This window comes from Symphodus melops (genome assembly GCF_947650265.1).
Source record: "Symphodus melops genome assembly, chromosome: 1".
Lineage (NCBI taxonomy): Eukaryota > Metazoa > Chordata > Actinopteri > Labriformes > Labridae > Symphodus > Symphodus melops.
In genome coordinates this window covers 49,457,988-49,530,076 of record NC_136691.1, presented here as the reverse complement: position 1 = coordinate 49,530,076, position 72,089 = coordinate 49,457,988, and the positions used below count along the sequence as shown (strand labels likewise).

General features: G+C 41.0%; 2 protein-coding genes across 4 annotated transcripts in view; one reads left to right on the top strand and one right to left on the bottom strand.

The window, feature by feature from the left end:
• Positions 1–11,939, top strand: part of hsd17b4 (hydroxysteroid (17-beta) dehydrogenase 4) — a 24,782-nt gene extending 12,843 nt beyond the window's left edge. Inside the window, exons 13-25 of one of the 2 annotated variants that reach the window (XM_079343268.1) lie at positions 3,382–3,494; positions 3,657–3,780; positions 3,956–4,007; positions 4,713–4,784; positions 5,682–5,785; positions 5,893–5,958; positions 6,344–6,413; positions 6,523–6,629; positions 7,342–7,428; positions 7,540–7,626; positions 8,019–8,157; positions 9,962–10,089; positions 11,047–11,939. In XM_079343268.1, the coding sequence (XP_079199394.1) occupies positions 3,382–3,494; positions 3,657–3,780; positions 3,956–4,007; positions 4,713–4,784; positions 5,682–5,785; positions 5,893–5,958; positions 6,344–6,413; positions 6,523–6,629; positions 7,342–7,428; positions 7,540–7,626; positions 8,019–8,157; positions 9,962–10,089; positions 11,047–11,136 (1,239 nt within the window). In that variant the 3' untranslated portion in view covers positions 11,137–11,939. Of the gene's footprint in view, positions 1–3,381; positions 3,495–3,656; positions 3,781–3,955; positions 4,008–4,712; positions 4,785–5,681; positions 5,786–5,892; positions 5,959–6,343; positions 6,414–6,522; positions 6,630–7,341; positions 7,429–7,539; positions 7,631–8,018; positions 8,158–9,961; positions 10,090–11,046 lie in introns of both variants that reach the window. The other variant, XM_079343267.1, reaches the window with a different exon arrangement.
• A 1,364-nt stretch (positions 11,940–13,303) lies between these two features.
• Positions 13,304–62,448, bottom strand: dmxl1 (Dmx like 1). Of its 2 annotated transcripts, XM_079343193.1 has the most exons (51): positions 62,063–62,448; positions 60,770–61,009; positions 59,788–59,913; positions 55,898–55,975; positions 55,325–55,403; positions 54,982–55,126; positions 54,549–54,615; positions 54,124–54,308; positions 53,005–53,206; positions 50,742–50,922; positions 50,014–50,190; positions 49,591–49,832; positions 47,465–48,182; positions 46,737–46,858; positions 46,225–46,314; positions 45,716–45,818; positions 45,454–45,573; positions 44,952–45,170; positions 42,990–44,221; positions 42,530–42,788; positions 41,943–42,076; positions 41,421–41,607; positions 41,196–41,306; positions 40,446–40,615; positions 39,605–39,702; positions 39,272–39,437; positions 38,181–38,309; positions 37,890–38,028; positions 35,863–36,650; positions 35,079–35,177; positions 34,490–34,657; positions 33,695–33,886; positions 33,152–33,228; positions 30,812–30,933; positions 29,717–29,974; positions 29,072–29,274; positions 28,694–28,845; positions 28,425–28,510; positions 28,082–28,283; positions 27,573–27,690; positions 27,107–27,169; positions 25,250–25,336; positions 24,042–24,160; positions 23,401–23,548; positions 20,511–20,571; positions 19,968–20,095; positions 19,370–19,447; positions 19,077–19,168; positions 18,871–18,923; positions 18,325–18,542; positions 13,304–16,257 (listed from the first exon to the last, which is right to left on the bottom strand). In XM_079343193.1, exons 2-51 carry the CDS (start codon positions 60,854–60,856, stop codon positions 16,018–16,020), a joined length of 9,318 nt encoding a protein of 3,105 aa, XP_079199319.1. In that variant the 5' UTR covers positions 60,857–61,009; positions 62,063–62,448; the 3' UTR covers positions 13,304–16,017. The 2 variants fall into 2 exon arrangements, with proteins under 2 accessions (XP_079199319.1, XP_079199320.1); XM_079343194.1 differs by lacking the exon at positions 27,107–27,169.
• Positions 62,449–72,089: the final 9,641 nt, after the last annotated feature.

The window sequence follows — 72,089 nt, the reverse complement described above, 5'->3', positions numbered from 1 at the left end:
GGGACATTAATAGCTTCCTCAGCGAAGCTTCTACAACATACATGAGTACTCTGCTGTCTCCCGTAAATATGAGACGGTGATGCATCGGATAGGTGTCAACTCAGATTAGCTTTTAAAAGGCGATGTGCAAAAGACGCCGCAGCACAATAGAAGGAGCGATGGCTCCCTTGGCGGTTGCTCCTTCACTTCGTCGTGTTCCCTATCATCGAATAACAGAATGTGAACTGGTTGCATTTCACACATGGCTGAGTGGCTTCAATAAAACATTAAGCCACAAGTTTTAGTGTACCACATTAAATAATTATCCCCAGAAACAGCCTCCATTTTCTGTTCATCTAGTTGTAGCATGCAGTGGTGAGATTGAGTCAACAGATTAATCTGCATTTGGAATCCTGCTCAAACAGGTGAGTGAACCTTCTCCCCACTGTGTCTGAATCGTGCAGTAAGTAATAAAAGAAGACGGTGTCGGTAAGCTTATCAGTAAGAGCGACCTTTGATAGTGCAGATATGGAGAGAGTGAGGGAGAAATATGTGAAGCATGAAGCATTCTTGAAACAAAGAATAATTGAGTTGGTTTTCTGATTCAGTATTTGATCATGTAAGTTCATCAGTCGATCAATATGTATTTGTATACATTCATAACAAATGTCATCTCGAGGGGTAAAAGACCGTACTAGAAAGACCCGACGTTAATCCATCATGAGCACAGCACGTAGCAACATTTAGCAAAGTTACAGGGCCAAGAAAATGCTTTGAAAGATATCTTCATTTTCATCTTTCATTCTTTAACGTCTCCATGCCACTCGTCTGGTATCGTCAGAGCTGCAGCTGAAATATAACTCCTCAAACAAATTCTCACCACTTGAAAGATTCAGAGCAACGCGTTCAATGAAGAGAAAAAACAGGACTAATTATGAGTGATCTAAAAATCCGTAGTAAGCCGCAGTTTGCACATTAATACCCGCTGTTAGCGTTCTGCCACTTGTCCTTCCTGCAGCGGTGTGACTTTAATCTTTGGGAGCCTGTTTGTCTTCAACTTCTTATATTATTAACATTCTTTTGTTCAGAGGTTGTTAGACATGATGATCTGCTGACGGCAGTGAGGATTGTGATTGATTCACCAAACTATAAAGAACTGAAGCAAACCAAACTCAGACCTGATACGATGGTTTAACACAACACAGGTGAAGGAGTGCTGTGTTGTTGTTGTTGTTGTTGTTGTTGTTGTTGTTTATACCCAGACATTGGCGATGCAGCGGTTCCCTCAAAAACAAAGTATTCTCTTGCATTTGGATGTTTGCAGATAATATGCTCCATGGCAAACCTCGGATATCCTCGCCCTTATACTTTCACATTTTGTTTTTCAAGTTAATTGTCCCTGATTAAAACCACTGAGAGGTTCTGGAAGCTGTAAAAGCCTTTTCCAAAAGTAGAAAGCTCACATCCGACTATTGAAGGCAGCACCACATCAGGGAGTCACGAGGTCAACATCAACACTTGGCTACAATTGTTTGTTTTTCTGTGTTGACTTTTACTACCCATCACGACATCTCTTCTCTTCCTAAATCATGTTTTGGTTACCACTTTTTTTTTTTTAATACTCTTAAAAATTCCAAAACGAATGAGTGGGCTATATACTGATGTATTCTATGCAAATAATTCAAATAAAAACCAATCCACTACAAACAGAAGTAAAACCATCGGCTTTGACACAGAGAACCAAAACACGTATAACAGAGAAGAAGGGCATGATGCAGAATGTTGAAATGTCAACATTAATTTTACATATGGACATCAAAAAAGAAGCATTGTGCATGATTGTTTATTTAGCTGTTCAAAGGCATTAAAGCGGCAGTAATTTCACACACCATGAATCAGTTTGTGTCTTTGACTCCACAGTAAGTGTATGAGCTGCAGTAACTACACATTACTTTTTGAAAGTGGTGAAAGACCCCTCCTTGTTGAAAATCCCTCTAGTTTTTCCCTCCTGTGAGACGCTTACATCACTCTCTAGCCTGCTACAGTAAGATCATATTTCACTACCTCAGATGTTTAATGACCTACACTCCTGGGTCCTGGGTTTCACTGTCCTCTTAACTGTGTCTCTGGCAGGGGTGTGTGTCAGTGCGAGTGTGTGTTTCTGTCTGGACCGGAGATTTGGAACAGAGTCACAATATAGCCTCAAGACAAACATCCCCATTGTGTCCTCAGCTGACTTAGCTTTGTTCGCGCTTGTGTGCCGTCCCGTGTATAATTTCTTTCTGTACACAGAAACGGGGTGGTCGCTACATTTCTGTCTTTGTCCTTGTCACTGTATGCTGCATGTAGTGCTTGAATAAACCAAGCTGTGCTGCTGCTGTGTCACCGTGCTTCGATTCATGTCATGCTCGTCTCACACGTCTAATAATCTGCTTATATAATATTGTTGTATGATGTCATTTGGTAAGTGAAGCAAAAATATCAGGAACATCTCATTGGCTCTTCCTCAGTCAACACTGCCGTGTGCATTCCCAGGTCTTTGTATGTTAGGTGGTTTTGTTTTTTTTTGGCTTTAAGCCAAGTCCAAGTTTATAATTCATGTGATTATGTACAATAAATGAATCCACAAAAACTGACCAGCAAATATCATGAAAGTGACTCATCAATCGGCTGTGGCTCTACTGGGAGCTCCCCACTGCTGAATCTCAGTCTGGGATAAATTAGGCTTTTAAAACATTTACAACACAACCAAGGCTTCCACCTTCCTGAGTTTTAAAAGGCTTCAGTGTCTTCGTGTACTTAACTCTTGATCACTGCGCCGAGTCTCGGCTCTTTTTCAGGCTCGTTAACAGAGAAACAGTCGAACATCGCAGCCTCTCTGCACTGGCCACTATTCAAGTTCATGATCTGTTTTAAAGTAGTGCTGATCACACTGTACCTGCTCCAGCCCAGGAGTGCATTCACAAACTGCTGACTTGTCTTAACAAAGCGAGCGCCCACGATCTTCAAACGAGTGAAAATCAGTTTTTACTTTCTTTCCACTTGAAAGCACAAACAGCAGCCTCTTAGTGGAGACAAAGAAAACTCCAGTGATCCCTGTAGTAAGCAGGTTTCATCCTCTGATGATCATACATTTCTGTCCCTAATTTCTCTGCAATCCCTCCAATAGTTGTTGAAATTTCAGTCTGCACTTGTGTTGAACCAGCTGACGGTCTCAAAAGCACTCCATGACTCTTTCATCCATTTTAACAGAGACAATTCATAAATGATTTACTCTATGACTGTCTAGTTTTCCAGATTTCATATCTCATTGATTTTCTCTGTGTAAAGAACAGCAAAATAAGTGTTCATGTCAAAAAGCTTAAAGATTCACCTCCAATGACTCCTGTCGTTTCCCATCAGGCTGAAGCAGTGGGACAAAAACTACCACCGACAACATTCAGCTTCAGCCATGTCCAGTGTGTGCTCTACGCTTTGGGGGTCGGCATGTCAACCCGGGATCCAGACAACCTCAGGTGTGATCAGTGTACTCATGTGGCTGACTGCTCTGAAAGTAACCTGTGTGGAATAAAACCGAAAGAAATGTTCAATCCACGTTGATAAAATTATATCTATCAAGGGATGGATGTTTTTTTCTCTCTCTGTGGTATTTCTGATACCCTGATATTTCCCTTTAGGTTCCTGTATGAAGGCCATCAGGACTTCGGCTGCCTCCCCACCTTCGGGGTCATTCCTGGCCAGGCAGCCATGATGGAGGGCGGGCTCAGCTCAGTCCCTGGACTCAACATCGACATGACACGGGTTAGAAAAATACATCAAAGCTGTCTTTCTGTTTTTTTTTCTTCTCTGAACGTATTTACATTGTTTCATGTTCATGTGCGTGTTTGTACTCCTATAGGGTATTGCACACACAATAGATAACAGAAAGGGCTTGTGTAGTATTATATATCACAGCAGTTGTAATGTTCTGTGTCAGGTCCTGCATGGAGAGCAGTATCTGGAGCTGTACAAACCTCTGCCAACCTCAGGTATTTCCCTCTGTTAAATACTTTGAGTTTATTGTCATGTAATTACTGGAGATGTAACATAATAACAAAGGCAATAGAAGGATGGGTTCACTTTGCTGTTACATGTCATATAAAGGGGGTCAGTCTGAGTTTAAGAGATAATTACAATTTGACTTTGAATACTTTTATAGGGCTTTGTGGGCCCTTTTTTATGGTTCTGCAGAGAATTAAACTTTATTGAGTCAGTTTACCTCTTCAGCTGTGATAGGATTTTACTGTGTGATTATATCCTGTCTGTCCGTACTGAGGGCGGGTCTATGTAAAGATCAGTCTGGAGCCGACTCTGCTCTCATCTCAAAAAGATCCAAGCTTTAGGATAAGTCTCTGACAATCTATCAAAACTCGGAACAAAACAGAAGATCGTTTTAATGACACTTGTTGCACTAACCACCGGGACACCAGGGCCCTGAAGCATCACATGTTACATATTACAAAATGTGTCAAATGATCAATCCATGATAGAATTAGTTTTGTTGAATCGATTGTTTTAGCTTTTGTAAAAATCTTTTCTTTGTGGAAACAGCTTTGAAACGGCTTCAGGTGTAGTTTGGGATGTACAGCTTGTTTAGTTATGTTAATGAAATAGATGATTAAACCTCAATAATCGATTGGGTGATTAAACCTCAATAATCGATTGGGTTATAAACGGTTGAATTCCTTCCTCAGGTACTCTCACCTCTGAGGCCACGATAGCAGACGTGTTGGACAAAGGAAATGGAGCCATCATCCTCCTTAATGGTGAGTTTCACAACTTTGTACCCTACTCTGCGTTTATGCATTTGTTTCCGTTCTCTTTAATGTGACATTTCCTGAAAGTTGCCTCTCTGGCAGAATTAATGAAAGTCAATTTACAGTGTGCGTCTGCAGGGATGGAAATAATGGAGAATGGCTCGTATTTTTATTTGACAACTCCTTCAAGAGAGAAGATATTAAAACCACTCTGATCTATAATTAATCCGATTTAAAACATACATCGTGGGACCAGAGGTTCCCGAAGGATTTATAGTGGGTAAAAAAATGAAATGTAATTTCCGTATTCGCAGTAAAGCAGTGTGGCTCTGTTGTTTTCCCGGAGAACGAGAGTGAAGTCACAAAGCGTCCTGCAGAGGCAGCCCCGTTTTGTTTTCAAGCCCGATTAAGTTTTGAACCGGCCCTAATGAAATTAAGCAGGCCGTACGGTGAGAGGCTCTGGATTAGATTCTTTGTGACAGCTGCTAATTGTTCCTTCAGTGTGTGTCCACGTGGACCGCTCCACGCGCTGGAAACAAACTATGAATGCTGCGCGACGAGGGGATGTGACTTAAGCAGGTGTTATTTTCACTCTGCTTATTGTTACACGTAATGTCATGATGTGGAATTGTGTTGGGTTACGTTTCATTCAGGTTGACTGTAATTACTCCTCAATTTATAAATCAAAGAATAGTGAAGGAGATCCTACAGGGAAATAAACGGCAGTAGGTTTCTTTGTTGTTTCTTTTTACTACACTGCACTATGTAAAAATATGCACCACCGTGACGCAGGCCTTTACAATAGACATGGACACAAATAGTTTTGCCTCTGTGAATTAAGGGAGCGAGTACGGCTGGCACCTCCGTTGTAGTTTGACTGACACATTTGTGCTTTCTGCTTTGCAGTAAACACCTTCAATGGCGACGAGCTGGTTTGTTTCAACCAGTTTTCCGTGTATGTGGTCGGAGCCGGAGGGTTCGGAGGAAAGAGAACATCTGAGAAAGCCAAAGTGTGTGTTCTGTGTTAGTTTAGCTCAAACTATGAGAACACAGCAATACGCCAGGAATAAATACCTGCCTTATTTCTGATGTTTCATTTGTGTTTGGTTCCCCTCAGGCCGCTCTGCCTCCACCCAATCGAGCACCAGATGCCGTGGTGATTGATTCGACCACGAGAGACCAAGTGAGTGTGGCTTTTTAAATCGGTGGCATTGATGACACGTGGGTGAAAACAGGACGTACTGTTTTGTTTTTTTTCCTCTTAAATAATCGCTTTCGACAAAACGTGGAGAAGTGTCGAACATGGTTTTCATGCAGTTTTAAAAATGAACACAGACTGTTTGATGCAGCAGAAAATTCAAAAAAAAAAAGAGACGAGACAGAAAAAGAAAAACGGAATCCCTTGAGCGATTTTTAATGACTGCAACTGTATCACTTCAAAGGCGTTTTTATTTTAAGGTGTCTCCTCTACCGCCCTCATAATAATTTAATGTGACGTGTTAGAGAAGTTCAGAGGTTTATGAATTAGACATAGATCTAAACAATATCTGTTTCCCCTGTGGTTACAGGCTGCCTTGTACCGTCTGAGCGGAGACTGGAACCCTCTTCATATAGACCCCGACTTTGCAGCCATGGGAGGTAAAAGTCTGCACACCTTTCCCATCAACAATGTCGTTCTTCTTGTTCGGACGGAATCTTTCACTCGGATTTTGGGTCAAACTATGCGTTTGGATCTCTCTTTGCTCAGGCTTCAAGGCTCCCATCCTGCACGGCTTGTGCTCGTTCGGCTTCGCTGCCAGACACGTCCTCAAGCAGTTCGCAGACAACGACCCCGCCAGATTCAAGGCCATCAAGGTGAGTTTTACCTGTGGAGTGATTGAGCCTCCAGCGAGAACCAGGCATACTGTTGTTCTGTATTATGTTCACATTTTAATAGAGGAACTAATTAAAACTAACTGCGTTTAAAGCGCCCGTGAGGAGTAATTAGCAAGTTATGAAAGAAACTGAAATCAATAGATTAGATTTTCAGCTACAAAAGCAAACAAGACCATCAAGGTGAAGACTGACTCTTTTCTGATTTCGTCCTCTTCATCTGAAAATTGCTGGAGTTTTTTTTTCTTTTTCTTTCTTTGCACACACAAAAATCCTCCTGGATCGTCGCCTCTCAGCGGATGAAATGCACCATTCATGGTGACTCTCTGCTTTCAGTGTTAGATGTAACAAAGACTGTTTTGGCAGTGTGCGGTTACTTTCCTTGCCCAGCAGCAGCAGTTGCGGGGATTGAAAATAAAGTCCAGTTTGTTTAGATCATGATGCCTTAATCTGTAAAAGGTTGGCGTTAAAGTTAAACTGATTAAAAACTTCTGTATAATCTTTCATGTTTAATGTGTTTGCGTGGCACCCGCACATGTCTACAGTTTCCACTTCTTTAACCCCCAAAAGCATTTGTTGTTGCACAATTGAGTGTTTTTATCCACACTGAAATGACTGTTGAATCATTTTGTCTGGTTGACTGATGTGTAATAATTACATTAAAGCCCCATTACTGTCTCCGTCTCATTCTCAGGTTCGCTTTGTGAAGCCTGTGATGCCGGGTCAGTCCCTGCAGACTGAGATGTGGAAGGAAGGCAACAGAATTCACATCCAGTGCAAAGTGAGTCATTAAAAATAAAAGAGCGCGCTTTTAAAACATCCTAACATCATTTTGGATACGTGCTGTGAATGTACTGCGTGTGCCTGTTCGGGGCTCTTGTCTTTCATGCAGGTGAAGGAGACGGATACTGTCGTGCTAGCTGGAGCCTATGTGGATTTACACGGCTCAACCGAAGCGTCTCCACAAAATCTGCCTCGAGTAAGTCGGTCGGAAAATGCTTCATTCACCTAACAATCGATTTGGTGCGCCACGAAAACTGGCGACAGCGATGGCCTGCTTCCTCACGACCTACTGGAGAATGTAACGCAGAGCAAGACACATCCTCTGCTCTCCGTCTTGTTAAAGAGTGGGGCTAATGCAGGCCTGCTGCTGCACGTGTTTAGTTCTTCAGGGTAATGCATGCTCATGTGTTGTAGAAAAGTGCATCTTGCATAGAGACTCGACAATTCTAGCTGTTCTTAATTTACCTTCAGATACTTGTATCCTCGTATTCCTGCACTTCTTACACAAAAAGTATTATTTTAACAAATCTGTCATCTGCCCCTCGGTCATACCTTCATAGCTCTTCTCTTCCTTCTTCCTTCCTGCAGTCAGGAGGCTTTCAGAGTGAGCTGGTGTTCGCAGAGATCGGTCGTCGAATCAAAGACGTGGGCTCTGAGCTGGTGAAGAAGGTGAACGCTGTGTTCGGCTGGGAGATCACTAAAGATGGCGAGAGCTCAGTCCAGTGGAGTAAGAGCACTTTACAAACACGCCACTTAATGTAGTCACACCGTGGGGAGAGAATTCAAGTTCAGGTCTCATTTTTTTCTTTCACTTCGGCTGAAAAACAAAAAAAACATTCACGCGGTTAAAATGCAGCCAAATATCAGAGCGCTCGGAGAGCTCACACCTCCACCAAGGAAGGAAAAAACACTTTATATGTCCGGATATGTTTCCAAAACTCTGAGAATGATGTGGAAAGGACGATGTTATGCCGTCATCTCTTTTTGATTGTTTTCTGAAGTAGAAATCGTTCTCATACTTCTTAAACATCTGGGACTACCAGAATATCGTGGTGTTGATCAAACACAGACATCAAACATTTAGGACTGCTTGGTTTTGAAAATCTGTGGATGGGAGCTGGATCCGCTGTTTTTGCATGTGCGTGAGAAGGATCCAGAATCTGACCCTTCATTCGATCGCTCTCTCTCTCTCTCGCTCTCTCTCGCTCTCTCTCGCTCTCTCTCTCTCTCTCTCTCTCTCTCTCTCTCTCTCTCTCTCTCTCTCTCTCTCTCTCTCTCTCTCTCTCTCTCTCTCTCTCTCTCTCTCTCTCTCTCTCTCTCTCTCTCTCTCTCTCTCTCTCTCTCTCTCTCTCGCTCTCTCTCTCTCGCTCTCTCTCTCCCCTCCAAGTTTGATGAAAAGTTGTCCATGACTTTTCTTTCCCCATAATCCTGCTGACAAACAGAAAACTGCGCGGAAAACATAACCCTCTCTCCCGAGGTATTAAAGACAGCAGAGGACATTAAAAAAAACGCTGAATCAATAAAAAGGTTCATAATGTGATAGAAGCAAGAAAAAGTGAGATTAGATTAAGTGCTAAACGGTGCAGAGAGCCAACAGGGAGTTTGTGTTATCTCAGAATAAAGAGCATTTTTTAATCATCGTTTTCAAATTAAAAATGTGAACCTGCTGCACACACCATGAGGGAAGCATTGTCAGGCTCCTCTCAAAGAGTCAGTCCACATTTGCTTCCTTGAATCTGAGATTTCAGTTCGATCTTTTTTTTTTTTTTTTGTCAGCTTGAAGCTTCTCACAGAGGAGGCTGAGCCCCACCTGTCATACTGCTCCGTGTTTCAAAGTTGATTCCTGCTTTTCCACCATTTTAATGAACTCGGCGAGAAGGTCAGGACTGATGCTCTTGCTTAAATTGAACACCATGTACCTCCTGTCAAAAGTCAAATCCCATTGCTGCTCACTGCAGTACTTTCACAAAGTTTGCAGTCTTCGGCCCCTCGTGTTGTAAAAGCTCAGCTGTTACAGTGAAACCGTAGAAACCTATCGATGAACTTTCTACAGCGGCAGAAGTCTTCAGCCCAAGGCAATACTTTTTCAAGATGTTTTCACTAAGCAGTTCATTCCACAAACTTATGAAACATGCACAAGAACAACGCTGTCTTTACACTTGACGTGCTATAGAACAACATGAACACCACATACAGTAGAGAAACCTCAGGCTCTGCTTTCTCTCAACACCTGGGGAGAAGCTCCAGCTCGAAGCCCCCGTCAGGACTTTTTAGCTGCTTATTTCAAATAACTAAGAGGTGGAGCTGAGACGGGCCTTCAGCCTCCTGGAAAACAGCCACAACGTCCACCCGTCAACTCAGCTGCACTTTTAATTATGCAACATTAAACATGATTATTAGCCTTTACATGAACAATGCTGCTGAGTTACAAACCAGTAAAAACCGCGAGAACCACTCGACTAAAACACTCCTCAAGTGTTTGATTGATTCCTTCCCCGCCTTGACTTCTCCTCCTCACCTTCCTCCTCTAGCTATTGATCTGAAGAATGGCTCGGGCTCTTTGCATAAAGGCCCTTACAGCGGGAAGGCGGATGTGACCTTCACAGTGGCGGACGAAGACTTCATGGAGGTGGTGCAGGGGAAGCTGAACCCGCAGAAGGTAACGAACAAGCAGACAGATGTTTAATAATTAGTGCTGCATGTTTGAGCACGAGGTTGACTAACATTCTGTCTTATGAATGTTGTTTATGTTTGCCCTCGGAAAAAAACCCATTTTTCTTTAAGTCTGATTTGCTGACGTCTGTGAATTTTTTAGTCTTACATTTTAAATCTCGTCTCTCTTCCGACGCTGAAACCACATCTTGTACTCTCTAATTAAAGTTAAAGTGTCTTTAGAGAGCCCTTTAATCGGCTGTAACTTCTCCCTTGATCTCTCCGTGTCAGGGAAAAAAAAAAAAGAAAAAGCATTGCGATGATCCATCAAGCAAAGTTCAGAAAGCACTCAGCACGCGGGTAATCAATCGACACTACTTGTTATGTCTGAAGCATCTCATCTGTCACGGGGATCGGCCATCAGCGTACAGAATTTCTACACTTCCTGGAGTGCTGGATATTGATCTGAGGCCTGTGTGCGTGCGCTTTACTATGTGCTTCAGTTCCCTGATGCAGCGTCTATCCTGACGATAAAAGGAGCAGCTGGAGAAAGATTAGTCCGGAGAGTTACAAAAAAAAAAGAAGAAGAAAGAAAGCGCTTCTGTCATCCAGGGTTATCAAATCACCATCCTGTGATTGATTTCAGCAGAGGAAAACACTGCACAGTCACAAGAGTTCACTTCATGACTGCTGCTCTTTTCAGCTCTGAAAGATTTTTATGTTTCTTTTTTTCTGCTGGCAAAGCATCACTTGTCACTTATTCCCTTTTAGCTCAAGACCTGGCTTGTTGCTTTTTCATTTGTGTGAAATATTTGCTGCAGGCATCTTGCCCTCATCTTACTCCCACTGTGCTCCAAAACAACTTACCATCCAACCAGCCATAAATCAGAGGAGACTTTGTGCTTTCTTGGAAAATAAAAAAAGAATCACTCATGTGTGTCTTTTGTTTTGGTCGTTTTGATAGGCGTTCTTCTCCGGCAAGCTGAAGGTTAGAGGCAACATCATGCTGAGTCAAAAGCTGGAGGTCATCCTGAAGGACTACGCCAAGCTGTGAGCTCCTAACACAGCCAATCAGACGACTCCTGGACTCCACCAGCTCGTTGCCTCTCTCTCTCTCCATCTGTCCCCTTCTCTCGTCCCGCTCTGTGTGCGTTTACTAACATGGTTTTCCTCTCAAGAGAGATGCACTGAGAAGTGACCCAGTAACAATAGAACTACTTCAGGATGACATTTGTCACATAAATGAACTTTCATTGTCGTCATACGATGTACAAAGACTCTTAAATAAATAAGAGGTGTCACAGAGCCAGATGTGCTTTCACAAGGAGGCAAATCAAGCTTAGGAGGAAACATTTATATCATTTCAGCCTGTACAAGTTTATTTCATCCTTAAAGTCTGTCTTTACTAAATGTGCACTTAAAACTCTCCACGGAAAAGTTTCCACTTTAAAAGTAACCTTTGATTTCTGTAGATTATATTCAGCGTTTCATCCTTGATACTTGGTGAAATCGATTTGGTGAAATACATTTTCTGCTTAATTATTAGCAACAGATGTCTACTAAAGAGTGTTTGTTTGTATCTATAAAATCTTCTCACTCATTTTTGAATGTCATTGTAAAAAAAATCTAACGGTTACTCTGCTTTGAAAATAAAGTACCGTAAATTCCGTACTATTGAGCGCACCTGGATATAAGCCGCACCGGCTAAAAATAAGTAAATAAATGTATTTGTACATATATAAGCCGCACTTGATTATAAGCCGCAGGTGTCCACGCTATAACAAGAGCTATTTACACAGACGTAGGCTACCGGTAACATCCGCAAATACTGTAGCTTCCGTACGGACGTTAAAGGACGACGAGAGCGTTCAAATAATAACTTTTAATAACCCGATCACTGTCGGCCGTGACCACGCCGTTTACAGCAGAGAGCAACACATAACTTGCCGTAACAATCCAACTCTCTCCCCCAGCGTTCTCTCATACAGCCACTCAACACGTTCTCGCTGGTGCATTCACTGACTCTCCACATAATCGGAATTATGAACACATTATCAACTACTGACTTTACAACATGAACCGTTACAATACGAAGCCTAGCCGACGGTGTCTGTAACACGGCTGATGAAAAAGATGACCGTAATATATTTCACAAGAAAAAGTCCATCCATTCACTGCCTCAGAATGACTTCATTACTCACTTCCTCAGTCTCTGTTGTCGCTGTCAGTGTCATCTTAACGTGCAGCAGCTCTGTTAGCTTCTTTGACAGCCAGGTCGATCGCCTTTAACTTGAAAGCTGCATCATATGTATTTCTCCGTGTGTTTTCCATCATGAGGGTGCGTGCATGAAGCGCAAAATGACTGATATTAAGATCCGACGTGACGAAGTCAAATGTTTTTGCGGCAGAAGCTCATTGTCCCCCATAAAAAATCCATGCATTAGCCGCACCGGAGTAGAAGCCGCAGTGCTCGAAGTGTGGGAAAAAAGTAGCGGCTTATAGTCCGGAATTTACGGTATTTCTGACTAAAAGTCCATTTCTGTACGTTTATTACCTCCTAAAACGTATCAGGCTTTATGAAGCTCGAGCTGATAAAGATGGAGAAAACCTTGTGAACATGTCGGAGTATTAAGCAACTAAAAACCCGAGGTGAAGATGGAGACCAAAAACTGAGCAAGAAGGGAGAAATGTGACTTTTTCCAATGAAGGCAGAAGGCCATCAGAAAAGAACCCACTGTTAAGAAGAGATTTGGTTTGCTCTTTAATGGAGATCGTCGTTATTCCAAAGAGAACGGTTGTTTCTTCACCACCTGAGAACAGTTAAGTTCCTGTAAACCAGAATCTCTTTGTTTGTGGGCCATTAAACTAGATTTAAGTCTTTTCATTGTCTGCTGTATATCCCAGCTTTTTAAACTATCTCACGCAAAGATGGGAAACCTTGGCTACAGCAACATTCATGTTGCTGTAGCCAAATAGTAAGAATCACAAACAATAACAGTCAATCAGGTTTAAATTTTACTCAACAAAAACCAGTGATCAAATCTTATTTTGGACATATTTTTTAAGACTTCATGTTTTCAATCAATTAATATGCAAAAATAGACCTGAGGGTCATGTTGATGGGGGTCCTCATCTGATCCAAAGAATGGTGGAAGAGGTCAAACATGAGAGTGAAGATAATCTACAGGTAACACTTTCTCCAAATTAAAATGAACATGCTCTCTCATTACATAATCTTTTATTACATCCTTACATTTTCTGTATATAATACATGGATTTACACAAATATTCCTTATAAAATTAGAATTATCTGATCAAATTCACATTTGCAAGATTCCAGAGGGAAGAAAGGAATAGCTGACTGTGAATGATTTGGTTCAGTTGCATTAAGTGGTTTCATCTGCTCGTGTTAAATGCACTCTGACACACTTGTTAAACACTGTTGTTTCACCGCATGTCTTTTTTTTTTTTTTTAAGCAGTTGGTTTGAGAAATCGTGTCTCCCCCTCCCCCCACCGTGTCTGTAGAAGTCAATAAATTTGGATTTGGAAAAAAAAAAGAAAAAGATTTTATTCTAAAGTTCCTGCAGAGATACACAGAGTGTTCCACTTTGATTTGTGGGGAAACAAAGAAAGTGAACCTCAGGAAAAAATAAGAAAACAAAACATTAAAAGAGAAAAAAAAAGCAGGAAATAAGATGAATCCTGCCGTCATCAGTCTCTCGTCCTGTATGTGAACTTCTTTCAAACATACACCTTAATTTGGACACAGAATATTCTTCATAAAGTGGCTTTTGTGGTTACTAACTGTTCATCTGCAACTACTGGTTATGATTACGCAGTCACTGTGAGAAGTTAGTCTTTGAATTATATAAATATATACACACACAAACATCATGGTGATGAAGCTGCTTCATCTCAAAGCTTTTCCTCTCCTCAAATCAGCGCTGAGGTTCGATTGTTTCCCTCCAGCCGCGCCTCCTGGCTCTATGGGTTCTCTAGCTTATCGGATTAACCTCCTTCAGACTCAACTCGTAGAAACACTCTGAATGAACGCCCTCCTTATTAATGTGGAAGACGAATCATTCTGCACACCGACCAAGATTATAGAGTTCAAGCATCGACTGAAGGCATTGTGCTACATTGGGATATGAACAAAAAAAAAAAAAAATGGATTCAAAAAAAAAAAAGGAAAAAAAGAAAAAGATGATTTAATTAAAATGTTTACGAAACAACTGAAAAGCAAGCCTGCAACGTCAAGTTAAGAGAACTTCAAGGCAAAACGATATGATCTCAAAGGCTTGGTTTTAAACCATGGTGCATATGGAAAGTGACACTCTAGTTTAGAGTTCATGAAATGGAAGTGCATCGTTACTGGAATAAAAGGTATCCATTAAAATGTGTACAGCAGCCCCAACCCTAAATCCCCCCGATCCATTGTCAACAGCAACGTTTCCCGCTACATGTCCTGAAGCGTAATATTCTACAGCTCAGAAAAACACTACACAGACGGGTATTATTTATGGTGTCCCATATCAACTAGAGCTTCATTTGTGCAACTTAGTATCAATAATCAATATAATCAGGACTAACAGTACTTTAGTACTGACAGAAGGACACTTAACACCAATAATACCAACACTGGTTAAATCTATTCACTCATCTTATTAAAACATGTGTTGACTGTTTCAGCCAGCCTCCTATATTGATATGCATTACTCTACGTATTATTTAGCTTCATGTGTATGTGCAAATAGAGTACAAGAAATGGTGCGTTCAGGTGGAAATCGGACAGACGTTTATTGGCCTGGAATAAAGGAACATTTCCAGTTAGTGAGAACTTTTTGCTTTCTGTTGGAGATTGAGTTGAGGAGAGTGACATCACTCAGCCAGCAGCCGGTTAGTTTAGCTTGGATTCAAAACAGCTGGCTCTGTTTGTTGAGTCTTTGAGCTGAGCTGGCCAGCTGCTGCCTCCAACAAAAGAGAGAGCACGTTTTCTCAGAGTCTCCACCTGAAGGCAAAATAACCAAACTATTGACTTAAAGTTTCAAATACATGATGCGTTTATCCTTTCACCTGTAATGAGATCTAAGTTTCCTGTGTTCATTTTAAGTCAGGCTGGCGAAGGGCCTCAGCCAAACTATAGAACTGAACCTGAAACATGTCGGTGATATGAATCTAACCTCCTGTGGTTTCTAATGTGTGGTTTGATCGTTTCTTAACACCTGCTCCTCTGCTTCTTCAAACCACAGATAAAGATCACCAGTATGTGCTGCGAGTCCACGTGACGGGGGACGGTGTGCTTAGTACGATGCTAACTGGCCTTAATGCTTTGAGCGGGTTCAACAATGTTGCACTGTCCTGTGGTGCGTTCAAATCTCTGCAGGCATTTCCTATTGTCCCTTTACGAGTCACTGCATGCACAGCCTCTTATTGTACCACCTGAAGACTCCAGCCGTGACTCCAGAAGAGCTTCCACTAACACGACGGCTTCAAGGAACTAAGAGTCGTGGTGTTTCTTTAAAAGAAAAACTGCAGACTCCTCAGTATTCTGCAGCTTCACTTTCTGTGCAAAACCAAAGACGCAGAGTTTGTTTCGGAGAATCTCCAGCTGCGTCTCTTTCAGTTTATTCTGATGAACCATCAGTTGTTACCCAGATCCCTCTCACCATAGGTTAACACACTTGAAGAGGCTCCTGTGTTCGGTCTGCTTTCAAGTTTTTGTCCCTCTCAAAGCACGGCAGATGTGATCACTCTTGGATCTGTAACTCCTTCATTCAACAGTTTGATAACACTTCACATTGTTGTTCTGTCACGGCATCATCATCACCCCCACCCCCCCATGATGTCAGCCCATGATGACCACGTCTCCACTCAGGTTGGCCCATCACTAACTGCACTTCACATTATGAGACAGTTTCAACACCTTCTATCTATCTATATGATGAACTTGACATCGTTCTTGAGGTTGCTGTGGTTGTTGTTGTGGTTGACAACACTGAAGCGGTTGGGGAGGATTCTCATCTTCATGGTTCCGTCAGCCCCGCAGGAGAAGATGTGATTGGCTGGTCCCACCTCGATCTGCATGACGCCCGTGCCGAGGTTCCTGAAGAGCGACTGGCGAGCGTGTTCGTTTGGAAAGTTGTAGAGCGGCGACTGCGTGGCCAGGCTCCAGACCTGGGGGGGGGGGGGGGGAGTTTATTAGAAGAGAATCTTCCAGAAGTTACATATCATCACTGTCAACCCATTTCTTCTCACACATATGACCCAGAGATGGCTTATGATGTCATAATTCATCATTTTTTCGGACACTGCTGTGCCCTTTTACATTGTATGGGTTTTATTTAGGACTGACAAATGTTGAATAGCTAAATCATGACTAACCACATTTTAAATCGCATGTCTAAAATCCCATTATTTTGTATTTAAAAACAAAAGTTATTTGGATTTTATTTTTGAATTAAACTGAGTACTTTACTTTCCGTTTAAATTCAAGTCTGCTTTTATTTTGAAAAAAAATAAGGACCTTCTGGTAAAGCAGATCCCAACATTAACTGTGAAAAGACATGACAGTAAAATGTTTGAGAAAGTGAAACGAGACGTTCAAGGACGCAGCAGCATTGTTCTTTCCATCACTGTGAAGGGATCGAGTACTGTAGCATGCGATTGTGATTAACGGCAAAATGCTCTAAATTCAGACTTTAAATCATCAAGAGGAATCAGTTAATGCTGACAGCTTCATTTTTATTTTTTATTAATTCAAAGTTTTGTAAAGGTTAACTAAAAGTCATGGGAATCAGACTTTGAGGCCTTTAATGGTTCTGACCTGATAAATGAAGGATGTTATTCAATGAACATAAACTCTCTCTGACACATTTGTATTCAAGGATTGGTTTGCTAATGTTTGTGTGGCCCTCCAGGTGTTAGTCAAATGTTGCCTAATAATAATAAAACACTAAGAATTCAGAGCTGAACTAAGTTATGTAAAGCCATCTAGAAGCGGTTGCAGTGAAAACAGGACAGAATATCTTCTTAGTTCTCGTGTCACATTATTGTTGAACACGGTGGAACAAGCCACTCGTTTCTTTCTGACCCCACACACGCAGCCCTCGGTGCTTCACACTCTCACAGGTACACTACAAAATAGCTCTGCTTTAAAAGACAGCCACGTATATTTTTGTGAACAGCGCTCAGAGATTTACATCTTCAGTAAGTACCGTCGAGTTTTCACTGAGCGCCATATTTAGCTCTGAGAAACTTGCGTTGTTTGATTTGTATTCCCGGCCTGGGAGCTGTATTTTTTGATAAGCTAATTCATTGACTGAAGTCTGTACATATTGGTTAATCTTGCGGTCCCATGGGCTCGCATCAAACACTTGAAAATCTTAGAAAACTCGCAGCACAACCATGTTACATTTTCAATCAGCCAATATACAATTAATGACTTGTGATGAGCACCATCATGCACAGCTTTGGGGCATTTCGTGAGCAATCATCCAGAACGAAAGTCATTTGAATTTCAAGTAGCTGAGCACTGCACCATTTTTTTTTGTGTGTGCGTGTGTGTGCGACTGTGTGTCGCAGTGGCTTCATCCTTGGAGTGACAGCTGTGTGATCTGCGCCAACATATTCAAGTCAAAAAGATAAAAGAGCAGCTGTCTCTGGAAAAATATATTAGCTGAAGACGGTCACATCTCCTGCCTGTTCGTTCTGAAGACGCTTTTCTTTGCCTCCCCGTGTCACCCCACTTTCACCTTACACTTTGCTCTCCATCACTCACGCTGTTGTCCCGGGCAGGTGGTTAATCATAAGTGTGACATCGGTTTCGATTGACTGTGATGGCGCTTACTGTCTCCATGGATAAATGCGACAGTCATCTGATTGTTGAAGTGGAGGACAGGCAGAGACTGTCTCTCCTGGGTGCTAAACTCCCTGCAGGTTCTGTCAGGTACAAGTTCACTTTGTGCAGAGACACCATCAAAACTGTCAAGGTTTTCAGAGGAACTGTTCCCAGTAAATCCTTTAGAAAATTAACAACTTTTTAGAAAAGAAAAGAAAAGAAAAGAAAAAAAGAAAAAAAAGAAATAGGACATCAAAGATATTTTTTACCACGTCAACTGTTTGGTTTCTTTGTGCCACTACAATTAAAAACCTCAACAAATACAATTAAAGATTTATAGAGTTCCCTCCAGATGTATTTTATCTAACTGAATCAACATGGGGAGGCTCCATGACAAACTTTACCTTAATGTTGCCTTCAGATGATCCACTGATGAAGCAGTCTTCAGTGGGATCAACAGCCAGGGCTTTGACCGGTGAGTCGTGGGCCTGGAAGCTCTGCCGCTGCAGCCTATGAGGAAGCTCCAGGACGCTGATCCAGCCCTTCCTCCCGCCTGTGATGAGGAGCTGCTGCCTGGGAGCCATTGACAGAACGGTGGCGCCGGACTCATGGCAGCAGAAAGCTGATAAGACAGAGAGAAACAGCAGAGGGATGTGGGTCGTGCACCATGACTTCTGTTGACACATTTTCACTAATAATGATTTCCCTTTTTGTTAAATAAAATGGAAGAAAAATTGGCAGTGATCAGCTTCTGTAAAGTCTTATTTTAAACAAACGGTTTACGATGAAACACGACGATGAAAAAGAAGAAAATATTCATATTTGAGATGGCTTGAAATCCCATTTTGAAAATGAGCCTGTTATCAAAATGATTGCTCTGCTGATTTCTCAAAATAAACAAATACATGCAACTAAGAAAATAAAGGGGCTTTTTCTCTGCTGCTTCTTACCATGTACGAGACTGTTCCCAGGAGTCACCAGAGTGTCCCACAGACAAACGTTCCTGTGGGGTTCAAAATAACCAAATGAATGTCCATTATTACATTTGAATCAATGGGAATATTATTTACCATCATGAGCTGTACAGGGCAGCTGAATGGAAAAGGCAAAGCATTTTATTGAAAGTTGATTGAACAGATTGAAAATTCTTCTCCACCTGTTGTCTGTTGAAAGACCCGCAGTGGCAATGAGGGAGGAGGAGCCCACGAAGACAAAGTCGTGAGCTGTCTTGTTGTGGCACTGCAGCGTCTGGCAGAGAGAAACAAAGAAGATGGTGAGCAAAAGTGACAGTAATAGAGGAGCTGGAGAGGAATAAACAAAAATGAGAATGACAGGATGGAGACGAGAGGACACAAAGGAAGGTCTAGACACACACACACACAAAAAACAAACTTAAAATCAAAAGGAAATCCAGCAGCACATTAATCAGCTTTGTGAGGTTTTTCTCACCAGGTATGGTTTGGGTGCATTCCCGCTTGTGTTGGTTTGCCAAAGACTCAAACCTCCATCAGCGTCTACGATACCAAACTGCACAAAAACATTCAGAGGAGACATCAGACTTCCCTAAAGTTACAATAAACTTCATTTAAGCTGAGAAAAACAAAACGTCATCGAGAACCTTCAACCCCCTTTAGGTGATTTGGATTGTTCTCAAATGATCTCCCATAAGCCCAAGCACATCTCACATAATGGAACCTAAGGCCTGTGCATGTATTTGAGACGCAGACATAGACGCATCTTTTGGTCAGAACAGGCAGATAAGCTCGTACTGGCACAGGAGAGAGAACGTCTGAGGAAACAAGAAGCTTGAGGCGAGCGCCTTGAGTTCAGAGTGCTCGAATCACTCAGCTGAGGAACAATGTGTGCTGAAGCCAACCCCTCCCCCCCTCCCCCCGTGGTGGTTCGTGCCTGAACGGCAGCGTTAAAAGAGGAGGTGTGAAAATGTTGCCTGAAATATGACAGGCTGAAATCACAGAGCAGTCATGTCGTAAAGGTAAAAATAGTTCTAAATAGTTTAAAGTCCTGAGTCCACGCCGTGGGATCGAACCTTGTTTCCCTGGTGGTTGAACCGTATCCTGGTGACCCTGGAGTTTCCTGGACTTCTGAAGCAGATGATCTGCTGGGAGTGACCCCACTCGAACATCCTCACACTCCCATCCTGAGCTCCGGTCAGATCTGGAAGTAGAAATACAAAATGTGACACCAGATTGGCTTACTGGCAGCTCCAGGAGAACCTCCCCCCCCCTCCCCCTCCCTATGTATTTATTTATAAATGATGATGTTTATGTCACATAAAGCTCCAAAAGTTGTTCTCACGACACCTTACAACCTAACCCCACTCCGTTGTTTGACTGGGAAAAAAACCAAGTTGTGATATGTAGCGCTCCCTCAGCCGTGTCTAAACCAACAGCTCCAAAGGGACCAGAAGGAAAAAAGAACTATAAATAAATATCTACAACGAGAGAAACTTTTGGGATGATGTAATCATCCCCTCAAGGCTCCTTTTAGAGGGAGAAATATGAAGCCTGCTGGCACCTTTACGAGGCACACACTCCTGTGATCTAGTGACGGACTTCAGAGCCGTACTTACAGTAGGGCAGTGTGGGATGGGAGGTCATCCTTCTCACGTTGTTGATATTTCTCTTGATCATCTGGGAGAAGAAACGAGAAGAGGAGGAGGGGATGACTTCAAGTGAGCAAACAACGGGGAGCTAATCAAAGAGTCTTTCTTTGAAACACTGGACGGGCGCATTGCTATGTAACAGAACACATGTATAAAAAACACACTCACTCCCGGCACCCTCCATCTGTTAGGGTAAAGGCTGCTTTTTTTTTTCAAACTGAGATGGACCTGCTCTCATGTATTATAAAGCCTCCTCTCGTCGGCCCCCCCAAAGAGAAACTTCCTCATCGGTTAGTAATCAGAGAATGATTCTGCATCATTTTAATGTGGCTGACACCTTTTTCTTCACAGGCCAACTCACAGCACGACAAGTGGCGTGTGTCACGTCCTCGGGGTTAGCTTTAGCTTGACAAGTCTCGAGCTCGGCCTCAGGTTTGATGTGATTCAGAAAATAATAAAACCAAAGTCCTCCAAGCGGGTTTGAATCCGACCTCTGCTCCTTTCCTGTAAATCATCTCTCTATCTTGTTATCTCTCTCTTGTCCTATCCCTCTAATGAAGGCAAAACAAGCCCAAAACAAACCTTTGAAAAAACAACAACCCTTCTGTCAGTTTTCAGGAAGTAAAAAGCAAAGAAACAGTTTGAGAATCGTTTGATTGTAAAAGTTAATTCTCAACTTCAAAGTAAGCTTGATGTTTCGTTCTGGAGCTGAAACAAACTGGAGTCATGCATGAAATCCCATGACGCTGGATGAGAACATGAAAGTTCATCTTCACAGCACAAACTGGAAACAGACTCAGAGGGAGAAAAAAAAGATCAAGGAAGCCATGAACATCAACTGACAGAAACAAGGCTGTATGACCGGCAGTAATCTGTGTTTACGTCACATGATCACAAATAATCCCTGGATGTGACGTGTGACATGTGAGCTATGGCAACTCTTTAAGGGTATTTTAAGTGTTTCATTCAGACCTGAGCACTTTAAATGTTACACAGTCTCATGAAGAGAATGATAACTGTTCACTTTGACATAAGTGACATTAAATTATAGTTAAGAGCAGAACTGAAGAAGAGCCACCTGTAGTTAAAAAAATCATGAATATACCACAGTACATATCCAATCAGTGTTTAGGATTCAGCAGTAGGGATGTAACGATACGAGAACTCTCATCGTGCTGTTGATTAAATGCTGCATAGTGTTGGTTGTGCTATCTGTGAAGTTCTCTGTCTTGTTGTAATATTTGCACAAAGTTTTTGTCTTTCATTTTCTGTCTTGGGAAGCCAAAATGCTTCCACTGTCATGATCACGTCTGTTTATTACAACCTCCTCAGCTCTACAGCTGCTGACGCTTCACGGTGTTTACTGCGATTCATTTTTCAGAGAACCGATTTGAACCGTGACGCCTTTCAATCGACTTTTAGCGGCCTCAAGATTCATCTTTACATCGCTATTCAGCGGGATTCCAAATAACATGACATCATTTTTTAATGATACACTGTAGCTCAGTGAACAGGTCGACAACAATGTCTGCAAAAAGGATTTTATTTATCTCTGCGTTTATTCTGCACGTTTGGTTGGTTAAATAATTAGTATTCAGAGTGGATCTTACTGTCCAGTCTGCATATCAAGAGCAGTGAGTCAGCTGGTTGATATCAACAGACATGACTCACAAGCGCTCAATTCAAAGACACTGCTAACGCCAGAATCAAATCAACCTCCCTCAAGGCTGCTGACGCCGAGCTCCTGAGTTCAGTAAAACAACGTTAACACACTTTTTTTAAAATTAAAAATTAAATAAATAAAGGGGGTTTAGGGTTTGTTGTCTCACAAGCCGTGGCAGTCAGCAACATCTTTGTTCCTTTGTAAGTCAATGAGGGAAACTAATGTTAGCAGCCATGATGCTTTTGGCAAACTGAGCCCGTGGAAATATGAATTATTAATCAAGTTAAAAAAATAAAAATAAAAAAGAAGAGAAAAAAAAGCTCTGAGGATTTCTCTTTACGTGCAAAGCAGGCGAGATCAAGAGCAACAAACAGCATCAGTTCATCCCAGACATGGAATAGAGACTACACAGAACCAAAAGCGCTAGGTACGCCTAAACTACAAACCACACTGAAACTTATCCTTGATGTTTTTGGGGTTTCAGGGAGAAAACGATTTATTTAGACTGTAATCTTGTGAACAGTCTTCCAGCTTCAGTTTCAGAGCCTTTATTTTACAAATGATGCATTAACCAAAGCATCAAAGTCACAGACAGAGATGAACCAACTAACAAGACTCGACTTCTGACAAGCAACTTATTTGTGATGCAACAATAAACTTTTTCTTTTTGCATTACAACCTCATGACTCATATCTAAAGTTTGTCATAAAAAATAAAAAATAAAAACTTACAAAGATGACTAAAACAATGTTGACAAGTGCTCACTTTGGGATATGTCTGTGACAGTTTCCTGTCATCAGGGTCATCATAGTATTTTTTGAAGTTCAATTCAAAGTGCACTGGACTTGGTTAAAGTTTTCTTCATGACGTTTATCTCCTGTCCAGGCTTCTTCAGGAGATTAACACTAGATCGTTCGTCATGTGAATTTTCTTTCTGCGCAAAGATCAAGTGAAGCAGCGGCAAACTGCCGGCATGCACAACCAATTGTTTTGCTTTTTGGACAGCAGCTAAAGCCGTTTACAGTTTATTGGCGTTTCCTTCTTCTTTTTCTTTATCGGTTCCACAGTGAACTGGGAACGTTTTGAGTTCCTAGAACCTCGTTCAAAGGAACCCTTTTAGCTCCTGCTTCAGAGTAGTCAACATGGCGGCCGAGCTCAGGTAATATCACATGAAAATTCAGGTTTTGAGCTCACCACAGATGCACCCCGGCCTGTCTGCAGACCTCCGAGCCACGGCATGTTGATGGGTGTGCCCAGGCTGCTGTGAGTGTACGGTGTGGTGCCCTGAAGGGCGGAGCAATCATCACGCGCATGGATCACCAGGAAGTCATCACCACCAACACTGCAGAGAGGAAATGATGGTCAGGAACGGAATGGACATAATGTCATAGAACATGGGAAGTCAATGTTGATTACACTTTCAGGACGCAAAGGGAGGATGGAAAACCCTTCAAAAACAATGTGAAATGATGATCTCGTTTACAGGTGAAACACATTTCGTTGCTGTAATTTACATGTATAGATTATTTAATAACGTCAATCTCTTAAAAAATCTCTTGTCAATCTCTTAAAATGCAGATTGACAAGAGAGAAAACCTGTTCTGACATCTTATAATGTCATCTTAGAAAGCAGCCAGTAATACAACCACACACAGATTATACTGCACACGCAAACCCATTTACATACACACACACACCACCTACATAATGAATTCTGAACCAATTAAGGTGTTCCACGCCCACACACAGTACAGCTCCTCTGGCATGGAGGTGAAGTTTTGACTTGATGTTACTCTGGTTGAACTCACACACACACACCTACATTGATCTCTTACCCTTTGGCTTCAGCCTCATCATCATCGATCCATGTCAGGATCTGTGTGGCCAAGATGGATGACACATCCAACTCCTGAATGTCATGGGTGGAGGCCATGACTAAACAGTTACGATTTGCCTGAGAGAAAAAGAAGCAGACGGTAAGTCGGGTGAAGGAGAGTAAAAGGTTTGAGGGAAAAAAAAACCTTTGAGCTCCAGCAGGAGCTCAAGGTTTGCAAAATCTATGAAAGGTAAGTCCAAAAATTTGTCTCCCTAAAGATATTCTACCTGTGGTGCCAAATTCCTACAGCCGCGTGCTCTTACTGATCACCTTTGATGGATTTTTGTTGAGAAGAAACCAACATGAAATAATAATCTCACTGCTATATAAAACAAAGATAACACAGACTCATCAAAGAGCTGTACAGAGTCAGAGCTGTGCTACTGGCACAAACAACACATTTATTTTCAAACGTGGAAATGTTTAGAGGTGCACTGGTCAAAGTGAGCCAGGATATGACTTCACTCATTTTAAATTCTGTTTGAAACCAACAAAGCATACAAACTCCTAGTGGGTTTTTCTGGTTGCACATCTGATTAACTATAGGAAGAAAAATGCTTCTGTGGTCAGCATGCATTAAGGTCTCTCTGTCACTGTGGGAAATATTACATGGAGACATTATCAGCATATGGAGGTAAAGATAGTTTTGACAAGCAGTTGTCTGTCAAATGTTTAAACAAATCTGCTCCTCAGCCTTCCTGTAAAGACATACAGAGACTACAGAGCTGCAGCAGAGTAGCTTCAAGTGGACACAGTAAACTTTCATTTTGTTCACCTCCTAAGATTTGTCTTCTGCTTGTCTTTAGTGTATGCATATTAAAGTACTCTACATACTCTAACCATTAAAACAAAAACACAAGAATCAAAGAAACAGAGAGTCAACATGTGTTTCCATGGCTCCAATACCTCTCTGTGTTTGTATTCATTATTAACAATTCTTGGAGGTTGTGATGCTCAGTTTTAATGAATAGACTCATGAAGGATTGGGAAACATTAACCTGAAGAAGAAATCCATGCTGAATGTATTTCACAGAATACCAGTAACAGAGAAAAACCCAAGAAAACTTGTATGCAGCGATAACCGGCTTCAAATGTGTAACTGGGTTTGTCCTTGTGCTTGTTCTCGTAGCGTGCGTTGCTCAGTGACATCTGTGTGAGGGGTTGTACCTTGTTGATGGCGAAGGCTGTGATGATGTCAGACTCCTTGTGGATGATGCGTGCCTTTCCTCCGGGGCTGCCCAGATCTGACTCAGTCTGCACAGAGGAGAGCGGATTCAATCACCGCGGCTGAAATATTTGACAACATTTCTTGCACACCATCAGCCACGACTTTAGACAACGTTTCCCTCATGCTACAGAAAACAACAGTACTGTTTGTTAATAAATTACTCACTATGTTTACCCTGTGTTTATTTCTACTGCCTTTACAGATAGAGAGGACCTGTGGGGGGAATCAGGTACAACCACCGAAGCAAATTTAACTGAGTTAGCACATTTGGATAGCAAACAGCCATTAATAAAAATGCGTATTATGCTACAGAGGTCCTATGCGATGTATCCTGTACAGTAGCAGAGTAGGCTATAATGTAGCACTGCATATTGTATAAGACTCACATTTTGATGCCACGTTTACTCAAAACGAGACAGGCATCCTCAGAGGACGAGATTGAATTAAAGTCTCTAATGCATTTATTCAAGGGGAAAACACCACGTCTTTTTCTGTCACATGGAATAAAGGACAACTTGACTTGCAGAAATCTAAATATGGTGGTTTGCCATTTTCACGTAGCACATAATCCCTGTGGGCCGCAGATTCCCTGCGACAGTGCTGGGCCCATTAATCATAAGCTATTCAGCTTCATGGCTCTCCCTCTGAGAGCCTGGGTTAATTAACATGGACCAAATGGAGAAGCTACAACGTGGCAGCTTGCACAGCGACAGCCAGAAGATTAGAAAACGTCTTTGAGGCACCCGTTTACTTTGCAATACAAGATTTATGACTCCCATTGACATGAATATTTAGACAGCTAAATGAAAGATTCATATCAAGCATTGACAGGAACATATAGAGTTGATGGCCTCAAAAAAAAACACACTCTGTAACTCTGTCAAGATCACAAACGTAGTGTTTCTCACATTAAATGAGACAGTTCTTGCTCTACTGTACGAGGCAGAACACGGCACACTACTGTACGTCTAATCATGGGTGCAGTTTGAACCGCCCACGCGACGGCAGAGAGATGAGGGATCTCTTTGTAACTTTCCTCAACATCAGCGCAGAGCAGATTGGTAACACATCAGAAGAATTCTTAAAAATAAAAAATAAACACCACACATTCTTGTGAACATGCAACAAAAACTCTCAGATAAAACAACGGCAACTTTCTGCTCCATGCTGTTTCTTCGACACTTTAAAGATGAATGACTCAGAGATATCAGAAAGCAGAAAAGACGTTTTAGGAATCGTAAAACAATTTCAAAGGAGGTGTTAATTTTCACAGCTAACCAAACGTGAGTGTTGGTGTGATACTGACACAACCTACGGACAGTGGCTCTGCTCGGTGCTACATATTATAAGCATGCTTGAATTTTCATCGTCTGACGTGACCTAAATTACCAGAAGCCTTTTATGTTTAGAGTTTAAATACACTTTTCATGCTTCCCTCTTTGGAACATAAACCAACAGCATTATTTAACTGATAAAACATTTAATTGAACCAATTTAAATCTCAGAAACTGACAGTCCCATTGTGAAGCTTTCTCAAGTATAAGAGTCAAAGGAGAGCTCTTCCCATATTCAAATCTGTAACAAGCTACAATTAGTCCAAAGACAGCACAGAGACAGTGCAGGTTCAACTATCTTTAATATTGTAAAATATCTAATAAATTATATGTTAACAATAGTAAAGATCATTGCTATGCAGTTTTGGAGCTTATAGTTTAGTTTCTCTGTCAAAACTAAGATTCGGTATCCGGCTCATCCCATCCCAACACCAAAAGTCAGATTGTCTGAAGCAGCAGTACCTGATGGTTTCCTGTCTCCTCCATTCCTGAACATTTCATACTGTCAGTCTGGTCCTCACCCGACTTTAATGATTGGAGAAGTAGCACGGGGTGGGTGACACACACGCACAAAACACACACATCATACAACAACAACCAGTGATGAACCATGCAGTCAAACACACACAGACGCAGAATTATTGTGCTGTTAATCAAACAAAGTGCAATCATTATTTGACTGAATTAAAGCCATCAACATGCGACTGGAGGCAGTCATAGAATAGTAATGTATTAATAGTATGTGTGGTTGGTATGAGGCACTAAGGAAGCACAAACGAGCCAGAGGGGAAAGAGAAGCGCTAATGATGAAGTTTGCCACTAGGGATTTGATCATACCGAAACAGTTAATGTGTTATTCATTGACTATTAACAAAGAGTGCCAGCTGTGCATTACAGAGACAGTGAGCATGGCGTAAACATGACGTACCTCATTGGGGTCCCGTTTCTTGGTGAAGATGTTCCTAATGAAAGTCTCCTGCACTTCTTCCTGCTTGACCAGATACTGCCACAGACGCTTCACTGGCAGCGCTGAAGAGTGGCTGGTCCTGAAAAGGATAGAACACCACCAGCACATTAACACTAATGCTCATTAAATCAGTCGCGTTGGTACTGAAACCTCCGCATACGTTGTGCTGAGGGCAAAAACCATCAAAACATAACTGTTCCTCCAAGGACCTACAAGCCCTACAGAGCATACTGTGGGAGGAAATCTACTGGGGGCACATCTGCTGTAGGGTAAATAGAGCTTGGTGCAGTCGTTTAATTAAAAAGCATCATGTTAACAATAATGTCTGATGTTTAGAAACTAGAGGGTACATCTGTTTACTTAAATCAACCACATCACAAAACATAAAGCAACTGTTTTGGTCTAAGAAAAACTAGAGAATGAAATCCAGTGAATCAATAAACACACTAATACATATTACATCCTGGTACCTGAATGGTGTGTTGGACGGTTCAAACAGGGCTTTGTGTCTGAGCAGGGCGGGACCGGGCGTGGCTGCTTCGTCATGCAGGTGGGTGGAGATGTACTTGGTTGGGGGCCCCCCGAAAATCTCCAGCCTTTTCTGCAGCACCTGCTCCCAGCGCTGCAGTGTCTTCAGCACAGCGTGACACAGAGGAGAGCCCACAGGCAGATCTGCGTTTAATGGAAGCAAGCGCACACAAACAAGAAGGAAATGAGATTAGCTAAGACAGGCTGAGAGAAATGGGATGGCACTTATCTAAAATCCTGAGATGTTAGTGCATCACAGGGTGTGTGGTGAACTTGAGTGTTTACCTAATAGATCATATCCTGCCATTGGATAAAAGGATTTGAGGTTGACCAACACCAGCTGAACCATAGCCAGACGCATCAAACACCAGCTGGGACAAAAAATAAATAAATCGGAAATGAGTTTCAAATTATGAACATAATTACTTCAAATGGATCAAAAGCTGTCCGTAAAAAAAAACAAAAAAAAAAAACAAGCAGCCATCGAAACATTCAGGTTTACTGAAGGCAGCATTAACTAAGATATGGACGAGTCCACTCAGCCCTGTAATTACCTGTATGAATTGTGGTTTGAATGCTCTCTTTGAGGAGAGTTGGGGTCAAACACATCTTCAAATTCATCATCTTCATCTTCATTTTCATCTTGACTGCCCTGGCTCTCCTCCGAGTCGTATTCGATCCTGCTTTCTGATGGCGGCAGCGAAGGCTTAAAGACACAACAACAACAACTTATAAGACGCTGCCTGCCATCTGATTATTATCACATTTTTTAAAATTGCCAGACTGCTAGTCTTAAATATGAGCCCTATAGAAAAAGGAATCAATGAAAAGTTTATAAATGGAAGCTTGACTCATTCAAGGAAGAAAGTAAGCAAATCTGAAAGTTTCGTGCTTTAAAAGAGGATTTTTTTGTTTTTCACAATCTTGATTACCTTGGTAATTAAGTAATCCCAAATGCTGAGCTCTGGAGGGACAAATCTTTCTTTAAAGATGGAGGGAGCTTCTTGTTCCACCACAGGAACATGCCTTGGACTAGATGGTCCCTCTTGCTCTCTCCCCGACTCCTCTTTTGATCCACTGCGGGATGACCGCAGCCTGAAACGTCTGGGCTTCTTGTCTGAGCCGCTTGGTGAGACTAGGGTGTGGAGAGAATGTCTGTTAAGTTGCAGCATACGTGACTGCAGCTGCCGCCCCACCCACGTGTGCATATTCACATGTGTTGAGACTGGCAAGCTTTTATCCCAGCTGAAGATTACATCAGCATTAAATAATGAAATATATAAAACGTATAAAGCAGTAGTTTGAAATGTCTACATCTTTTTCTTCAGATAAACAGGAGTTACTGCAGCATTACATCAGGTTTGCTCTGACAGCTATAAGGGAGAAGCACAACTAGGTTACTGGGGAAGCTGCTCCCTTGCTAATAGGTTGATGTATTTCCCCATGACCTACAGACTGGAACCCATTTAATTTAGCAGCACTGATTTGATTTAGCTGCTGGGTCACCTCCAGAAGGAAAAACCTCACACAGAGAGACAGGCAGGCTGTTTGAAAGGAAACAAGATCAACCGCCTTACCTGGTGGGGGTGTTCTTATTGGGCTGGTGGGTTTCTCCATGACAGGTATCCGGGCGCACCCTCCAAACACCGTGGACCACAGCTTGCTGTTGAGCGGGTGGGCCACAATACGGAACAGCTCATTGCTGGAGTGGGTGGCCAAGCCGTGCACAAACAGACTGAGGAAGACGGCGGTGAGGATCTCACAGAGCAGCATGGCTAAGCCCGGCTGGCTCTCCTCACCTGCTGAGTTCAACAGGCGAAACAGAGACGCGATACCTGGAAAAGAAAAAAAAAAAAAAAGGGGAAGAAAGTAACGAAAGGGAAATAGACAGCAAAAAGAAAAATAACAGTATTTGTAGAACTTTAGATTTGATCCGACTGATACATATTTATTGTCAAACCGGGGTGTCGTTCCTCCATGTTTGTCTAGAAGCATCGACATTAATAACAGTACATGAAGAGTCCTGACTTTGGATGAAAGTGATGATTACGTTCCAGGTTTATGAGCACTTCTCACCTACAGTTACTGTTGCTCGGTAACGAAAGTTGTGATGCTGCCCTCTGCTTCCCTTGGAAGTCACAGTTAAGTCCGTTTTAATTGCTCTGTATGCTAAATATTTTCCTCTCTTCAAGAACATAAAAACACGTCAAAACAATGATGAGGATTTTCAGCAGCTCTAGACATGCAAATTGTACCATTAAAAAAAAAACCCTGAGTCGAAGTGCATGAAATTAACCATGAAGGTAAAGGATTAGTTTCTCCTCTGCCACTGTTGTTGACAAGTGATATCAAAAGTCCCGCCCCTTCTTCATTTAGATTGGTGCATGAGGGAGGAGTGATCTTGACAAACATTGCACTGTTCGAAAAGTTGTCCTATTTTCAACCAGAACAATGTTGGCATGGCAACACAACACCGCTGACCGAGGACGCTGAAAACTCTGGACTACATGACATTTTGTGAAAATATATTAAACATCAACAAGCCAGGGAAGCAGATTATTAATGAGACATAATCATATATATATCACACTTTAAACATCTTGACGTAAAGTAAAAACTTCCTTTGTTCCTTTTCAATCAGGCAGGTAAAGTGATGCGTCGGGCGGTTTTACCTGGCCACTGTGCAGGGGAAGTGTTGGGCTGAACAGACTCGTCCATGCTGACAGTTCTTACAGACTGCTTCTGAGACAGCAGCACACTCTGATACACGGTTCCTGTGAAATCGTTCACATGGCTGTGGGAGATTCAACAGACAAAATCGGTCAATACGAGCACACAAAGCAGAATATTAACATTAAATATGAAATCCTGGACTAGAAAGTGAAAAATGCGCAGTGAGATAGCGTCTATATATAATGTCTAAATATTTCAGTTCAAATGTTCTATCTTTGCTCTAAAGTAGGAGACACTGCTGTCAAACTTTGTTGCGTCAATGCATGAAATACTAATGGGCTCCATCTCGAGTTACCTGCCTGTCTATTCTCTTTGGAGCTGTGAAGAAACACACGAGACGAATAAAGCTTCAGAAGTCTCGTTCTAACTTTTCAACACATGCTCACAGACAGAACCTTGGATGGTTGAAGAGGACTCTTTTACAATCATTATTGGATGACAAACCCACCAGAGTCTCCTGAATTCATAACACCCAATTAGTTAGTTCCCATTTAGTCTTATAAGGGAGAAAAAAAAAAAATTGCCTCCATTTCAAAAAGAATTCAAAAGTCAAAGGGAACGTCATTCAGGAAGGGAGCGCGATAGTGATTGTCATCTTCACGCAACTTTCACACCAAATTTACTGTCACAAACCTCCCGAGCTGTAAGGAATTATCAGCATGTTCATGGTATGGTTTAATGAATCACAAAGATCCACCGTCAGCCTGAGAGTGACACTCAACACAACCTACATCCTGAAATACCTTTTAAAAAATTCAAAGTTTCCCTTCGCTCGCTCTGTTGCTCACACACTCAACAGGGACAAAACAGAAGCAATATTTCATTAAACCTCAGCGGCGACGCACCAGGAGAGTTAATATCATAATTACCATAACAAAGACGGTGTTAAATTAGAAATAGCCTTGCTAATTTGGCGAGTCTGCTCAACTGACAAACAGTGCGTGATAGGTGTGTCAGTGAGCACTGTTTCTAAGGAAGAGACAAAACTGAGTGTTCATTTAATCGCACGCCCGGATGTGTGTGGGGTATCAAACACGAAGGTCAGAGAAGTTCCTCTGAAAGAACAATGAATATTTTTTCTGTGTTAGCTTACCAGGGGGAGGGGGTCAATAAAGTTTATCCTTTTATGACTTACACAAGCAGTTGTATCTCTGCAGTGGTGGCACTGTTACTTTAAAGGCTCCATTCAGGTCAAGCAGAAATGAGGGATTCTTTACAACATCAGAAACCTTACAGGAGCTCACACAGCAGCTCTGCAGTGTGCCAAATGAATATAAAACCCAAATACATTCTAATTCCCTTCACCCACAAAGTTTAAACCAGACTGAGCTGTTGACAAAGTAATTTGGTGATATTGTATATACAAGTCTTTAATGAACAATATTCCTCCTATCTCTCAAAATACAAGAACCTATTTCAGACTTTACAATAAGAATGACAAACGACAAATAGCAGCCTCGCAGCTTTCAGAAATCATTCTCAACATGAGCGAAACAGACAAGTGGCTGTCATATTTTTGGTAAGCAAACACATATTTTCCCTTTTCCATGCCTCATATCACGCCACTTAGGCGCTTAGTCAAAACAGCCCAAAGCGTTTGCTAAGATGGATTTTTATGAACAATGCCTCAGACAACTTGAAAAGCCTGTTGGTTGGCTATTACATTGGTCGAGTTTGACTCGTGATGTATGTGTGTGTGTTACCCTTTCATTTTAAAGTATGCTTGGTTGCCAGTAGTCATGTCCCTCACCCTTATCTCTCATCATTCTGCTCCAATAAGTTTAAGAACCCTCTTAACACAAACACACACACACACAGAAATAAAACTAGAGGACATGAACTGATATTATTTTTACCACCAGTTTGGGTTTTGAAAGCTAATAAAAAAAGGGAGGAAACCAAAGTCAGACCACTCTTGATGGATTAATAATCCAGTGGTGGATAGTACTGTTAGTGGTATCATGTCGAGGTGAATGTGGTGGAAAATTGAGGAAGTTGTATCAAAGTTAAGCATGGCTTGAAGTCATATAAAGAATTCAAGAAGCTTGCTCAGAGAAATACGGCGCTGGAAGAGGCTGCACCAAAAAGCTTTTCTGTTTCTGACACGAGACTCAGATCTGCACAGATGTGTTCCCCCTGATCCCAAAATGATTGTTAGAGAATGAACTTGAAAGTAGCAAGTAAGAAGTTGATCATGTTTCTTAACGTCCCTGCGACACAACAGCCCACAGTGTTAACAAAGAAATACAGGAGACAGGTGAAGCAGCTCAGACACTTACCTGTGGGTGTGTCCATCACACAAACACTGGTATATACAGGCTGACAACGAGGCAGCCAGGGTGTGCAGCACATAGATCTGAGAGTCAAGGAGAAAAAAACATTATGAGCTTTAAATCAAACTAAATTAACACACTGATAGACGACAATCTCAATGATAAAAAACAAACAATTATTGATTCTTTTTTTTTGTTAGATAATAAATGAATGCTAAGGAATGTATTTTGAAAGGAATCATTTAAATTAGATTTATGGTTTTATGATGTATTCATTTGCAGTTTAAAAAAAACCTCTCACTGATATTCTGTTTCCACAAACATATCTTTATATCTTTAGCATTTCTACGAGGTTATTAGCAGACGTACAGGCAGAGACGTATTAATAATTAATTAAGATAAGCCAGCAAACACTTCTTATGATATTGATCGTCTTTCTTTACGCATTAAATTCAATTTAATACAGTTTATTCATTTCAACTCAAGTAATCCATGGATACAAAAGTAAAGAATGGATTAAAAAAAAAAAAAGTACAGACACTGTCCTACCTCATTGATGATGACATCAGGATGTGGAGGAGAATCAAAGGAATTGATGGTCTGCAGGATATCATGGGAAAGGTTGGTCAGGTAGATAATGGGATTGGCCACCACTGTCTTCAGGTTAGCTGTGCACGCCATCAGGAGAGGGATGGACGTTGGTTGGGAACACGGTGTCACAGCTGTTTGGATGGAGTCATCCTGGAAGAGAAATGTTCACTGTAGAGTTTTAAACAGCCCTGAGCAATTCATACATATGTGCGTGTGTGTGTGTACACACACACACACACACACATTTATGGAAATCTAAGTGTGCCCATTCTCTGAACACGACCCAGGCCCGTCAACAGTGCCAACATTTTAGAGCGTTGTCCCTACGGCAGCACATTTATGCAGACAATAACCAGCAGTGCACAGTAAGTAGGTCTGTGTGTGTAAAAGTGTGTTTTTGTGAATGTAAGTGTGCGCGTCTGTCCGGAGAGTCTGGTTGCATTCAAAAACAGCTTATAGAGGGCGTCCTGTGCGTCTATCAACAATACCTTGATCTGCTCAATATTCTTCACTTCACAGAGAATACATGAACAGTTCAATAATTCTGCAGCTCTGTGTCAATTGTATATTTTCTAATTATCAGTTGTGACATAGATTTTCTAACCAAATTTATAACAATATTTTAACCAAGGAGTGCGAGTAAAGTGATTTATTCATAATTATATAACTTGTGTTATTTAGCATTAGCTGCTGGGGCAGACATATAAAGCTGTCTGACATGGGTTTTAATTGTGTGTGTGAATGTTTTCTTACCTGGTGAGACTCTTGAAGTAACAATATGAGCTCCATGCGAACAGAGGCCAGTCCTCCCCCGTGTGAGCCATGCAAGCTGCAGTAGCTCAGAAACATCCTCAGTAAGGGTTGGTTACTCTGCAGCCAGTGTCTCCTGCACCTCTGGCTGCCACCACGACAACCCCCCGCCTGGAGAAGTGTTTTGACCAATCATGGACAAATCAGTTAACATCCTTGTAAATATGCAAACTTCATCCAGCTGATTACTGTTCGAACACAAGTCCCACAGCCACAATATTTTTTTCACAACACGTATTGTTCTGTTCTCTCAACCACAAATCATATAGTAGTAAATATTTGAAAAGCACATTTCATTGATAAATAAACAGTTAAAAACATATAGCTATATGTGACCTGTCATCTGTAATAAGTTCAGGAATGTGGACTAATTCAAAATGGTGCAAGAATCCTTGTAATAAAACAACATTTACCAAGCTAGCTCAACAAACACAGCGGTGTTCTCTTAATTATTTATTACAGCAAGTGTTGCATTGATTTTTCCTTCATGAACCTTTGACAAATATAGAAGCAGCCAGCTATCTACACCCACCTGTTCCTCCTCCACCAAACCAGAAGCAGGAGCATCAGCCCGGACTGACAGCTCTGGCAGGCAGGGCTTATAGCTGCAGCAGTGCTGCAGAGCTAGCACCTGGGGAAAACAGAACTTAGTCTAAAAATCGACTTGTCAAGAAGAAATGTATCGCACATGCGTGGGAGTGAAAGCAAAACATTTCTCAAAATTGTCAAACAGATTTCACAGGGAGAGACAAACAATTTCATAAGCGAGAACCACTGGACGTATTACCAATATGATGTTCATATGCAGTGACAGAATGCACACAGAGATAAAATCTTCAAAGAGCGAACATGACGACAGGAGAGATGTGTGGGAGTTATGCAAGTTATTAAAGATTTATTGAGTGAACCTAAGGGTGCAGCCAGTCTTATGCCTCACCACGGAGATGAACATTATAACCTTTATAACGAGAAACTACAGCCTGACACGTGCAAGCTTTCATTTTAATAAATCTATTTCAGAAGATTATTTAACAATAACTTATTTGGAAAGAAACATATTGGGATTGTCCACCAACTTTCCAACAAACTAATTAACATACATGATGTGATGAATGGTTTACCTCTTATGTTTTCCACCAATACAAGTGTGTACCACTGTTCAGCTAAGTTGCTCTGCAGACAGTGTTAAGAGGATTCTAAACAAAGATGTTAAAGCTCACTCAGTCTACTAAACACCATTTCTAAATGTCACCAAACATTCTCCTTTTGGACTTTCTCATATAGTGTTTCAGTTAACGTTTAATAATATGCGTTACCTCTTTTTCCAACCACTGGCACAGCTGATAGCGAAGCTTCCCTCCTTCCAGTTCATAACCTGTCGACAGTGTCCGGAGCTCATTGGTCAAAATCTTCAAGCAGGCCGTAAACTTCAGCTGGGCGGCCAAGATGTCATCAGATGGTGCGATGAAGTCATTGCTGTCCTCTTCAGTCACTGTCTCCATTAAGGGGGACATTGCATCTTGCATGTCCTGAAACACGCTGCTGCTGTCTGCACTTCTGCCAGTATCACCATTTTTTGTTTCTTCTTCATCCTCGTCTTCTTCCTCGTCATCTTTGTCAGTGTCCCACTTTAGCTCCAGGGACTCATCTGGAAGCGTCATTGATGGCTGGCTCCAATCAAAGCTCAACACTGAATCTGACTGGCTGTTGGATAAGCTGTTTCCATCCGACTCGTAGCCGTTCAGAGCTGTCTGAGACCAATCATGATCGGATGCATGACCATTCTTGCTCCCGATACTGAGTTCAGCAGCGATACCCGTGTCCTCCTGTTTGATGTTTGGGGAATGCTTGCGGACCTTGGGCATCTTGGAGAGGACTTCAAGTGCTAGCATTGGACAGCCAGCCTGCAGGTGTGCATATGCAGCTGTGAAAAACAGCCTTCTCTCCTCTAGGCTAATGGAGTCAGCCCTGCGACCTTCCGCAGTTAGTCCAACTTTAGCCTTTTCTGAGGAGCCTAAGTGCCGGCGAAGGAGGAGCGGATGGGTACGAAGGTAGGTGTAAAAGTTGAAAACCTCAGGATTACATGTAGACACAGGAGATGAACCTGTCAGAAGAACAAAAATATAGAACATTGGCTTGATTCGTGTTGGCAGGGAAACATTGCCCTTAATGCTTTGACCACAGTACCTGTACGGATAAGTTGTGTATTTGGGTCAGACACGAACATGGAGCTCGAGCTACTCTGACTGAATCTTTGTTGACAAATTGTGGCCTGCAGCTATGTGAGCACTACACACTGACAGTCAGCTTTCTGTGGTCATTTAAAGGTGAGTAAAAGCAGGACTTTGGAGTTTAAAAAAATGGAAAACTTTTGTAAGAAGAACAAGCTCAAAAACGTGCTGAAATAAATTCATTCTTTTTTTTTATCCAGGAGTTAAAAGAACAAAGAGCCAGGCAACTCAAACTAAAGACCCAGTAATGACAGCACATAACCTGTGAAGCATGTGAACGACTGCTAACTTTCCATAAGCTTTTCCATGGAGCTCTTTTCTCTGTAAGCATATCAAATGTGCTTGGAGGACATCGCTTGTGAAACACATGTAGCACAGGGATATGTCAAACAGAGGTTCATATTGAGTTCAGTACTTCTCATAAAGAAAGCATCACACCCTTTGTCTTTTTTCTTCAGTGAAACTGCCTTCTGCGTTATGTAGGCTGGTTTCACTTGCACATTTTAACAAAAATAATAACAAAGCTGAGACATTTGTGTTGAGTGGGGCATTTAAACTCGCCGACCAAATTACAAACGAAGATACTTCCTTTTTTACAAACTAACTTTTAAATTGCCTATAATCACACAACAATCAACTAAACTTTATTCATTAATACATGTAACGGTGATACATCTCTGGCTATGTATACATGTATGATGTACTTAAAAATGTTTATAAATCTAACATGAAAGACCTGGAAGTTGATTCTGTAGGATGTAGATGCTTTTAGCTTGACTGACTAAACTACAGACCTTCAGATTCGACTCATAGTCTAGGAAAAAGATGTTGTGAATCTTGATTGGACCAATATACATACAATAAACAATAAACAGAACATTTCTGATTTTAATTAAAAAAAAAAAAAATGCTTTGGTCTTGTTGATTTTACTCCAATTGATCTATGAATGTTCCCTCATTGGAACATCATTAAGGAACTGTCCCTAAAGTGATGTATGCCTGATTTAAAGACGTGGGCTTTCTGTGGTTACCAGTACTTTATCATCTTATTTTTACCTTTGCATTCAGAAACTTGCAGAAAAGAATAAGCACAAGAAGCACTGCGGACCTACCAGTGTCACATTTGGTCTCAGTGGACCCTGAGCTGGTGCGGTTAGCAGGCTGCTCGAGTAGAGTGTCCAAGGCTCTGCTGTAGTCCTCCAGGACCCAGTGAGCCATGCTACGAAGGAACGGGTCCTGGTGGGCGTGAATCTGAAACAAACCGAGAATAACAATGACTCATTCTGCTCCTTGAATAATCAAACGGCTGCAGAGTGCATTAACACTGGGAAGTTGGATAAAAGGTGGAATTATTAACGTTAAAAAGTATCTGGTGTTGGCTGTGACATACTAAAACTCTGCACCTGTTTGTCTTGTCCCAGCACATGTCTCTGAAGGATCTTTTTGTAGGTGGATCCTGTCTCGAACTCGGACTCATACAACCTAGAGATCACCAGGGCCAGCTGTAAGTCCTGCATTTTCTCTACACACACCTATGAGAAAAAAAGAAAATTCACATCATTTAAAATGGTTTCTGAGCTATTGCTACAAGGCTGAAATAAAATGAGGAAATGCAGAGAAAACAAAGAATTTAAGTATGTACACACAGCAATGAAATAGTGGATTGGTGTTCTAGCTGGCGAGGTAAGAGGTGCATTTCAATGAGAGCCAGAGAGAGTAAGCAAAGTCAATGATAGCCCTTTGCCTGGGTCACACTCATCTCCATAAAGTGCTTAGAGAGGCTCCACTTACTCACGCAGATTAAAAAATGTGACTCATTGCTCCGGGGACTATCACTTTGATGAGTAAAAGGTTAAGCAAACAACATGACCGGGAGCAGACCTCTTGATATGTTCGGAAAAAAGGAGAGCAGTATTTTTTACCCTCACCCTTGTAGAAGGTAGAAACACTACCTCCTAAGTAATTAAAATACAAACAGCCCTTCTGATGAAATAATACATAAGTAAATGCAAGTTAGAAAATTCATAAATATACTTTAAAGAAATTAAAAGGTAGAAAGTAGTATGGCCGTTCACAATGAGTCAGAGAGAGTGTGGTGCTGCTGGTTTATAATCGGATTTATAAATTCTCACTAAATGGTGTAAAAGGAGGCAGAGCCCAAGATCAACGGCCAGCATCAATAACTCATGAGTGCGTTATGCAAAGAGCTCTCGACAAAGAGACGCCGCACAGTTCTAGAAATGAGGATGAGGAGGATGAGGTCTCTTTTTCTAAACGCACTTTTACAATATGCTCAAACGCTGCCCTTGACTGAAAACCCCCCCAAAAAACAAGGAACAATTAGATTGCTTCACAAATGTTCTAGATGCAAACGAGCAGCAAAATAACCACTGAAAGTAAGGTTTCGAAAAGAGTTCTAACAGGCAAGTGGCACTAACAGCTGAGGGAAGAAGTGCTTCTTGTAAACAATCTGTCATGTCTATTTTGCACTTGCCTCAACAGCATCCTTTAGGGAGCCAGCTAGGAGAAAGAAGGCTGCAGAGTGCTGGAACCGCTGCTTCCCCAACAGAGAAAAGGCATTTTTCAGTGCTGCTTTCCTCCACCGGTCCTCACTGAAGTTGTTTCGGAAGAACTCTGTCATTTTGACATTCTTCTGAGACCTGACGTGACAGACATGGTGAATTCAACAACAACAACAACTCTGGTGTCATAGGTCTTTTGTAGTCTGACAGAACTCATCTTGTTTATCAGAGGTGATGGCTTGTGTGAATGTGCATCTTTTCTTTTTTTCTTCATTTGCAAGTCTCAGTCACTCAGCTCTTCCTACCTGTACAGTCCCCAGACCACCGCCTTCTTTTTCATTGCGAGGTAAAATATAGCTGCATCCAGAGGATCGTTGTTCTTCAGTAATGAAGCCCTGGCAACCTGACAAAACAAAAGTAGAAGCTCAAGCCTCTTCTGTCGATATGGTTTAAACCACAGAACGAGCTGGAGCATCAGGGGTCATTTCAGGTAGCAGACTAAACTCAGCTATAGTGCTGAATTTATAACTGTCCAAGCTAATTTTAAAGATTTATTTTTTGGCCTTTTTGCCTTTATTGATAGAGTCAGAGGACAGTGGATAGAGTCGGAAGGGGGGAGAGTGGGGAGAGACATGCGGGAAAGAGGCCACAGGCCGGACGCGAACCCGGGCCGCCCGCGCGAGGAGCAAAGCCTCGCAACATGGTACGAGCGCGCACGCTGCCGCTGCGCTATCGGCGCCCCCCAAACTAATTTTAATGACAACCTTTAAAACCTGTGCAGATTTCTTATTTAACTAAAGCATCAATAATGTGATTAAAATTGAGTTTGATGAAAGTTATGCTGACAATGAGTGCAGTCTATGTTTTGCTATGTTGTTGTTTGTAGTGTCACACCTTTATTTACACCCCCCCCCCCCCCAAAAAAAAGAGAAAAAAGCAGAAGCTCATCTTGTCATTTGATGAAAAGAAACAAGACTACTATATCTAACATGAATACAAACTGACTTTGGAACAAAGCTGGTACTGGCTTTTCATTTAGGATGCACCTCTTCTTTTGCAATGATTTACGACTCCCTTCAAAATTACACTTTATATAACATTAAATACATTTTAAATAGAATTTTTAATTGCCATTAGTCCCCTCACCTTCTCGATACACCTGCGTAGCTTGTTGGTGCTGCGTAACCACCAGCCCACACCCATAGAGCGCAGCTCTGGCCAGGTGGGCTCTCCTTTCTGTAAAGCAGGCAGCATGTTCAGCAGCTCCTCCTCGGCTTCAGAGTGAAAGGCCCAGGCATAGTGACACGTCGACAGGCCTGTAGAGAGCAGAACGTCATGGTCTTCAATCATCAAAATGTCATTGCATCATTTAGAGAACTCTGACACTATACTGGGACTTTTAAAAGGTCTTTCATGATATAACTATTACTTAGGGTTGGGTTGTGGTGCTGGTCAGGGTATTAAAGGAAACATGCATAGATTACATGCCTTTCCCAAAGGAAACTTTACTTCAACAATAAAGTTTGTTTAATTACTTTTATCCGTTTATAAGACTCTTATGGTTCAATATGTATAACTGAGAGCAACATCAGCAACTATCTGTTAAGCTGTGGGAGACTACACATTGTTAGCTCTCATATCTATGCTGACATGTCAGCTGAAAGTTCACAGAGGCGACTGAAAAGCTTCAGAGACAGTGAGAAAGAAGTAGTACAGTTTATTTAAAAGGTGGAAACAATGTCTCCCTGCACCATTACTTCCCCAATACAAGTTTATCTGAGAATTTTGGTCATGTTCGACAAAGAAAATGTGACAGGAGCCCTCTTCCGTGTTTCAGTATTCCCTGCTTGTTTGCAACAGTTACAATGCACTTTGAAGACTTCCATGTTGCTGTACCTTGTCGTAGCAGCTGCACTCTGTGAGCTGGAGGCAGGGAGGTAGAGAGAAAGGTATGGAGTCTGACGGCCAGCAAAAACTTCAGACCACACTCATCCAGTGTCTCTCCACCTGGTAAATGAATAAACAGCTCTATTTCACAACAAAACACAAAAGGCACATATATTCTGCATTTCTATCCGTTTGAAGACATTTATTATTATTTGTTTTATTTCCCATCTTTACCTTTGCTGGTTCCCTGGCTGTCCTTGAAGTCAGTGCTTGTGGTGGCGAGAGTGTCAGCCAACGCCATCAGAGACATTTGCTCTAAACTGGTTAAGCCTGGCAAGCTGGAATGAAGGAGGTGACTGGACAGAACCTGTGCATGTTCTGGACCAAAGTATGTCGGACTGTACTGGGACAGGTCAATAACCTACAGAGAAGAAACAAGAAGGAGTAAACTCTGTTACATGAAGGGTTTAGTATCTCATATCTAAGACAGGACGTAATACAGAGGCGAGACTCAAACACAACAAAGCACATAATGGTCACATTTAGAGTCTTTGTCGACACAAGAGTAGGTTGAATGCATGAAATAGTGTCATCTTTAGCTTTGAATAGTTGATTTAATGGCACCCATGTATGAAAACAAATTTTGAAATGTACTATTAAGCAAGTCTGGTTTAGAATGGAAAATGAAAAAGAGAAAACATGTCGGTCCAATTTAACTGTTGATTTTCTTTTATGCAAAGACAAAAAAAACCTGACCTTGTTTCCTGCTTCCTCCTGATCATTATCCAGAGTGTCCAGGTCGGCCATGCTGGGAGTTTGAAAGAGCTCATCGTAAGCATCGGTGTGACTGGAACCATGCCCACTGTCTCCACTCACACTGCCCACTTTATCTGAAGAGGAGCAAAAGACCGAGCTAAATTACACAAGACATGCATTTCATAAGAGAAAGGCAGAAAAGTAATCCCCTGCTGGGAAGACAACAGACTAAATTAAAATGTTTAAGGAAGGAAATTCCTTCACTGCATTTGTGATTCTGCTTTCAATCAAAATTTGTATCCACAATAACATGAACGAAAATAAAAAATGATTTAAAAGGTGATAAAATATCTCAAGTTTGGATAGATCTATTAATGTGGTATCCACAAAAGGAGTCTGTTAGGGTCAGTATGGTCCAACATCGCACAGCAACACATCAGCCCTTCTCATCTTGCACAGAGCACTTTACATTATTGTTCCTGAAGCAAACTTACCATAATTGACCTACAGACAGAAATATCATTTACTGTTACCTCAAGGTGACTGTCAAAGCTACTCTAAATCCATGTTTTGTGGTGTATACCCACCAGGTTTCTTTAATGTGTCCTCATCAGCAGCCAGGAGAGAGTACAGAGGCAGAGGAGGGACAGAGCTGATCTCTGTGTAGTCAGGTGCCGAGTTCCCTGCTTTGCTGAACATCTTGCGGTCCCTGGCTGTACTGCCTCCGGCACTGATAGTTCGAGAGCGCACCCGTTTCTCTGGGTTGGTGGTACTGTCTTTAAGTGTCACAATTTCCCCAGCAATGCATTTCACCAGATGGGACAGGATAGCCTTGGCACGATAAACCTGAAAATATGAGACAAGAGTATTTTTTATTATATTGTAAAGGTATCACAAAAACTAGCTACTTTTGGGCCAGTTTTATTCCTTTGAAATGTTTTTCTTTTCACTTCAACGTCAAACATCAAATCATATCATGTGACAAAACTGACTGTCATATCAACAGGAGAATAAAAGTTACTAAGTTAAACAGCTAAATGTACTGACCTTCCCTAGATCCATGAGCTCAAGTAACTGTACAGGATGGTACTGAGGCAGCGTGGGAAAGAGCTGATGAGCTGCTTCAAAAAGCCCAGAGTCTTCCATCTCTATAGGCTGGTCATAAGCTGTTCTCTTCCCACTGAGTTTCTGAGCCAGGCTCATCATCGATCTGGTCAGGGCCTTTTTGGGAGGGGCCAGCAAAGACATGGGGGCCGGGGGACTGAAGATGTCTTCCTGGCTCTGTCTGACTGCTGAGATTATGGAGGACACGCTGCTGCTGATGTCTGTGTCTTGGCTGGTTGTGGTGTTTGGTTTGGGCGGTGTTGGGGGCTGCCACTGGGAGTATACGTGCATCTCACAGTCCATGCCAACAACCAAGATGCCGTCTCGGACCCAGGAGAGAGAGACTGGAATGGGTAGGGAGCCTTCGACAGAGGAGACCAGATCGACTGATCGCAGCAGAACCAAGCGGGACGAGCGCTGCTCTCTACCGGCGTCAGATGACAGGCCCAGTTCTGGAGGTTTCCCAGAGAGACGGCCGTACATATAAATCTTTGTCCCGATGCCAACAGTCAGAACATGTGAGCCATTTTCTTGTGAGACCCAGTCCAAATGAACCAGGCTCTTACTACTAGAGCCAGGACAGTTGTCATTAGAAAAGTCTGTGTTACTTATGCTGCTACTCATACCATCTGTGCTGTCCAGGACCAAGGTCTGATCTAAAAGCCACTGTGAGCCTGCTGTGGACTCACACTGAAAGATGGTGATGTGGAACGATGGTTCTCTAGCTTTTGCTGGGTTGGGACATGTGGCGAGGTTAGAGCTGCGTTGTACAGTCACAGTTGGGGTCAGGTGGGTGTTGGTAGTGGTATTGTTGTATTGCACATAAGGGGAGGAGGACAGAGCAGGAGGAGAGGTCAACAGTGCGGGAGAGTTCAGATAAGGTGTCGAGCTCAGAGGGGTGTTTGGAGTCTGCCTGTAAGCGACTGCAATCTGTCCCGTGTGGCAGCAGCTGACCTCTACGGGGCGACCGTGCACACTCACTGCGCTGCTGTTAGGAAGCCCCTCCTCCACCAAAAGAGGCCACTCCTCCCAATGGTACGCCAAGTCCTTTATACCAGAAGGCTTCGGCGAACTGACAACACATCTCCAGAAACGGACGGTTCCATCAGAACAGGAAGTAGCAAGGAGGTAAGGCACACGGCCGGCTGGCAGAGAACATGACGCGCTCAGGTGACCTAGAAGAGAGGCGACAAAAGTCAATCAGGCAGGAGGTTTTCTGCCAACTCAATTCTAAAATGTCAAACCTTTAAAGGCTTCATTTTTGTATCATTTTTTAAATTCACTTGAACATTTTTGTCAATCTTAAAGGTCTTTTTTTTCTCTCAATAAATATGCAGTATAGGGTGTGTATCGCAGCATGACACTGAAGTACACAAAAGATAAATAGGAAGAGTTCATAGAGTCCTGATGTTTTGACAAACTAAAATTCAACAATTTTATATAATCAATCACTTCAATAGCAAACGGAATGTAATAATTTCTTTCTTTGTCAGCCTCTTGTTAGATTTTCTATAATAGAAAAAAAAACCTTCTTCTCAGTCAATAAAGAAATGTCAAAATGTCCCAGCAAAGGTTATTTCAATCAATATTGTCAATCATTTACTAACAGAACTTCTATTTCTTAAGTTTCCACGGCAACAACATTTACTCTATACTCCAGTCTGTCCATCCGTCAGCAGTTTGTCAGTGTCTCTGTCTGTCTGTTTCTTTCTGTGATACTGATGATCTTGAACTGAGGATGCCGTTTTAATTCTATTATCACAAATTGTTTAAGTCATCATTTGCCATTATGATTCTCCCTTTATTGTACATGGAATGCCTATTTTTTTTTTCTCCTTAGGGACTCTGTACTCGTCCCTCAAGCTTTGAATTTTTGTCCTCATTCGTGTCCTTGTCGTCCCTCACCTGCTGAGGGTGTAACTCTGATGGCTTCCACTCCCGCAGGCAGAGCCATCTCTTGGCTGTATAGCTTGTGAGTTGTGAGGCTGAGGCGGCAGGCACTCTGCAGATTGGAAGTGCAGGGTTTACTTTTCGGAGTAAGTGGGGAAGTGAACATGTCATAGCTAAACGTGGAGCTGTTCAAAGGAGTAGCCGGCGTGGCATTAGTCTCTGACGTGGTCTCATCTGTGGGGACATAACAGGAAGAGAAAATATTAATAAAAGCTTAAAAGACTCAATAAACATACTTCTCTGCTGGGTGAACAGCCACACTAGGGAATAAAAATAACAGGATATTTTCCTCACAGTGTTTTATAACTTCCAATGGCACCAAAAAACAATATTTTTTTCGACAACTGAATTTAAATTAGCTGGTTTCTTAATAAGTTCCTTTTTCTGCATTAATTGTTGCAGTGAAACAATCTTTTCCTACACCCTCTGGTGAAGTCTTTGTAAAAAAAATACCCACCCATGGTGACGGGGAGAGCAGCAATACAGAGATGCCACATGTGGAGGAGTGAGCCGCCTGTCGGGGTCAATTCAACCACCACGAGGAAAAAACGTGCCGAGAAGGCTGGCTCACGAGAGCCTGCAGGGGAAAACACACACACACACACACACACACACACACACACACACACACAGAATATTAATAAACAGAGTGCCAATCAATATATGGAGGTGGTTCAAATGTTTAAGCATTGTGTTAGATGAAAGTACTTAGTCAATACCAGTATTAGGAAGATCAGGAGTTTCCCGTTTGCTCTCCGTTCTCTCACTGCCAAGGATCAGATCCTCCTCAAAAACATGCAGGAGCTGGGTCTCTTTCCCCTGCTGCAGAGAATAACAGCAGCATTTATCAAACTACATCAGCTGCAGACACTTAACAACATGCTTCATCTGCTGTGAGGCCAATACACAGACACACTGACATAAGTTATGTGAACACGAGCGTGCGCATACACGTGCATGCGGAAGAAAAAATACAACAGCCTTAAGGAATGAGAGAAGGTTTGCTCTGCACCCGACTTTGTTTTATCATGGTTGACCTTTCACCAAGGCTCAGCAGCAAAATGTTTCATAACACAAACGCTCTTCAACTCCACCATAGCACAGTGTTACAGTGATTTGATCTATTAGTTTATAATGTTTACCATGTTTATGACAGACACCACTATCAGAGCGAGGGAGTGATCATCAGAAGCATTAATAAACGCTCCTGTTCTTTACAGTTACTTACAAATCCAGTGATGGCATCAAGCTCTATGATACACCCAGGTTTAGCTGTAGATTGCTGACTGATGATGTTGAACACCTCTCCAACATATTTCTGAAGTGGGGAAAAAAAAAGAAGCAACATTTTCACATTACCTGAGAACCATGTCAAAAAATACAGTAGTGAAAGTGTCAAATCTATTTCAGAAAGTTGATTAATTAAGTGTTATTAATAATTAGATGTTAGTTCAGATTCAACTCAGTGAACATTTGACAGATAAGTTCAGAAGAATACCTGCTAATTATTTTGTTTCTCACACACTCTTTGTGCTTATGTGTCATTTAACAAGTCATTTAGATGGTAGACAGTAAGAAAGGCATGGCAGCAAATGATCAACACCGTATTATTGCAGTGATTCTGCAAGGTCCCTGGGAAAAGCCGGATGTGCTGTGATTGGCGTGCAATAAAAACATTTGCAATGCTGATTGTACTCTGCAGGGTTTGATGCAGTCGGAGCATCCTGTTTGATGACTTACTGATATGTCCGGATTGGAGAGCTCACTCAGGAGTTTCTTTGCTTCAATAACAGCCTGGTACAGCCTGAGTGAGTGCCCGTCACTTGCCACAAAGCATGCGCTGGGAGAGTTACAGTACGCACCTAAAGAGAGAGAAAACAACAACAATCGTGTTTCCTACGCTGCTCGTTTCAAAGAACATATCAACAGTGTTCCCCAGGCACAGCAAAACACACGTACTCAGGTGCCAGACGGTTGCAACAATACCAAATAAGAAAATGCAGAAATGTTCGGCTGCACGCTGAAAACCACTTTACTGTGACTCTTTTATATCATGCATGTCACATGTGATGATCGGTCACATCAACAGAACACACCTTTGTATGCCCATTTGATTATGATAGACAAACCCGAGGAAGCTACTGACAAATTAGTGATCGTGACAATAAAGTCAAGGTAAAGTCTTTTTACTTATTTATTTTCAAGTCGTATGAACTATGTTCACATGTTCAATCTAGCGACAGTAATTACAGCAGGTATATATTTCAGTCACTTTAAGTCTCAGATGCAACCGTTTTTAAAAGATCTCTCAACTAGTTTTATTAAATTGTTAGTCAGAAAAGAATAACTGCAAATTATTCATGTGTAAAAAACAAGTACGGACACATGAGGACAAATTAAGACAGTTGGTTGCTATAGCAACAGAGCATAAATGTATCAGTCAATAATTACCTAAAAGATCTACTCACCTAAACAGCTGCTTGGAATGAGAGTGGGCAGCCAGGCTACATTAGCAAAAGCTGAAGCATGGAGAGAATTAATCCGAGCTAGTTCAGAAACCCCACCGGACAAAGACAGTGGGCCCACAGGGTCCACTCTCCATAAAATCAGCTCGCTGTAGATGGCATTGGGATCCTGGGATACAACACCCAGCGACCCTCTGCTGGACCTTGACTGATGGGGTAAAGAGGTTGAATGAGGGAAACCAGAGGGGGAGACCTCTGGAGCAGCCAGGATGCTGTCTACATCGGGGGTCTTCAAGGCGTTGTGGTGTGAGGTGGTGAGGAGGAGGGGGAGCACCGAGTGACAGGCCAGGTCATTGAGGTGGAAGCGGTGGCCACAGTACCGTGACTTGTGTGAGACGCTGAGCACAGTGGAGAAAGCAGAATCCTCTGCGAAGCTAACGGCCCACTGGTTCAGGGAGCCATCGGCATGTTTGGAGATCATAAGGACGTTGGGGGTAAAAATGCTCAGGCGAAGACTACTGCTGGGTGCAGCTTTTCCTTGACCTCCATAGCTTATTAGAGCAGATTTGGCTTGAGGCAATGTGCTCCCAGGCGGCTTCTGTCTGCCATGTTGGATTGCCAGATCTACATTCTTGTTGCAGGCATACATGACCACACTGTGGCTGAGGGAGATTGCATCTCCTGTAGGGAATGCTACAGGGATACGGGACACAAACGACACCTGAGAGAGAAAGGGAGACGACATCGGAATGAAATCTAGGTGACTCCCCAGAATTATATTTGGACTGAGATTGCACAGAAGATCATTAATCTAAGATTTATTAAAAAATGTTTCTCAAAAGAAATGGCTGACAATATATCAAAATCAGCTTTATAGACCAGATATCTCCTTTCAGAAACTGACTGACTGAGACACTTGTGTCTCAGAAGTGATGCCTTCGTCCCTCATCCCTTCTTCTAAATTCAAAAAAGAAAAAATATTCAGGAATTCAACCTGATCTTAATAACACCCGGATCCCTTCTGTCCCTCTCTTTTTCTAATTAAAACAGAAAGGTATTATCACTCTAAATGTCAATTAAACGTGGGAGTCTTTAAGCTGCAATTTTCAAATTGAAGTCAAAGGTTTTTTTTAATATTATTTCAGTGCTAATAGAAACGCATCTAAAGTGGCCTGAATAAAATAGTGTGAACGGCTGGATAAGAAGCCATTAGAAGCGGAGGTAGACCATTACAGCTACTAAAGTGATGCAAAACCTCTGAATTATTTCCCCCTGAAAAGCAGTTCTTCTTCAAGCTTCGGAAACAGAATAGTTGCTTACTAGAGTTGCAAGAGAAATTCCTCTTAGTTTATGGTGAAAACAGAATTCACAAAAAGAGGTTTATTCTTTAAAGTCTATCATTCCAAGTTTGTAGTAAGCAATTTACAGTGCTAATCAGAATAAATCATTGACTTATATGGCTGTTCAAATGCAAGGGCAAAATAATAATAAAAAAAACCCAATAAGAGTTATGATGCAAGTCAAAGAAAGATGTGAAGACAGCCTCTCTCTTTTAAGTTGTATGTTTTTAACATAGGTTCACTTTAACTCAATATTTCTCTCATTCCTATAAAAACGTGCTGCTATCATAGGCTGTGCGTTTGAACATAATCAAAGGCATGCATGTGTATTTCATCAGAGCAGAGATGTAGGCGTTGCTGGTGTGCATGCACCTTCACTCCAGCCTTGCAAACTTTAAGCTGCTGTGTTTCCTAACACACAAGATGCTGTGATGTAAACCGCCGTAAAAAGCCAAAAAATGAGACTCCAATTAAAAATCTGGATTAAACGGGTCCAACAAGTGCTCTTTAAATCTCAACGATATCCGGCATATCCAACAAGCCTTGTCGGAACACAACAGGAAGTTTTCATGACCAGTAATTCAATAGTTGAGAATAAATGTGACGTTCTTCAAAAAGTATTTGCTTTTATGAATTATTTATTCATAAAACGTCTATTTATTATTTGGCTGCATTTATTTTGATCAACACTTTGGGAACAAAAAAAATCTGAATTAAAAAAACAAAACAAAGGGTTTATAAGAGATGACAAAACAAACCATCAACCTCACCGTTACATATTGAACATACCTGAGTTTGTCTGAACATGCCTGGCTGGTATTCATCTAACCAGTCCACATGCCAGACTAACAAGGAGCCGTCCATGGGATGGATGCTGAACAACATGTCTGCCCCTTTATTCCACTCCTCCAACAGCACGTCCACCTGGTGCTTCACTGCAGCCAGGGGAAGATCCACGGCCCCCGGTCCCTGGTTCTCATCTGGCCTGCGACCATGATCTTCTTCATCAAACTTATCTTCATCTTCAGGTTCTGGAAGAGAAAGGAAAACACAGTGCCAAGATGTTACTGAAAATGAAAACGGAAGGATTAACACAGTGAAATATGTACTAAGTTGACCTGTGGTTTGGAAAGTCAGATTAGCTGCGTTAATTCCAGCTCGATTCCCCCTTCGAGCAACATGTTCATGTGTGTTCACAAAATATTTCTGCACCTTCATTGGAGCCTTCACTCTGTTGCTCCAGGCTGCTACGAAGCTGCTGCAGGAAGACTTCCATAGCTAATGTGAAATGAAGCTCTTTGTTGTTGAGCCAGTGGACAGTGAAAGGACCTCCAGTTTCCTCGTCATCGACGCCCGTCAGAGAGGAGATAGAGGGCAGCAGAGGAATGTCTGTGATAAAGATATGCAGTGTGTGAGGGAAAAAGAAGCAAAAAAAAAAACAAAAACAAAAATCAACATTGTCTCAGTGTATTTCACTTAAGGGGCATGCAGGGACATCAGCTGTAGCAAAGTTAATTTCATGATTCAGTTTTCCAATACAAAATTCATGCATGCAAATTAAGTGCTTCAAGGCCTCCCAGCCTGGAGCCTCAAGGAATCCACAATGTTTTGGCCTGATTTAGGTCAAAAAACACATGAAGGAAGAAAATGAAATATGCCTTACAATTACTCTGGACAGCCTCACTGAGCACTAACACTCAGTTGGATGTTAAATAAACATCCTCAGGCAATGTATTAAGATTTACAACATTTTCTGCTGAGAAATGCAGAGGTGAAGCAAATGATCTATAAGGTTGATATAACCTGTAAATTAATCATTTGTGGCTTACATGATGGCCACTTTAAGCACTTATCCTGTACCTGTTTTTTATTTGCAAAATATTGACAGTTTATTCCAAGTTCATACAATACTGTAAAACAAGGAGCAACAACATTCGCACCAGTGGCAGGGTTGATGCTGGCAGCAATGTGGAAGTGGCAGAGAGCGTTGGCATGTGGCATCTGGCTGCTGACTCTCTTGTGCTTGTAGTGTCGGCTCTGATGGTGAGGCAGGCAGCCAGTCAAGGAGGGCTGGGGCACATCCCGACACGAGGACGCTTGCAGTGATTCCTGGAAATTCAACTGGGAGGAAATCATTAATTATTCAAGTTGGATAATTAACTGACACCTCTTACGTGTTGTGACTTATTGAAGTTTTCACATTTGTTTAAATGTATAAAAACACATCCATATTTTATGAATATAAACTGCAGGATTTTTAAACGTGTATTATCCATGCTTACAATGATATTGTCTGTAAATCACAGAGATTAAGAACGTGTTGGATGTCCTGAAAAACAACAAGTGTTTTATTGGGTAGGGCAGCCGGAGTAACACAATAGATCTCTGTTATCCCTCGCAGGTTGACACAGCGCTGCAGGTTAAACCTGCTTTTCAAAGCTGATGTGAATAAATCCACTTTGGCTTCACTTCTCTCATCCAAGCCAGGGCTGAGCTACTCTGCTTTAATGAACAGACATTTTTCTTCAGGATGGAAGTTTTATTTAATGGTATTGACGTTTAAAGGACATTTAAGTTAACCGCTCAATTTGTCTTTAAAGGAGACAGAGAGAAACAAGCAGCGGAGCAAGAAAGGTGTTTAAGGGGAAGAGAAATTAAATCTTAATTAGGTACTTAGGCTACATAAGTCGTGGGTTTTTTGTTTTTGTTTTGCAGTAATGTGCTAAAACCTGCAGGTTTAGCTTAAGCTTCGTTGACTGCCGACTACAGCGTACTGTTCTGTAGATGTAACAGCAGTCTCATATGAATGAAAGCTAAGTATATAAGACAGCATAATTAGGTCCATGCAGATAAATAGAGTCATGGGTTTGAACTTGACTATTTGATTGCAGCTTCTCTGGTAAAGAGTGAACTAATTACGCCCCGGCACATATTCTTTGATTCATTTTAATGTCTATGAGAAAAACTGAGATGTTTTAGAAATCTCATTTGAGGGGGTCTAAAACAGTTTTCTGATCACACATTAATCACATAACTTTGGGTTTTATTATCTTTAATTGATTTAGCAAGATATGTTGATGCTTTCCATGGACGAGGCAACATGGGAAATTTCCTTTAAAAAGAGGATTGTCTGTCTATCCATGTAGAGTTACCTCCGAAGTGCCTGATTCATCCAGCAAAGTCTTGACTTTTTTTAAATGAATAATTCCACACATGCACTCTAACAGACTCTCCTCACGGCACTGTAGAGGAATTTGCATACCTATTTTCCCTGTGATCCACAGTGCCCTGGGCTCTGAGAGCCGCCGAGACCCAGAAACCTTCAGACGTCCATATTCAAAGGATACAGCGATTGTCTCAGGCCTTACTAGGTGGTCAGAACTTCTTTTTTTTTTAAGACTTAAAGCATGGAAATCAAAACCATTACACAGTAAGCTAGCATCAGGTGAAGATCAGAAGTCTAAATGAGAAGTATAAGGTGTTGCACAGATCACAGAAAAGAGGTCAATTTTCTTCACCAATCGCCTTGAGCCTCACAAAGCGCTAAAACACTCTTCGTGTCTGATAGCCAATTCTTTCTCTTTAACCTTTGTTAAGCCTCTGATTTTTTAACTTCTCTTGGTCCCTCATCTCGACAGCACACTGATGCCCTGCGTCAGCAGGGGTGGAAGTTCAGAAAGCGCCAGGCCAAATGGGACAAACCAGAGATCACAGCGTTTGTGCAATTTATCTTCCTACTTTTAATAACGTGATTTTTTGCTTTTACTTTGGTAATGAAGTACACAACATTCTCACGATGAGTCAACTTTATACATTTTTAATAATGGCTCTGAAAATAAACATTTAAACCATTTTAAAAGGATGGTTTTGATTCTGGCAAAAACAAATTGTGTTGGTCCGAACTAGCAGTACTTTGATCTAACTTTTATGAAGTTGTGCTTAAAGAAGTCAGCTCTACAAGGTGTCTCAATCTGTCAGCTACAACTGTCTAATTACAGCAATAATATCCGAATAGAAAGAGGGAGGATTCTCATACTTTATAATGATGTAGTTATTACAGTCCCAAAACAAAGGCTCCCACTAATGAACGCGATAACCTGCAGCTCGTCTTTGAAGTTGATGAAATGTTACTGAGAGTCGGCTGGCTGTTTTAGAGCGCAGTGTATTACTCTTGAGCAAAAATAACAGAAGAGGGGATCTTACTTCCTGTGCTGTTCGTCCTTGTGTTTTCCCATTGCAGGTGTTTTTCCTGGAAGGGTCAGCACATCTGTGTGAGTCACTGCACTGGCTAGCATGATTGTTATTGTGTCCAGACAGGAGGCTGTCTCCTGGCAACAGCGTCTCAGCCCACAGCCGACACACACTGTCCTTACAGCAGGTGAGCAGAACGTTACACACCGCCCCTCTGTTTAGGAGAGAAGACGGTAAGGGAAGAGGAAACACAAAGGATGATAAGGTTACAACTGAAGTCCGCTGGGAGCCATTGAATTTGACAAAGCTGACTCCTATACTCTAATGACGATAGCATTATTCAAAAGCAAAGAAGAAATAAATGAACACCAACAGACCTAATGAGACTGGTGATAAAGAGAAACTGAACCTAATATTGTCTGCACAAAACATTAAAAACACAAATGTAACTGCTGGCTCTGATGTTTAGGGGAGGTCACATGAGTTGGTGCTTTCCTCTGCAGGGCACGATAATCTTAATAAAATCCTGTTTTATGTGATGTGCCATGATTTTCAAAATTTGTAGTTTGAGCTTTCTTAAGATTATGGGTTAAGATTGTCCTTATGTGTGGGATTTCAAAACTGCAGTAGTGTGAGCCAGGCTTAAATGTAACATTAATCATTTCTTGTCATCCCCCCAAAATAAAAAAAGAAAGCTTCTGGTTAGCTAAACCTGCTGTGAACTGTGTCACATATTCATTTACAGAATTGCAGATCACATAACATTAGCTGCAAAGAGCCTTAAAAAAAGCAGGCCAGCAGACTCACAGCTTCAGTAACATGAGAGAGTAAGACTGCTCAGTGTCTCTGTGGAATGAGCTCCTTTATAAAAGCCTCTCCTTTTCCTTCAATCCACAAAACACACACGAGCATCTGCTGCTACATAAGAAGAAAGCTGGATATTACCCAGCTACCCTAAAAATCTGATAGACAACAAAACATCCCAGAACAGATTTTTCAAAAGAGTTATTTCAAATGTGTGCTTTTCTTCTAATGTTGAGCTCAGTTGTGTCAGCGTAAATTTAAAATTAACTTGTTACTGAACTCTACTATAGCAGCAGAAGATGAGATTTGGCCTGACGCTGTCCGTACCGTGGCATGTACTTGCTGGTTTTCCTCCAGGAGAAGCCAGTGACTGATCGGGGATGGGCCAGGTAGACAAAGGAGAAGGCCAGATCTCCTTGGACATCAACACAAGGCTCTGGAGGTTGAAGGAGTCTGGAAACTCCTGACTTCCACTTGCTGGTGCTGTACCAGACTTTTACAAGGCAATCATCCTGAACAGGATACAAACAGGGATGTAAATGATGTCATGCTGAAGGTGGGTATATCAGGGTTAAAGCAATGGGCTCGTCGCCCAATCCTTAAATAAAATCAGGTAGGGAGTTACTTCAAACACTAACTTTTTCAGTGTTTGGCTTTGGCAGAGTGAATTCACATTGCAAACAGAGACTTGCTGAAACCGGTTTGTATCTAAAGCCACAAAGGTTGAGCAACTTCAGGTTAAAGACACTGACCTGTCCAGCGGTAGCAAAGAATTCCCCGTCAGGAGAAAACTTAATTAAACTGACCGGAGAAGCCGTCCTTTAAAGAAAAGAAAGTAAAAGTACATTAATGTCAACATCCCTCGCAATGCTGAGTACGTAGTTACAGCTCTAAAACAGTATGAGAAGAAGTTTAAAACAACTATAACCGGTTTAAATAATAAGGTAATCTATTGGAGTTTTGTTCATGATGAACTCTTTGTAAATGATTTTTATTGAATTATCCAACGAGCCCATTCCACAACGTGATGGTGTGAGTGGAAGAAGAAAACCAGTCAGAGTTGATTTCGGGTAGATTAGCATTAAAAGCAAAACCTTCCTTTAAAAAAAAGCAGTAAGATAAGCATCTTAAGAGTCACAGCCATATGCAGCATCATGTGCAGGTTTTTCACGTCTGAGTCCTTACTTGCTCTGCCAGATGCAGCTCCAGGCAGACTGAGAGTCTCTCATGGTCATTTCTGTTTGCTCGCCTCCTTCTTCAGCTTCAGCTTTCACTTCATCAACATGAGACCACAACTGGAGGCTTGTAGAGCCAGTTAAGAGAGTGCTGCCTGGAAACAAAACATCATCATCATCATCTCAATATCAATATTAGGACAGACACAAAAGGACATTGTTATGTAGAGTGAAACACAGATTGTGTTTTATAATGGCATTGCAGTATCAGTTAAACACTTTCTTTATAGCATAAATTTGACAATTAAAATTGTCCTGATGTGATATTAAAACAAAAAACAAATATAAAGTACCTGTGGGATGCCAGGCCAGGTTTCGTACCATAGACTGAAGTACAAATTGACCAGTCTTTTGCCATTGGCAGTTCAACTTCTGTAAGACATGTAAGAACACATTAATGTTTTCAGAAATGAAAGGTTTAAAACACATGGTGTCATTAGGTCTACATCAGTAGTTACAACTGCATAATAAGAACCAAGAGTGAAGCTGCTCTCATGTGACACACACGTGATTTGGCAGACAGCAGCTGAAACATCAGGGAGTTTTCAGCTGAGTTTCAGATGTGTCAAATCTTTCCTGTCGCTGTGACTGTTTTATGACTTCTCTAACAACAGACTCTCACATAACATCTGTGTCGACAAGGAAAAAAAAACAAAAACATGACAATAACCGTAAAATCTTCAAAGAATGTCAGCATGAACGTTCCTGTGCGTTTGAAACATTTGAGCTTCTCCGATGACTTTCCGATAAGTTCAAAGGAACCGTATTCTGTTCCGTTTTAAAAACCAAGTGGTGAAAAAGAGAGAAGCCTCAGATGATACACTCATGACCACGCTGTGACTGGAAGATAAAAGGGAGTTACTCACAGTTTGAGATGTGTCTTTTTGACATGAGTGCTGAACAGGCTCAAAGACACAAACGATGCTTCCATAGGAAGCTGCAATCTGTCAGCAGAAGAGAAGAAAAAGGCAACATGTTGAAAATATAAAGTTTTATTGCAGACACAGGTCCATATCGTTCATATCATATCTAATAAATAGTATAAAAAATATATCAGAGTATCAGAATATTCTGATACGTTTTCTGATGAAGAAGGAAAAGAAACCACTGAAAACACATTTATGACGGCCATGTATTTATTCAACATATGAAGGACTAAGTTGAAAAACTGACAGTCAGTATATAATGAATGTAAATCCCTTTTGAAGATCCTAGCAAACAGAGATCATAGACTTCCTCAACAGTAAATACCTCAGGAGAAATCCTCAGGAGAAACAAACAAAGTAAGAACTTAGGCCTAGAATTTCCCTCTGTTAAGTCAACATTGACTAGACAACATTCGTTATTTAACTATTAGGGTAAATAAAATGCAGACTGTCAGATAAAGAACAGCATAAAGGAGGAGTTAGTCACATAACATGCATGGATTAGTTGACACGAGACTAAGACATAAAAAGCCTTCATGCTCATAGGCACAGTCGAACAATCATTGGAGACGCAGAGTTGCTCATGGTATGATGGTGATACATCAAGATCCTCTTTTCAGAACTCTTTTTTAAATTTGGATCCAGTGAATCACAAAGTACAACACATCGAGGCTATCAAAGAGCTGACCATGTGCTTAAGCCCTCCTTCAGAGGACAATGAAACGGTAATCTACTGAGCATAGACCTGTTCTACTAGTTCAGGTAAAAGAACTACAGCAGGTTGGTCACCTTTTGTTGTTATTGGAATATTTTATCCTGGCCTCAATAAAGTCCACAAAGGACCTTGTGAGTCACGCTGAATTAATACTTTTGCACCCTTCGATCATCTGATCGAACATGCACCACAGGCGCTCAAGGTTAAGCTCTAGCTGAATTGACCCAGGTTTTTAATACCAGCCTTGAGGTTTTCACTGCGTGGCAAACTCCTCCTCCGCCTGCAGCTGTCCATCTCAACAATGAACCACGAGCGTAAAATGTGTTCATGTTACAATATGAAACAGACTTTTTAGAGCAACAGTGTGTGGTGACTTAATCTTGAACAACAATTCACTTGATGCCAATGCTTTATCTTATGAGCACCGCCGGTTTAAAACCATAAAGAGATATACAGGATGACCTGATATTAACTGCTAACAATGAAGAGGCATTCAAATACTGCTGAAGGTAATCCAGCCTGGTGGAGCAGAACATCCACCTGAACATACTCCCTCCCTCCACCTGCTGTCTGTCCCACAGCGTTTCAGGCCATATCAGCAGTCCTTTGGAATTCCCGGTCAATCTGCTGACGTTCTCCGGACTCTGTTGAGTCCTTCACAAAGCAGCTCAAACCGGCCTATGGACCATCATGTCCACTTAGAAACTCACTGATCTGCGTTTCACTGAGCCAATACTTGTTCCTGCTCATAGCAGGAGTTTACAATGTCGGTCCATGAACTATGTGTTTGTTCCTGTTTTGATAATATATACTGTGTGTTGTATTGTGAAAGTATGACTGTATTTTTATTTATGAATATATTTTACTTACTTACTTACTTACATACATACAATGAAGTGCATAGGGTTTTGTAAGCAGATTAAACAAGTTATTAAAACAGTATCTCACTACAATACTGTAAGCCAAGAACTTCTTCACTATACACGAATAAACCCGGTTAATCAATGTTTACAAAGTGTATCATTCGGCTCCATCAGCTAACGTACGAGCAGAAGGGATGTGTGCTGAGAAACGTTGGTTGAGCTTATAGCACAGCAAATATGTCAGTGGCGTGCAGTGAAGTGGAACCAACACAGAGCGTGCTTTTACAGATGCTGGACCATGCTGGAGGCATGTGAGGTTACTTCTGGCCAAACTGAATTGGATTAAACATCACATGAGGGAGGTGGTGAAGGTTTGAGTGAGCATTTTTCATTTGTTTCGTTTTAACACGTCCAGCTCAATTACAGTGGAGGAGTAGCCTTTCATATCTTTAGTTATTTATGCAGGTAGTATTCTCTAAAACGTCTTTATTGAATTGTGTTGACTTCAGCTCAAACATGCAGCACTCTTTCAAGCTTGGGAAATGTAGCAGGTGAACTCTGAGTCAACTAACATATAACATCCTCTTATAATCACGGACGCAACAAACACTCTACATAGATTCAACACACACAACCATAAGTTGTATACCTGACATTCAGAAGCTTTGCAGATAGATTTCACTGCTTTATTCCAGCTGATAGATGCCAAACTGTACAGGAAACTTTTCAAACTACCTAAAAGTCTTTTAGCCGACACATCTCTGATTTAAACTTGTCGGTGTTGTGTATTCATTCATGTCAACTCACTGCAGTCCAAGATGAACACTTAAGACTCCTACAGAAACAGTGTTAAAGTCCTCTTTGTTGTTCTTAATAAACTTTGTAACTGGGACAAACCGCTTAAAAAAGCTCTTTCATTAAAATGAGATGAAAAAAATCTGCCGAAACAACAAAAATCTAATCCAGTCCTGTTCTGTTCTCAACTCCAGCTGCAGCTAACAGAAAGTGAAAACAAGAATTCTGCTTTATTTGTCTGTCAGCCACAGACAGACTTGGACGGGAGATCAATTACAAACATCATAAAATCTAAACAACAATAACATATTGTTTGCAGATTTCTTTCAGGTACTCATTACAAATGTGTCACAAAAAAACGTTTGTTCGTGCCAACATTTAAAACCAATTAAGAGTCATTAAAGTGATTACTAGCGGCATCACATCAGTGAACGTGCCTGCTGTACCAACACTTGTTTTACTGGATGAACCTCTCTCACTTGAAGTTGAAGACAGGATGCTCAAGTTCATTAAAACAGTCTTTGATGTGCCAACAAATCTCTCACTCGCTCCTGAAAGGCTGCCAATCCCTAAAAAGAGAGCAACAAAGATTGCCAAAAATGTCCCTCGCAAAACAGCTTATCTTTAAGAAATCTGAAAATAATGAACTAAAGGAGGTATAATTTTGATCTCACCCTGTACTGGTCTGTTCAACCGCACCGGCCCAAACGACCATGCCACAAACCATCATTTTGTTGACATTAAAATAAAGTAAAAGTAATACAACCTTCATTTGAAGTTAATGTAAAAAATACACTTTTGGCTGCTCTCACTTTTTCTTCTATGACTGATTCTTTGTTTCTGTTAAACAAAAGAAGTGGACTGACTCCTGACTAAGCTCCTGTTTTTTGCAGTTTGATCTTTATCACACCACAGGGCTGCATTGAGAGCTGGGCAGTATCTTTGTATTGCACACATCCTGCATTTCTGTTTTTTTTTCAACATATCATGTAGCAAGTCCTGTATCGTCTGTTCATCTCTGACCTTCAAATAAAACGTACGAACCAGCACACTGTAAATGGATTCAATATGACGTTTTAAAGGATTTTACCAAAACAATATAAAATTATTTAGTGGAAAGTAGTGAAGTCATAACACTCTTTTAATGTGGGTAGAGAGAGCAGCAGTGTACATACTATCAACTGAACAAAACGCCGCCATGCAGCCTTTTTTCTGAAAGAGCCCGGTGCTGGTCTGTACGCTGCTGATCTACCCTGATTAAAAGACATTAAAGTACAATGAGGGTGCTGATTTTTTTACTTTCTTTTTAGTCTTTCTGCAGCTGTGCACCTTTTTACAAGATTTTTACTGTTTGCGCTTTCTACTTTTTACACTGTTTTAAGTTATTTTGGGAACCTTCCTATTTGCACATCAGCCTGAGGACACAATATGAGAGAGCACTTATCTATCACTCTTACCTGCCCGCCCTGCAGTGAGCAGTCGACGCATCCCACCTGGATGTTTCCATGTTTGGCCCCTGGGATGATCTGCAGTCGCTCAAAGTCACTGCCCAAAATCACCACGTCACAACCCGACGCATAGGCCTATCGAGAAAAAAAGGAGGCGGCAGGAGGGGACAGAGATTGAGATGACACTCAGATCAATCCACAGGGGTTAGCATGAAAGACAGATCGAATTGAACTCGTCCTGGAGTCAGTGTTGTCGCATCAAACATGTCCCTGTTTGACAGCTCGGGAGTACGAGCAGATAAGATTTGTATTCTACGCTCTATTTCTGCGGCTCTCAGAAGGAGACCGTGACATGAGCCGAGTCCTGCTCATCGTAACTGTGCCTCCTTTACAAGAGGACGTGAGGACGGAAATAGTCCTCCTATTGATCCACTCTCTGAAAAGCATGGGAGAAGTATCTCATGGTTTCCTTTGAGATAAAACAATGAAAGAGCAGTCAGAGGTACTGCATTTGTGTTTCAGACATGCAGAAAAGTCTAAACAACTAAACCAGGACTTTATGCAGTCATGGGATGTGCTTTAGCATATTTTATTATACTCTAAAATATACAACAATTATCATAACAACAGCTAATTCAGGGATGAGACCCGCATATTTGTTAAGCCTACAAATCCATCTTTAACAATAGGGAGTTTATTCTCCTGCAAAGAGGATGATGTATGGATCAAATAATAACAAGTACTTGAGACTTTAAATTCCTGACACAAAACATATTCCCTCGCAGACAGGTACAAGACATGATCCTGAATTTAAATTAATTTTTCAGTCCATGACCTAAAAATACCATTAGCAAAGGCTTCCTGGCATCAGTACCTTTTCCTTTCAAAAGCTAATCAATGGACACACATCTGTTTAGTTTGGCCTCCTGCTTAGAATCAGATATCATTCACGGCTGGGAGGGAAATATTTTCAGAGCATGACACATCTTACCGTGAATGGCACATTGTTTACGCTCCCCACAGAGAAACAATTGTCTCCAGGGTTGACAGCCCCTGTGAGGACCTGATGGAGATTCATGGCTCTTGTTTATAATCTCCTCGTGCGCCTCGCTCCTTTTTCAAAACACCCTCCCACTCCAGCGGAGACTCATCGGAAACCATGGGATGGATATGTACATCCTCCTCTGAAGCTTGAAATGTTACTTGAGTGTCTCTACAGACTTGCTGTTAGCTAGAAAGGGAAGAGAGAAAGGAATGTAAACGGAGTTTGTTTTGATTTGGTATTCATCAAGCCAAGAGCATATTAATGGCTTACGGTTATTTACTGAAAATTGATGTAACACTCAGTACTTGTATTAAATCAAGGGGGGAAAAAACAAGTTCTGTAAATTGACATTCAGTGTTCTGAAATCTTTGTTATACCAGTTCAATGCAAATTCAATGAAACTCAAAATGGGTCCAAATTTACCAGACACACAAGCAGGAATTTGTCAGTTAGAAGTAAAAAAGGAGAAGGGGGTATATAAGAAGACACCGTGTTAAGGTAATCCTGTAAAAGTCCACTGTCACATTATCTCTAATGTCCAGGTGATGAGAGAAAATGAAGGTGATGAATGCATACTGGAGCAAAAATGTAAACTACATATCAAAGTAAACACATAAAGAGGAGAGCAGCTGTCAGGTGGGTCACCTACAGTGAGGGCTTACACCTGACAACACTGTTATCCTAATTCACACTGTTTGGTGTCGTATCAACTTGTCTTCAATACAAGTTATTTGCAAAAATACTAAAGATCAATCACAAATCAAAAGGTAACTAAATCCAAATCACGAGCAGAAGCGTCGCTGCTATGTATCCATAAACATCACATTTAAAATACAGCAGAGAATAAAAAACCTCACTGACTAAAAAAAACAAAAACATTTCAGTAAGTGCTAAAAAACAATGCAGCGGTAACATGAACTAACTTGTAACTGGTAACTTGATAATTGTATGAGTGGAGAATGAGTGAGTTATGTTTCCTGTGCTGTGGCGATTCACGTGATATCATTTACCACGTTAACACACTGTCAGTGAAACCACAGCTGACCAACACTACGTTAGGCAGTTATTGAAAAGAGAGTCCAATAAACAATGGCGACCAGTCGCTCAAAATGTTTTAAAAGATATAACTAATAATATTCTGGCTATACCCAGAAACAGGACGCTAACTTAGCTGTCAAGTTTAGCTAGCAAACAAACGCTGTAAAGCGGTCAGTGTAGGAGTAAATGTGAACTACTTACATTACGCTGCAACGTAGTAACATGTCACGCCGATTCAATAACTTTAATTGTGCTCCTTCATGACTGTTAGCTCTACAACGTTGAACGTTACCAGTCTCTTCTGCTGTTAGCACCTACTAGCTTGGCCGCTCTATTTTAGCGAGCTCCAGAGCTAAACAGCTAGCTGTGTATCATTTACGATACACATTTACGGCCTGACAACCTCTGAGTTCCGAAGACGAGTAGCCTGTGAGCCACTTTTCACAATTCTAACTACAAGAAGGAGCTAACCTCTCCTCAAGGTTAGCAAATAAGACGCTTCCAATGAGGAAGCTTTTCATAATGTTGAAGATGTGTCATGACAGAGGGACTGTGTCGCTGCAATGCATTGTGGATCTTGTAGTGTGACAGCAGCGCCTTCATATTTACAGTCTATGCATGGCACGCCTTGGCCTATCTACGACCGTTTTAAATTTAAATCATTAAAACACTTAAAAGGAATTTGAAGTAGGCCTACCCCTCTGATGCCGTGTTGCAGTTTTTTTTTCTTAACCTGACTGAGATATGTGGTCATACATTATCTGACTTAATTGTCAAATTAAAAAAATCACACCTGTTTGTTGCTGTTTTCTGAAATATACGGTACACTTCATGATCCCCACCCCCCTCAAATACAAAGGGTTAGAGTAGGGTCCAATGTAAAAGGAGCCTGCTCATTTGAATAGCGCGTGTCAAACATCTACAACTTTCACGGGAGGATGAAGCACGTGTGTCCCTTTGGGGATCAATTCAAGAAGAATTCTTGGAGAATTATTTGAGGATCATTTGAATAGCAGTTTTAAGAGAAGGACACACAATATGGAGGACATTTTCAAACTACAAATTAGACGTTCTTATTGAGATCGTATTTATATATATATATATATGTATGTATATATATATGTATGTATGTATGTATATATATGTATATATATATATATATTTAATTGATATTGCAGAGGATGATCTTCAGTAGAATGAGCTTGTCTAGGTGTCTTCACGAGCACAAGTGAATACCTAAACTGTTAAAAAGAAACAAATAAAATAAAAGGACTGAATATTTGTATGTAATGTTTTGTTTCTTTCTTTTTTTCTCTAAATGTTGAAAACTAAAAGGTAAAATGTTTGTCGATGTTTATACATATTTTAAAAACATTTTTTTGCTCTATTAAACTCTTACAATATATTTTAAGCTATATATTTTTAAATTTAAAAGCTTTTTTTGCACAGCTAAAAACAAACAAGCAAAATTTCTTTACATCTTTTTTGTATTAAATATTTTAAAGCAATTGTTGCACTGTTAAGAAAACAATTTCAATTTCAATTTCAATTCAATTTTTGCATAGTTAAAACCCACAAGTGAAGTGTATTTAAATCTTTGTATTCGTAATTTTAACCGTTAAAAGCAATCTTTCAATCTAGTGTTTATTCAGTGTTTTGTCAACTGTTGCGATCTCACAATGATTCAAGAGGTATGTTTAGACTTTCAGACAATTTATTTGACTAGTTACTCTTTAAGAGTTTAGATATTATGCCCAGTTGGAAAGGTGTGTGTTCACAAGCACAAATGAATACACACTTTTCCAACTGGGCATAATATCTAAACTCTTAAAGAAACTAGTAAAATATAAGTACTAAATATTTGTATAGGTTTTTTCCCAAAATGTTCCTCTAAACCGGTAGCCGAAGAGGAAGAGAGGAAACCTCACCCTCCCACGCCCCCCAGGGGGCAGGAGAGGTTGTGCAAAAAAGGTCTGTGTACACATACACATTTTTTTTTTTTTTTTTTAATTCAGTCAACTACAATTTCCCTCAATCATGTCTGTATTACTAACTGTGTTGCAATAGTGACACAGTTAAAATTTAAATGCAGTGTGTTTGTCTACATTCTCCTATGTTTTGTCAGATTGCTGCTGAGTTTTACAAACGCTCAACAAGTGTCATCCTTGTCTTCTCAAAGTGTAGTTAGACCACTTTGGCTGTTGTATCTGAACTAACATGTCTAGTTGATTTGGTTCAAAGATTTTCCAAAAAGACAGATGTTATTGTCCAGAAGAAGTCTCCCGCAGCCACATGCTACTGAAGAAACCCTCTGACTCTGAATGGGACTTCATACAGGTCAGTCAGCTCTCTTTTATTGGTTTTATTATCTCAATAAGCATTGCTTTTGAGTATATATTGTTTATGTTTGATTTATGAATATAGTTTGACAGAGCGACACTGGAATAATGCTGCAGAGAGTAACAGTGACAAGCCATACGAAAGTCATCTCTCCTCTCCACACACCCAGACTCTAGCAGTTCACACAGGAGCTAAGAACTAAAACTGAGTCCTTCTTTTTTCCTGAAGTCAAACACATGACAATCTGGTCCCAGGACTTTTTTAAAAGGTTTAATGAAACTTAGCTCGCAGTGACAATGCACCTACGACACATTTCCTTAACTAAATGTTTTGATCCATATTTCTGAAGAAAATGTGTTTGTTTTGTTTGCTCAGTCATAAAATCAATCAATTTATGAAGAAGAGGATCCTCTTCCCCATATTACATAGTGCACGTCTAGAACATAAAATGTAATATTAGAATGAATAATAGCTTTCTTTATTACATCTGTGTGTTTAATAACTAAATTTTCAGTCTTATTGCAAAAACTGTTGATATTCGCCCATATGTTCCGATATTGACAGCGACAAAGCTCGTCCGTCTCTATCATCTCAGATGTTTTAATGTTTGGTAAGGGTGAGTTATTTAAAAGAAATTTAAGAAATTGCATTTATTGCATACTGTACATATAGTTTAAAGCAGACTCTAAGCTATGTCTGTTTACTACTCAAAACCTTTTGAGCTGGAATCTTTGGGTCACCTGACAGTTTGTTTATTTGTTGTTGTTGTTTCAAACTGACCGTAGCAGCATTCATGTTGACATCACCCATACAAATAACACTAACTTTATTTCACTCATTTATAAGTTTATATTGCCTATTTTGTATATCACATTAAAGCATATTTTAGGCAGTTGTGAGTAGTCTACAGAATAATGAAGTTATTTTCTTAGGTGCACTGATATTATAAATCTTTAAAATGCAGAATTTAGTTATTATATTTGGAAGGAGACAGGCTGTTGCAGTGTAAAATTCCCATCAAACACAATCACACCATTGTTTCTTTATATTTTTGATGGTTTACTGATAAAGAATGCAACATAATTTGCGTCTATGATAATATAATAAGTATAAAAAAAAAAAAAGTGTGCCTCAAGGGGGGGGGGGGGGGGGGGGGGGGGCGCGTCGATAGTGACGGGTGTGCCTCTGGGCAATGTTAGTTGTATTTAGGTTCAAATGAATACAGCCCAGTGGTCAGAGGACCGAAACTCGTTAACGCGTTAATTTAGCACAAAGAGGTCGAGGCAGAGGGAGGAAAACATACAAGCCGAGCTTCACAACACTTAAACATTTGGCCTGCTGGTAATGGATTTATATGTACCAAACTGAAGTAAAGTAATTAGATTTGGGTGAGAAGACAGGATGGCTTGAACATGTATCGATACAGAGGAAATATGTATAATATAATCATATTTGCTGCACTATTCGTGCACACAAACCTTTACAGTTTGTGTAAATAGCTTCTTTAATCTTTCAAGTTAAGAAGACCTTTATATAGAGATACAAAATAGTGAATTAACTAGATGACAAGCTTGCACATTTTATTATAATAATGTAATGATCATATGGCTCTGGGCTTTAACAATATTGTTTAATAGGTACAGTATAAACTTTAAGCCTCAAAGAGATAAAGACAGCCTAAGATTGGAGTGATGAATTATTATAAATTAATATAACTGATGTGCTTATGTTAAGTTAAATTTGAGACATGATTAACTGTAATTGTTTTTGTATCTTACAGTTTGTCCCCCTGGCAATGAGAATAAAATGCATGTGGCCCTTGCTTTGACCAAAGTTTCCCATCCCTGTTAAAGCTGTTAGTTTGGGTGATAGCACATTTGTTGTTAAATAGAATTGGGGGTGAGGGGACAGGCACCAGCTAGTGCTCCTGAGCTGGTGGAGATACGGGTTCCTTGCATTGCATCTCTTTAGCTGCAAGACCAATATCCAGAAACAGCAGCAGGACTTGAACCGGCAACCCTTCAGTTCCCAACCAAAGTCCCGATACAGACTGAGCTGCATCTGCCCCGTACTGTACTGTATGTCCTTTTAATGTACAATGATGTATTTTGTAATCTGACAAGAACCATAGGTAATTTCTTGACTGATAGTTAGTCAGTATTATATCTAATATAATATTACTTTTTTTACATTTCTCAAGGTGTAAAATAATACTCCTAAAGTGAGGTCATGTCCAAATGTTACTTTGATTGTGTAAACATGTTAGAAAACAAAGACGCAGCCGTTGTCCTTGCATTAAGCCTCCATAACCACAGGGTGTCACTCTTGCTCAATACACCTTATTCCAGTTTCCTTTAAAAAATCCAAAAGGTAGTACTGAACCTATGCGTTCCTTATGGCAAACATGTGATTTAAATATTGTTTTGCCATTGTCTTGCATATTTCTCTCCTTCAACCAGTAGATTTAAACAAGAGATTTAGATTTAAAAAATAGCACTATTTTGGTGATAAATGGTTTTTGCTCAAAAATTGCTCTTAATTTTGTACACAAAAATGTGAAGCTTGATCCAAAGGCAGCTGGACTGGTTGGAGATCTTGAAGTGGTTTCATCAGTCTTCAACCAGTCAGGATCAAGCTTTGAATTCACCTTGACCTGGGTGACTGAGAATCCACACAAGCATGAGCACAGAATAATGGGTTTGCACTTACACTTCACATTCTGCTCCAATCTATTGTAAAAGACAAACACTTTTGAAGAGGGACGTGAGTGAGGATGGGGGGGTTGAATGTTTCAAACTCAATTAAAGCATGGATATATACACTAAATGGCATAGACACCCTCCATGAATTATTAAAATGGCTGACTTGTCAGTGACATTATGGAATACTGGGCGACATTTATGTCGTGGCAGTTGGATGGCGGTGTTGATGAAACTGTTGACTTGCCAGTCAGGAAGTAGGTCACATTATTATTAAAGATGTAGCCTAGTAGTACCACTGTGCTAAATATTACATTGCCTTTCAGTCTTTGCACACATACATGACAACTATAGGTTAAATACACATTGTATGTTGATATTCTTGTGCACACAGCTGCTGTGTACACACACACACACACACACACGCACGCATGCACACACACACACACACACACACACACACACACACACACACACACACACACACACACACACACACACACACACACACATCCGTGCTGGTGTCACCCTTTCTCTTATTACCATCTCCGTTTCCAACCAGTGGGTTTGACTTTGAACAACATTCAGAGAAAATCAAAGAGAATTCTTTCATAGACAAACTCTAGTCCGCAGTGTTCTGTGTAAAGGATATTGCTGTTCAATGTGATATTGAATTCTCTGACTTTATGTGAGAGTGTGTAGTTCTGTGCCAGCAACTGTTTCTTTCAGTGCAGACACCCACAGGGGAAAAATGAAGCTGAGCTCTACAGTATTCCATCTGAAACAAGAGATAACTCTCCTAAAGTTTACTTTAGATAAAATATTTGTGTAAGAACCTTCCTGTGAATCTAAATCATGAATCACTGACACAAAGAGTTATATTGTCTCAAAGACTTTTCAGTTACACGTGGCTAGACTTGGCTCCTTTCAGGGGTAGAGGTAGAAAACTCTGACTTAGATGAGGTCCTAAAAATAACTGATCATCTCTGTGCATGGTCCAAGATATATCTGGCAGCACCCCTCAAAACCTTGGAGATCAAAACCCAAGATTGCAACCAGGAGAAAATGGGCATAACATGTCAGCACAGTTTCAAAGTAAAACTGGTAAAAATAGACATATCTATGTCGATGTAATGACTGATGCACTCTGACACAGCCTGTACCTTTAATGTTCTGTATCAAGCACTGATGCATGTCCAAGACATCTTTAGACCTGGATTATTCTTTGTGGAGATTGTTTTGAGTCCGCATATACAAATACTGTTCTTCATACTCTCTATGGCAATGCCTATATATGGAAATCATTTATGCAATGTTTAATGCAGACAAAAGATAGAGAACCCACTTAACAACTTCTCTCAGCTGTAGCTTTATCTTGTGTATTAACTATTAACATGTATCCAGTTATGTTTGATGCTGCTCCTGCTGCTTCCTCACTTTCTTTGATTTTTTTTTGTGTGCCATTTTTTGTCTCGGTAGTCAGTATTGTGTATCTCCTATTCTACAATGTGTGCATGTGTTGATTATTTTGACTATGCCATGCATCTGTTCTTGTACTGACACTGTTTATCTGCATGAAATTAAAGTAAAAATAGTCGTCTCTCTTTTTCAATGTTTTTATGGGTTCATAGTGACATTAATTTGATCTAACTGTAGATGAATATAATATGAAGGAGAAAAAAACAGAACTGATATTTTTTGCCTTTTTTTTTTTTACATAGACACAAGGGGGCAGTATTGAAACATAAGAAATCCAGCTTGGTGTGGCTGTTTTGTCTGTCAAAGCAGTATCATTTAACCTCACAGGCTCACACATGCATAATCCTACCATTACATTAAAAAAAAAAAACAACAACAACAAAAAAAGCATTTGAAATACAGAATGCATTTTTCTGAAAAAATACCCGAAACCACTGGTCTGGAATTTTTTTAAACCGTCATGTAAGGTTTATTTTCACATTACACCAACATACAGTAGATCTCGTTAATCAAGTTTTGTGTCTCGCTCCAGATAACGTAAACTGAGCACCAGCTGCTTTGGAAGGTTGATTCACTCCTTCCTAATGCATAATCCATGAGTTTTTATTTCTCCCTTGAAATGTGAGTTGTTTCTTTGAAGTGTTTTGCGGTATTATTATACTGTGGTTTGACGAGTAATAATGTTGATGTCTTGTATGAGCTGTAATTACTGGATCTGGAGGTAGGAGGGCAAAGCCAAAATGGGCTTGAAGTTTCAGTGTGGCCATGCTTTGAAGTTTCAGAGGGAGGGGGGCAGCTTTTTCCACAAGAGAAAATACCCACAAGTAGCTCAACTTCTTTTTACAGAGGGGGGACATGTGTACCCAACCATAATGAAGGATAATGGCAAATAAAACAAGCGTTCTTTTGAAGAGATTTAGCATTTGGCTTCAGTAATCACAAAATGATAAATGCTCTCATCTCGAGGTAATTACGTGTATCCTTTAAACACTCATCAGATGATAAGCTTTCATTTTGGTGTTCGAACTGCACTGTGAGGGATAATGGGCTTTGTTTGCATTCAGTAAAACAATCCAGCTGCACTGCACTGCATGATAATAACGTTTTTGTTGGTGCCGTCACTGGCACTACTTTCCGTGTTTGTAGTCCAACAGCTCTTCCTCTTCTCTGCTGTCATTTCAACACTGTCCTACCTTTGTGCGTAATGTGGTGACTGGACTCAAAGTGTCCTTGGCTGTGAAAGTTGTTGAGTCAAATTGAAGGTGTGTTTATGTGTGTGCTTTTTTGGCTGTCAGCATGTGTGAACGCCTGCGTTCACCCATCTGTGCTCGCGTACATGAGGACTTGTGTGTGTCATTGCATGAGGTGTCTATGAGTGTGTCTTCGGTGTGTTAGCGCTAGACCAGAGCATGGCCTCATCCTGCAGAGGTGACTGTGAAACGATGGGAACAGACATTACAGTTCGGAGGAAGCGGGGTTAGCAGGCAGCCGGCAGGATATCCCATCACATTAGCAGTGCTGCTGCGCCCACTTCCTTAAACTCTTCCCAGCAGAGAGGTCAACAGAGGTCAAGAGGGCTCCTCCCTCTGTCATTATCCCTCCATCACCTGCCTCCCTCTCTGCTGACAACAAAACTTTCTCCTCTCTCTCCTCAGCCTTTACTCCCAGCACCAGCTTTATCTGCGTCTGATCCCTCGCCCCTTTTTCCCTTTATGATTTCCAAACCTTTTTACTCTCCATCTGTTCCCCGGTTTGTGTTCCTTTCTCAGCCTTTCATTTGGCTCTTTCTGCTCTTTTGATAGCCCAGCTTCACTCTCAATTTCCCTCTGTCACTTCCCCTCACAGACTAAGAAAACTCATGGGTCCCTCTTTCTGAGATCTTTTTGTTGAGTATGCAGCTGATCTCTAGATTGCAACAGAGATACTATACACCCACTGCAGCTTTGACACAGGCAGACTGCAGATTGAACCAATTTTTTTCAAAGGAGAATCTCTGGTGAGTTTTTTTAGCGAGAAAAGAGAGTGAGCCTTAGAGGACAGCCAAATGTGTGTCACAAATACAGCCGAAATCTGGGGCACGTCATAATGCAATATAGATGTTATGTCACCATGAATATTTAAAGATTCACAACAATGTAGAATAATGTATGGGTGTTGAGTAAACTGAGAAGCAGAGGTGATTTGATGTCTGTCTATGTTCAAAACATACTAAAAACAAACTTCCTTCACATTTTTCCGAGCCTTTAAAACTTCAGATATCTCACTCAAGATTCTAATGCTTGGATTTTGCATTCCTGCTTTGATATTTCACATCCACAAAGTTGGATGTGATCTTGCAACGCAAAAACAATTCTATGCAAATACGGACACTTAAAAGCGATGAGATTAAAAAAAAAAAAAAGCGTTTCTCTTTTTTTAACCAGCAGCGGGCGCCATCTGCCTTGGGCTTTTTATGTTCAGCGGCTAAAGGGGGGGAGTCATGGGCGGGGCAGGCGGAGGAGATACGGTGGAAACAAGTGCACATTTTGCAGCAGTTAAAATGCCGTATTTCTTTCTAAGCTGGGCTGTAGAAGCGAGTTGAGTTGAACACTTAGGACCTGTGTCCACAGACAGCGCTTTTTGCACTGGCAGCTCTTATAACCTTATTTTCAGAGCATGGTTATAAAAGTTAATTTTTGCTTCCCTCGGGAATGTTCGTAGGTGTGGGAAGCCTAACGGTGTCTCACACCTCCTTTTCAGAGGCTATTGTTCTCGTTCCAGCCACTGTGGGTTTGAATCTGACCTCGGCCCTTCACATGTCATACCCAACACTCTCCTCCCAGTATTTCCTCGTTCTCTTAAATCGTCCTATCCAAAAATCAAAAAAGGTCCAAAAATTAACTTAATAAAAAAGTCTGTATAGCTGTAATATAGATTGCTCCTGTGCCTAATATGTGCTTTGATTCAGATAAATAACCCCAAGGAAACATGTAAACAAAGTAAAGGAGTCATGTTGACAAGCTGATATCAGAAGTCCCGCCCCTTCTTTCTACATTTTTTTCCTTCTCCCCTCTCGTGCTAAATAGTAGCAGGTCCTCAAAAAAGGCCTTCGTTTTCGAGATACCCCTCCCCGACGTAGAACAAAACACAACCATGTTTTTTCTCATCTTTAGGGTCTCCCATTAATGAAATGGATTGTTGTGAAATTTCATTTTGGTGCTAAATGTGTTTTTTGGGCTATTGTTTAGACCTACCCCAATCTCTGAGGGCAAATCCGAATAGGCCAAAAGTGACAAAAAAAAGCCTATAACTTGAGAATAATCACTCTAATCTTCATAAAATCTGCGGAGGTATGTACCATGTGTCTATCCTACATCACCAAAGAATCAGAATGTAATTTATCTAAAGAAATATTGAAATACGGTCCTTTAAACATAACATTGTTTAGGCGTAAATTGTACTTTTGTGGTGAGGATACCTGTAATTTCAAAAAAATTTACAAATTTACAAAAAAAACATACATTCATGTCAAATAAGCTGTTACTGCATTGCCTCAGATGCTATGAAACAATAACCAGTGGTTGTGTTGAAGTTATGTGATACAGTTTTATTGCAAATGAGATTTAGATGAACCCCTTCTCTGGAATCATAATACACTATTTTCATGTTGGACTTTACAATTATTACAAAAAGTGTGGAAAATACACATGGAGTATGTATTCCAGATTGTG

Coding starts and splice junctions, on each gene's coding strand:
- dmxl1 (XM_079343193.1), bottom strand. CDS start 60,856: ATGAATCTCCATCAGGTCCTCACAGGGGCTGTCAACCCTGGAGACAAT. Junction 45,819..46,224: donor TTGATGCCATCACTGGATTT/GTAAGTAACTGT, acceptor TATTCTCTGCAG/CAGGGGAAAGAGACCCAGCT. Junction 18,924..19,076: donor GGTCTTTCAACAGACAACAG/GTGGAGAAGAAT, acceptor TGAACCCCACAG/GAACGTTTGTCTGTGGGACA.